The sequence below is a fragment of the Vicia villosa genome, linkage group LG4 (genome assembly GCF_029867415.1).
Source record: "Vicia villosa cultivar HV-30 ecotype Madison, WI linkage group LG4, Vvil1.0, whole genome shotgun sequence".
In the NCBI taxonomy this organism is placed as follows: domain Eukaryota; kingdom Viridiplantae; phylum Streptophyta; class Magnoliopsida; order Fabales; family Fabaceae; genus Vicia; species Vicia villosa.
The window spans coordinates 84,079,838-84,151,926 of record NC_081183.1 but is presented as its reverse complement, the minus strand read 5'-3'; the positions used below and the strand labels follow the sequence as shown (position 1 = coordinate 84,151,926).

The window sequence follows — 72,089 nt, the reverse complement described above, 5'->3', positions numbered from 1 at the left end:
TGTTTGATTATGCTCGCAAAGATCATCGCGATCCTCTACATACATATCCCCTAGAGGGAATCAGAGCATCTGTAGCTCGGGGTCTACGGGTGCTAAGGTTTGAATGGTTTTTTTTGTTTTATTTTTGCTCGCCAAGGATCGACCTTGTGCCTACGTATTCTCAAAGGGATGTTGAGAAAGTCAGAGCAATCGTAGTTCCCACTTATGCTAGTGGAAGCAAAGGAAAATAGACAAATGTCGTCTAAATGCTAGATGTATCTAATCTATATCATCACATACATCTGTTTGTTTTTGTTTGAAAATCTTTTCATTATAAGCCCGAGGCCATGCCACTTAGGGTGCTTAGAATGATAAAGATGTTTTTGTTTAACCAGCCTTGTGGCAAAAGTTTCAATGAAGTCAGCCTTGTGACAAAAACTTTGATTAATCAGCCAGCCTTGTGGCAAAAGTTTCAATGAAGTCAGCCTTGTGACAAAAACTTTGATTAATCATCCAGTACGGTGGTAAAACAGTTTGATTGATTAGCCAGCCTTGTGGCAAAAAGAAATTTGATTGATTAGCCAGCCTTGTGGCAAAAAAGTTTGATTGATTGATTGTTTGTGATGATATATAAGAGATACTCCTAGTATAGAGATGAAAAATGTCTAATCTCCTAGGGTATTTTGATTTGGATATTGGGGATGCTTATAAGAAGCCCGTGGGTCCTTGTACGAAGCCCAAGAGGAGGCTATCCGAGGGTCCTTGCATTGTAAGCCCAAGAGGAGGCTATGGGAGGGACAATCCAGGGTCCTTGCATTGTAAGCCCAAGAGGAGGCTATGGGAGGGTCACTCGTTTGTACAAAGCCCAAGGGGAGGCATGGTATAGTTGGTTTGAGCTCTTAGAGCGATTTCACCGGGAAACCATACTCTATGTCCTAACCTAAACTAGTGGAGATTCTTTGCACGAAGCCCAATAGGAGGCTATGGGGAACCTAGTGTTGTACTAAGTTGAACAAGCACACATATCACATATATGAACAAACATGAACAAGTATTAACAAACATGAACAGGTATGAACAATTATATATATATATGACAAAGTGTGTGTATATAATGGAGTTTATGAAGGAAATATACCTGTAAGCATGATCCATTTGTATACACGGGGGCTCGGGACTTACACTCGGGGAGAGGTCCGCTTGAGTTTATTCACAGCTATGTAAACAGGTATTTACAAAAAGGGCTTGGGACTTATACCTACATGGAGGCCCATGGTATATTTTTTGGGAAGATTTAAAGAAAACCTTCATTTTTGGTTTGTTATTCAAAGTTAAAAACACGTTGATTGAGATATGTACAAAAGGCGTACAATGAAATACCTAATTTCATGTACATGAATGGGTATGTACAAAAGGGCTTGGGACTTATACCTACGTGGAGGCCCGTGTTTTATTTACAAAACATGGTTGATTGTTTTTATTTACAGACGCGAGGTTTCGCTTTTGTAAAACTGTTTGAAAGTTTGTTTTGAAAGTTTATTCTGTTTGAAGAAAAACTGTACAAAAAAGAAAAAGGAGTGGGACTTACACTCTCTAATATTCGAGAGGCCCCTGTTTTATTTTCATAAAACAGGGTGGATGGTTTTGAAAAAGAGTTGAAAGATTTGGCGTTAAAAACTGTGAAGGTTTTGGAAAAAGTTTTCTGTACAAAGAAAGACGAAAGGGACTTATACTCTCTAATATTCGAGAGGCCCCACATCGTTTTGAAAATCAATTGATCAATTAAAAAGATTTAATAAATAGTTTCAAAAAGAAATGGTTTATTGTTTTTGAAAAGAATCGCGATCGCTCGTTTTAAAACGATTTGAATTTTGAAAGAAGTCAAATTAATCAAGATAAACAAAAAGATTGTCTTCAATTAACATTTAGATGATTAGGGTTTGCTTCAAAAAGTATTTACAAATGATTAACTTTGAAAATCAAATGAAAAATAATATTTAAAAGTATTAAAATTACTTAAAAGCAAGTCATTTTAAAACTATTAAAAAATGTATCAAATAAATATTTTTTGATGATTTTTTTTGATATTCTCAAAATATATATATTAAGTGAGAGGTATGCAAAAAATGAATAAAAAAATGAGTTAATTTGGTTAGTTAAATAATTAATTGAAGTTTGTTAAAAAAAGAAAGAAAAATAGTTGTAAAAAAAATGGTTTTGGTCCCTAGAGGTGTTGAACCCACGACCTCACGCTCACCACTCAAAAACATGACCAACTGGACCACGCGCGTGGTCTGTTTAGTATTTGCAACGAATCAATTATATTTTTGAATCAATTTCTAATTTCAGTTTCAAAATCTGGCGCCAAGAACACATACCCAATTCAAATTTGAAAATTCTGAAAACTGAATTGTTTGGATCGAGTGAATAGCCTATCTTGCTCGATTTTCACCAGGAACATGATGGTATCATTTAATTGCATTTATTTTATCTCTAAGGCTATCAATTTTCTGATGAACACGAAGAACCCTAATTTTGAGTTTCAATCTGAAATCGTGTGTGTGCATGATAAGTTGCAATTGATTGAGGGTTAATGATCCATACATATGCAGAAACAAGATGGCATGGCAGTTTTTCATTTATGATGCATGTATGATAGAGTTTGAAGTTCATGGGCACTTACCTCAAAAACGGCCAAACTGGAAATTGAAATCGTGCCTGGAGGTGTTACAGATGCTTTGTATCAATCTGGATAGCTTCAATGGACCTTATGTGATGTGTTTGAATGCCTGGAATGAACTGGAAACCTCTTGATCACCTTGTGGTACCCGAACTGCAGTTTAGCTCAAGTGAGGATCAAGCTAGTTGATTTTGATGTTTCAGATCATGTATGATGGTTGGAACAGTTCATGTGAAGTATATGGAGTGTGTTTAGATGATCAACTTGGACAGATATGGCCTGGTATGAGAATTGATATGTTAAGGCTCATTTTATGCAAATATGGTGGTTGAAGAGTGATTCTGAGATTTAGGGTGATTTGGGGTGTATGGATGGATCAAACACATCCCATATGATGTTTGTGGTTTGTGGGAAGCATCACTTTGGTCAGAACTTGCAAGAGATGGAGGTTGAGTTTTCTACCTCACTTTGAAACACATGACTTGTAATTCAAGAAAGAAGAGAGAAAACCTATAATTGTGAGGTTTTGGTGTGATTTGCAATGAAGTTTGGACCTCTATTTATAGGCCAAGGTTTCTGAATACAAAGCTTTGCAAGTTGATCAAGAATTGGTGATTTGGCATTTGAAGATAAAATGGAATCTTTACATTTAATGCACATGGTTAAAAGTTACTAAACCATGGTTAAATCCCAAGCTTCCTATCCTCTTCCATTCTGATATCATATCAGAAAATATCTCTTCAATTATTGCCTCTTTGCATCATTGCTTGGATTATAGGTCATGTAGTCTTGAAACTTAGTGAAAAATGGTGAAAATTCAAGTGAAAATGATCACTAAATGCATAATTCAAAACCATACCTACACTCCATATTTTTTCATGCTCTTTGACATTTTGGAAAGCTCATATTACACACTTCAAAAGCCTAGTTGAAAGTTTCTTCAAGTCTCTTAAGGAAATGGGTGAAAAAGTTCCATGAACTTTGAAGAAAATGAAGTTTTAAGTGAAGTTTTCAAAAAGTACCAACTTTGAAGCTCCATATCTTTTAAATGGTTGATCTTATGGAAAAAATTTATATGTGTCAAAGTTGTTTATTGGATCAAAATCTACAACTTTCATGTTGGAAGTTTTTTTCAGTTTGTAGGTGAAATTTTGAGTTATTCCCCTCCAAGTTTGGAAAAAACCATGAAAAACACTTAGAAAAATTTTCTAAGTATGAAAGTCAAACTTTTGACTTTTTGATTCTTGATTGATTTTCTTGATTTTTCTTGATCAAATGACTTCATACTTCATATATTGATGATTTTCAACTTCAAAAGTCATGGTTGACCAAAATTCCCCAAAAGTCAATGGTGATCTTGTACAGTTGACTTTTTCAGACGAATCGCGTTTCTGGAGATTTCAAATGAAACAGGCTATCCTCACCATATGAATGGTATGAATGGATCATATTGAGGCTTTAGAGGATATTGAGCCATGGTTTGAGTTGTGGCACCATGTCCTGATTAAAAAGTCAGTTGTTCAGTGAATTAGGTCAAAAACCCTAATTGTCGACCAGATGAAATTGATGACTGTAGGTCTTGAATTGAGATGTAATTTCCATTGTATGTTGTCATAGGGATTATTTGAGGATGATTGAAACCTTTGATTGACTTCCTGGGGATTTTTAGGGTTTCCCAAATGTGATCCCTGATTTCAGTCCCTGATAGTTCAAAACCCTGATCTGAGGATTTGTCTGATCAATCTTTGTATAGGAGATGTTATGAGCCAATGGATTAGGTCAAAATGATGCACTTGAGGTCTTGAGGTCATGTCCCAAGTCATTAGGTCAAATCCTGAGCAAAAGTCAGGAGTATGCTGTCTTCAGTCAAAACCCTAATTCAGTCGATTCAAAGCTGTTGAGTTTGTTGAAGTGAATCTCTGAGGACCAAATGTTGATTGTTGATGAAGATAGTTCTTTTGAGATGAAGGGAGAACAAAACCCTAATTGATTGTTACTTGTACTGATGAGTGGTTTCTTGATTAAACCCTGCTGAGTCACAAGTAGCAAACACAAGCTATGCAATTTGTTAGAGATGCAAATGATGCATATGCAAATGATATGAGGTGGTATCTTAGGTCAAAAATTGGGGTATGACAAAAGGAAGCTTCACAACAAAAGGAGAAAAACACATCAGAATGAAAGGGGGAATATAACAGAAATAACAGAAATCGGCAGCAAAAAAGAGATAACAGAAAAATCAGTTGAGAACCTGTAACAAACTCACCTTCATCTTTCTCTCTTCTTCATCATCGATTAAAAAAAAAACCAGAAAATCTTTAACACAGATTCACACACTCTTCAATTCCCTCTCTCTTGATTCAACCTGATAACAAAATCCTCATCTCTGCTTCATTCAGTCTTCATCATCTTCTTCACAAATTCATCACTTTCTTCTCTCTTCACCACCAAAGCTCTTCAACCTTTTTCAATCATCACCAACGCTTCAACAGAAACATTGAACCACTTGCTCATAATCTCAACCTTCATCCATCTTCGTCAATCCTTCAATCAATTCTCCACCTCCTCAATCACGTTTCGATCCGTAACATTCATCAGTCGTCGCACGATTCAGTGACCTCCAATGATCACTATCTTCATCAGCTTCAGAGAAACGAAATCAATAAAAAAGGAAACACGTCGAGGATTCAAGAAGGAGAAGAAGAATAAGTGTGAATTAGAAAACAAGATCAAAATATCAAAAGGTGCGCTTACTTGAATTTCTCATTATCGACAACAATCCTTAACGCATCATCTTCATCTTCACCATAAGCTTCATCATCACTCTTCAACCTCCAAGAATTCGCAACTACGAGCTTCGAGAATCTTCAAGAACTAGCACCGATCCTGTATCATCATCACCAAAACAATTATTCAGAACACAAAGCCCTGCAAATTCATCTTCGACGCAATATTCACTGAGTTATGATCGGAGATTTTCCTCGGCAACGCAACTACTTCGCACCACTGCTCGCGGAAATTTCCGAGAAAAAAATTACTTCGCTCATCCGCATCTGCGATCAACAACTTCGCCAATCGCAACATCAAAACGAGGAAGATCGAGAGAGAGAGAGAGTCCAGATGAGAGACGATGAGGGAGAAAGGTCGGAGTCCTTCTCTTGGTTCGCGGCGGCTTTTGATTGGAGATGATGGAGGTTTGTTGCCGGAGAAGGAAGCGCGGCCGTCGAAGTTCACGTCGAAGAAGAAGATTCATTCAGATAAGCCCAAAGGTCACAATACATTTAACCTAATCCCCTTTCAATTTTTTCATGTTTGTTTTTAACTAGAATTAATGGATATTAGATATTAGCATTGATTGAAATCTGTTGGTTAAACGGAGATTAACTGGGAAATAAGTGTGATTAATGGAAATCGATCATAAAAATCTGAATGGTTTGTTAGTGGATCATAGAGATTCTCTTGGGCCAGCGAAAATGTTAGCGGCACCTCCCAGTACGGGGCCCATTGCGCCTTCAGTAAAAACACATCTCATTGCAAATTGTTGATGCACCCCTGCTTGCTTTAAATTCTCTTTTATTTCAAATTTAGTTCTCTCATAACTTTTAACTCATAAAGCAGTTTTAGGCGAAATGAAAAATAAATAAAAATATGTTTTAAATAGAATAATGTGTGTAGAAATTTTTGATATTTTTGTTAGGTTTTTAGAAATTGTTTTCCTATTTTTAATAAATCCTTTCTTTCAACATGTTCATTGTGTTTTTAAGTTTGATCGGTTTTGCAAATTAATTTTGTTTAATACCTTAGGAGTAGAATTTAATTGCCATTTTTTGTGTGATGTCAGTAGACTCATATACCATATTGTGTGAAAAAGATAAAAGTTTAATTCTATGTTTTGGTTAGGTTTTCACTAGGTTCTCTATACCCGATTTATGTGCGTTCCTAAGCGGATAACCATGTGAATTTGACCTATAATTTGCTTTGCATTTATGCAATTGACTTAGTTTCTTTTTGTACATATAATTAGGGATGTTTAGAGGTCCTAGGACCTGGAGTTGAATTTTTTAAGTCATATTTTCTTATTTTACTTGATTTTTTCTTTCTCGCATGTAAATAACTTGCTTTTGGCTAACGATTGTATCAAAACTTGTCCAGATGACCTATAATTTTGTATGAGACTTTGTGACTTGATTCCATGATTGTTTAGACATCTATTAGAGGTTATTAGCTACTGACTTCCATCATTTGATTTCATTTTTCTAAACTTCATTCACCATTTGAACTTACTAACTAGTTTTGACCTAGTTTTGTCTAGTTTGTGTTAGAACTTTGTGTTGCTTCAAGCTAGTTGACTAACCTAGATTGGTATAAGGCCTTGGACCTATAAATGAACTAATAGCTACTGACTTTAAGCTTTGTTCATGTTTTCATTTGCTTTTTGTTTCGATTAATGGAAGTTTGTTCGCTAGTTGTTAAGTGACGATTTATGCGATACTTTGGTAACTCTTTGTGAATATTTTTGTGTAGTGCCATATGGCTTTTGTGTTTGATTTAGGACACTTATTTCCTTGGTTTGCTACTGCCCTAGGGCTCTCTTCTCATCTTGTTGGAGTTGTAACTCCATTCTTTTGCCATGTTCCCTTAGACTCTTCCTTCTTTGTTAAGAGGAATTGAGATAGGTTAGGATAGTTATCCTTGACCTTAGGGCCATTAGACTTAGATTAGAATAACTTAGATTAGAGAATAGGTTAGTTCCCTTTTGTTCATTCTTTTTCTTTTCAACTTTAAAACACTAATAAATAAAGAGGCGAATCACATTAAGAAAGTGATAGAGAAATGAGTGGGATTCATTCCCTAATCTGTTTCTCAATCACTTAGTGGCATAGAAATGAGTGGGATTCATTCCCTAATCTGTTTCTCGGTCACTATTTAATGGGAGAGAAATGAGTGGGATTCATTCCCTAATCTGTTTCTCAAACATTAATTAATGGGATAGAAATGAGTGGGATTCATTCCCTAATCTGTTTCTTGAACATTATATAATGGGATAGAAGTGAGTGGGATTCATTCCCTAATCTGCTTCTTGATCATTATACATTTTATGTGATTCTAATCGCAAATAAATTCCCCTTAAAAAATACCCAACCAAAAACATTTAAAACACTTAATAAAGGCTCGAATTAAAACAAAGTGACGAAGTGGTGCGAAACCTTGTATTGGGTTTTGTTCATCATGTAGTTACATAAAAAACACAAACCCAAGTTCACTCTTTTGCCTTGTTAGGCGCTTAAGAACAAGTTAAGTCCTTTCCAGAACTAGGCGTATAAGTCTCCAAAGGTCGAGCATCGTGGATTGTGACCTTAACCTCTGTTCAACTAAAAAACACAAAACAAATGGAAACTATGGAGCCGAACTACGGTCATTCTGATTCCTGAAAAGGATACGTAGGCATTGGGTCGCGGGGCCTAAGCGAACACACTTGTAAATAATTCCTTCTTTTTCCCGTATTTCTTTTTGCATTCATTCGCATTTAGGTTTTAGACATAGATACACCCTTTAGATAGAAACAAACATAGGTGGATACCATCGAGTACGATGGGCGTGAGGGGTGCTAACACCTTCCCCTTGCGTAACCGACTCCCGTACCCTGTTCTCTGGTCGAAAGACCTTGTTCTTGTTTCGAGTTAGGTTTCTAATATTCCTTTCCCACGATGGGATGAATATATTGGTGGCGACTCTGATTCCATTTTTCGCGGTAGCGACAGCTGGCGACTCTGCTGGGGACGTTGCTAGACCTGTGCTGGTCCGTTCTTAGCGAGTCCATCCTAGCCTTTGTTTGTTTGTTTATTGGGTGTTTCTTTGTTTGTTTGCTTATATGTTTACATGTTGTATATATGCTTGCACATCATGTTTATTTTCCGCTTGCATATCATGCATCTGGACTATATTATGGGTCCCCGTGGGGACCACATATTTTTCTGCTTTGTTTTGCAGGTTGGGTGGGATGTTATATGAGGTAAAAGGCCCAATACCCAGGCCAAAGTTGACACATAGGATACCTAGGATAGAGTGGATAGTCATGACGCCAACAGAATGTCAGGTTCTGTTGATTGCGATCATGAGACCCACGACCAGCCGAGACTCGAATGGGATACCGTTGTTGGCATGTATTTGCAACAATGATGGTGTTTCAGGAGAGTTGTTAACGCTGGAGACCTTTGGATCTACCTTGACCTAGATTCACCTGTGAGTGGGGTGGGATATACATGACAGGTACCGTTGGTGACTATTGGTTCTCCTGGTATTCAAAAAGGTGTCGGACCTTTGATCTCATGACATCTGACCTATATCAGTTATTCAGAGGATTGTATAGTGGTTACTAAGGTTATATGGACCTTGATCCCATGTTTTGCATTGCATAACATTATCACTCTATCAACTTCATTTGTGGGGGATTCTAAAGTCTATTTCCAAAAAAAGAGGAAGCGAAAAAAGTAGAAAAACAGAAAAGATGGAAAAGAAAAAAGAAAAGATACTATATGCAAAAAAAAAGGAGAGAATAAAAGAGAAACAAAAGTTGATGAAAAGACTTTAGGATCCCTTAGAAATGAAACATGCATTCATACTATCATGCATTTCATATTTCTCTCAGAAGCCTATGAGGGCCCTTTCCATTCAAATTCTGACTTCAACAACAAAATATGACTTCTCACCGCTATGTGCTCGAAAGTTGGTATTGGAATGACTCCGTGAGGTTTCTGACTAATATGAGAACAGAAATGGGGGCTGACATGAACCAGTGTATGGAGGTTATTCGAGCCTTTTCTCTTTGACAAGAAGGGTTGAGACAAGTTCTTCAAAGGCCAAATGCAATGTTAATCTCACCTCAAAAGAAGGTCCTATGAAGCAGAAGGTCTGAAATAATGTTGAGATTCCTGTTCTTGGTAAGGAGCATTCACATCATTGAAGTCTTCAAGTTTCCGAGTATTGAAATTGAAAAAAGGTTCCACCTCTTGGAGAAAATTTTGAAAGCCATAAAAGATTGTGACTCCGTTGATTTAGACATTGTTGGATTGTGCCTAGTGTTTAATGTCAAGAGATGCAAAGGTCATTTATTCTCTCTCTAGATAGTCTGGACATGCAAGCCAAAGTGGTAATCATCTCTTGTACATATATGTGGAAATTGCTTGGGGCTCCCGACCGAGGGATAAGCAAGACGTATTCTGGTCTTGAGCACTGCACCATTTGCATTGCTCGAATCCCTTAAAGCACTACAAATTCTTATGACTTCGTCAGAATATGTTACCATGTGATAATCAAGAGTGTTTTGTAGAGGCATTTCTCATTCTCAAGCTTTTGCTTCATATCATGTGTCATCTCTTCCCGGAATTTTCTTCTCAGTGGCCTTTGGTCGTCAATAAAGAAAGAAAGAATACGAGAAATGAACCGATGCAATTTCAATACCTTGTGCTCAGTTATATCCCTGATTGTTGGCATTTCAGTTGGTGTTTTGGGTCTTCCTCACCACAGATAGTTCTCTTGAGTTCGATGATAATGCAATATTCTTTCAGTCATGACGGTGGCTACTGTTCTAGCATCTATATTTGGGGCTCCCGACCGAGGGATAAGTAAGACGTATTCTTATCTTGAGTATTGCATCATTGGCATTGCTCGAATCCCTACAGTAAGGCAAAAATGCACCACTCTTGTACGCCTTTGTTGGAATATACTTCTGGGAAGTAATCTGAAGTGTGTGGAAGGAACATATGATAATGCTAAGTGATTACCATGCTGGGGCACCTAGCCATTCAACTGAAGGTGGTAGGACATTCAAAGGCAGAATTCAAGTCCTCGTTGATTTCGGAATAACCACAATCCACTCCTAGAGGTCCTATGCACAAGTTGAAGTCTCAATGGGGTATCAAAACTGCAAAAAGCATTCAAGAGCAATAAGTCCATACGGAGTCAAGTCTCCTCAACAAGGGCGTCCATTTAAGATCTTTATTGCATTCTCATTGGTAACATTCCATTGTTTGTTTAAGCATTGCTAGCATGTAAAAACTTGTTAATTTTCGAATGAAAATCATAATACATTGTTTATGTTTGTCTTGAAGTAATCCATTCGTTTTCACTCATAAAAATGTTTTTGGAATTACGATACCAACTTTACTAATCACTTGCTTAGGCAAAGAGCGGAGGGAGAATGATGACAATAAAAAAAATGCAAAATCCCTAATTGTGTGTTTTTGAATAAAATCCTGCTGATGATGTACAGGCATTGTTTCAATCCCCAAACACCGGAGATATAAGGGAGATAGACCCTCGTCAACCCCTTTGAGCCTTGAAGTAGGAGTTTCTTTTCTATTCAGAAAAAAAAAACCTTTAATTTTAACCCTGGGGCAGGGTAGTGTTCATTTAACTTGATCAAGTGTTCAAAACTCACAAATAATATGCATCTAAGGATACAATAATGGTTATCTTTCAAAAGGTTGAGGAAAGTAAGAACTGTGATGGTTATCCTTCACCTACCAAGAGGACAAAAGATGACGGTACCACAATGGTAATCCTTCATTAATCAAAGAATGAGGCAGTCGCAATCACTTCCAATGAATCAAAGACAATGCGAGGTCACACGACTTGTTCAAAAAAAAAAAAAGAGAAAAAGAAAATGAAAAAAAATGGAAAAAAGTGATGAAAGAAAAGAATATAGCAATAAAAATAAAAATGATGGTGAAAATAAAGAAAGAACAAAGTCGTGTGATAATGAATCAGAAGAATAAAAGGTGAGCGACCGCCGTGTCTGAAAAACCTCATTGATTCCTCAACCATTTCAAAATTCCTTGTGAGGAATGAGCACTCGTGTTGAGTTAATTGAACTTAGGAGTGGAGAACATCACGAAGGGGGTGGGCACCAAATAATTTTGAGCTTTAAAAATCCTTTGTTTCTGAAAACCGTGAACCTGGCCAAGTTACAACCCTCAAAAGTCCTAATTGAAGTAGGGTTTATTTCGAAAGCGCATTCCGATGAGATAGCGTTTAACTGACTCCCAATGAAGCGTAACACATATCCATGTTGGTATTGTATGCCCGCTTTGCATTTCATTCACAAGAGGTGGCCACCTCATTGCATAAAAAGTTTTTAAACTTCAAGACTAGCATAGGCTTTGCATTAGAATTATCATTCTTAGAATTAACATTCTTTTGCATACAAAACATTTGCTTAAACATCAAGGAAGTTTCCATGATGAGAATCCACGAAGAGCTTGATCATGTCAAAGTAAAAGAGACTTGAGAACTCCTCAGAGTAAAAAGAAATCATTCCAGAGACTAATATATCAAGGGGCATGTTGCCTAAAGACTCCATTGAGCATAATCGGTTGACACCTTCTTTGATTGATCATCCTGAGGGGAGAAGTCTGAATACTCTTTTGAGTATATGCATTTTGATTAAGTACCCTGTGGAGAAGAGTTTGAAAACTCCATTAAGCGTGATAAAGTTGTTTCCATAGTTTGGTTGACTTAAGGGAAGTAAACTCAAGGATTCTGATAAGATGTACATAATCAGGGGCAATCACGACGAGGAATCTCTCTCGTGAGTTCAACCTATCTGGGGCAATCAAATCAAGGTTTGACATCTCAAATTCGATCAATCAGGGTTAATCAAGTCGAGGAATCTCTCCCTCGATTTCAATCAATCCGAAGTAGTGACGTCAAGGAATCCCTCAAGCTCACTCAATATGGGGCAATTACGTCGAGATTCGACAGATCTCTTCAAGGATCCGTGGATCAAGAGAAAGAATAGTTCAAAGGTATGAATATGCTGGGGCATAATTTTCTCAAGTAATGGGGGTGTAAGGATCTTCTCGAGGCAAATGCCTTTCCCCGAGAGTTAGTTCCATTCCTCAAGCATAGGAGTTTATTTCTCCTAGAAAAGTCTCTCCCCGAGCATAGGAGTTTATTTCTCCTGGGAATTCATTCTTTCCCCAAGTATAGGAGTTTATTTCTCCTCGGAGTTGTTCCAATCCTCTCAACGATGGTTCCTCATCAGAGTTCTCATCTCCAATATGGTAAATTGAGGGAATCTCCTCAAGCTAAAAATTCTCCAAGTCATGGCACATGGTGAGAAGTCAGAAGTATTCTTCAATTCAACAAAGAAGTGTATCTTGCAAGTTAAAGTCCAATGTCTATTGGCATCCCCACAGAGTTCTTAACACAAAGGGGATTCTCCCTGGTGTTTACCTCTCCCGAGGTCAGAGACGAAGTTCAATCGACAAGCCAGTGGAATATTCTCTAAAGGGCCCTCGTTATCTCTACATATAGTAATCATTGCATTCGCATTGCATCAACAAAAAGCGTAGCATTTCCATGAATATGGAGCATTACGTAAAGAAAATTCAAACATGCATCAATGCATAAGCCAAGTTTGTATGTGCTCTAAAGACACAAGATAATATATTCCCAGAAGAAGTCTTGTCCTCCTCCTCCAAGGTGGATTGGATACAAAGTTAGTCCTCATTAAGATCATGTTTCATTGGTCAGTTTTCCACTTGCCGTGTTCAATAAAGTCTAACTAAGGTTAACACATCCCTTTTCTAAAGTCTAACTAAGGTTAGCACCTCCTTTTTGTAAAGTCTAGCTACGGTTAGCACCCTCTTTTCAAAGTCTAACTAAGGTTAGCAATTTGGTTGAGTCGTCTAAGGATGGTTCTTCCTTGTGGAGTCACGCTACGGTTGTGTCTTCTTTTCAAAGTCTAACTAAGGTTAGCAATTTGGTTGAGTCGTCTAAGGATGGTTCTTCCTTGTGGAGTCACGCTACGGTTGTGTCTTCTTTTCAAAGTCTAACTAAGGTTAGCAATTTGGTTGAGTCGTCCAAGGATGGTTCTTCCTTGTGGAGTCACGCTACGGTTGTGTCTTCTTTTCAAAGTCTAACTAAGGTTAGCAATTTGGTTGAGTCGTCTAAGGATGGTTCCTCCTTGTGGAGTCACGCTACGGTTGTGTCTTCTTTTCAAAGTCTAACTAAGGTTAGCAATTTGGTTGAGTCGTCTAAGGATGGTTCTTCCTTGCGGAGTCACGCTACGGTGGTGTCGCCTCTTCTTCAAGTCTAACTACGGTTAGCACTCTCCTTTTCAAGTCTATCTAAGGATAGCAATCTTTTCAAAGTCTAACTAAGGTTAGCAACTTGTCTGGTCCACTTTTGATACTATTCAACACCTTTGCTTTACCACAGAATGCAAATTTTGATGGTACTTTTGGGTATTCAATCCACTTACACCTCTCATGTCCAGAACTTGTGTCGTTCATGCATTCAGGTTCAAGAAGATTGAATAGGGGCAGCTGTTGCACCCCAAAATTTGCCCACATTCTATTTCTAACTGGCTTAAGCTTCGCATTTCATCTACATACCTTCCATTAGGCCATCTAACACATTCATGCATCATTACTCGATAAATCAAACATGAGATTAAGGATTTCAGAAGTTTAAGGTTACATAATGAGATTGACGCGTGCACAACTAATAAGAGGTAGTATTTCTGGTTCTCCAAGTAGTGAGGTATGAGGTTAGGTCTTTATCTTCATCATCAAAGGATTCCGAAGGGCATCATGTTAAAGTCATTTGTTAAGGAAGTATATTTTTGTCAAGATGAGATATATGACTTGAAAATTCATTACAATCAAGGCATCATTGTTCTCTCGAATTGTTTGATTGCTTGAAGTATAAATCACCTGTGATTCGAGAATTAAAGACAAATGTTCGTCAAATTGAAGATTTGGATTAGTTGGTGATTATGTGACGCCACGAGTTCAAATTATTCCAAAGCTTATGTTTGTTCATGATGGCTAGATTTGGTGCATGCAAGATTGGAGGATAAGGTTTTGTGTAGATTGAGGTATTCATTGAAAGTTCAAATTTGATCAAAGTTGTTTGAGTTTTGCAAAGTTGGAAAGGAAGTGTATTTGGATTTCTTAAGGAAGCAAATCACAAGTTACAAGATCATATTCATACGAAGAAAAAGTCCACTCAATGATCAGATATATTTCATATTTCTATTACATTCATCTAAAAAAAATAAAATACAATTTATCACAAAAAAGGGCATTACAAAAGATCAGCTTCCATACAATCCAATCCTGCATCTCAAATACACTAGAAAAAACCGGGAACAAAATCGAACCTGCAGCAAGAAGAAACTGGTTCACAAAGGAAGCTTCACAACAAAAGGAGAAAAACACATCAGAATGAAAGGGGGAATATAACAGAAATAACAGAAATCGGCAGCAAAAAAGAGATAACAGAAAAATCAGTTGAGAACCTGTAACAAACTCACCTTCATCTTTCTCTCTTCTTCATCATCGATTAAAAAAAAAACCAGAAAATCTTTAACACAGATTCACACACTCTTCAATTCCCTCTCTCTTGATTCAACCTGATAACAAAATCCTCATCTCTGCTTCATTCAGTCTTCATCATCTTCTTCACAAATTCATCACTTTCTTCTCTCTTCACCACCAAAGCTCTTCAACCTTTTTCAATCATCACCAACGCTTCAACAGAAACATTGAACCACTTGCTCATAATCTCAACCTTCATCCATCTTCGTCAATCCTTCAATCAATTCTCCACCTCCTCAATCACGTTTCGATCCGTAACATTCATCAGTCGTCGCACGATTCAGTGACCTCCAATGATCACTATCTTCATCAGCTTCAGAGAAACGAAATCAATAAAAAAGGAAACGCGTCGAGGATTCAAGAAGGAGAAGAAGAATAAGTGTGAATTAGAAAACAAGATCAAAATATCAAAAGGTGCGCTTACTTGAATTTCTCATTATCGACAACAATCCTTAACGCATCATCTTCATCTTCACCATAAGCTTCATCATCACTCTTCAACCTCCAAGAATTCGCAACTACGAGCTTCGAGAATCTTCAAGAACTAGCACCGATCCTGTATCATCATCACCAAAACAATGATTCAGAACACAAAGCCCTGCAAATTCATCTTCGACGCAATATTCACTGAGTTATGATCGGAGATTTTCCTCGGCAACGCAACTACTTCGCACCACTGCTCGCGGAAATTTCCGAGAAAAAAATTACTTCGCTCATCCGCATCTGCGATCAACAACTTCGCCAATCGCAACATCAAAACGAGGAAGATCGAGAGAGAGAGAGTCCAGATGAGAGACGATGAGGGAGAAAGGTCGGAGTCCTTCTCTTGGTTCGCGGCGGCTTTTGATTGGAGATGATGGAGGTTTGTTGCCGGAGAAGGAAGCGCGGCCGTCGAAGTTCACGTCGAAGAAGAAGATTCATTCAGATAAGCCCAAAGGTCACAATACATTTAACCTAATCCCCTTTCAATTTTTTCATGTTTGTTTTTAACTAGAATTAATTGATATTAGATATTAGCATTGATTGAAATCTGTTGGTTAAACGGAGATTAACTGGGAAATAAGTGTGATTAATGGAAATCGATCATAAAAATCTGAATGGTTTGTTAGTGGATCATAGAGATTCTCTTGGGCCAGCGAAAATGTTAGCGGCACCTCCCAGTACGGGGCCCATTGCGCCTTCAGTAAAAACACATCTCATTGCAAATTGTTGATGCACCCCTGCTTGCTTTAAATTCTCTTTTATTTCAAATTTAGTTCTCTCATAACTTTTAACTCATAAAGCAGTTTTAGGCGAAATGAAAAATAAATAAAAATATGTTTTAAATAGAATAATGTGTGTAGAAATTTTTGATATTTTTGCTAGGTTTTTAGAAATTGTTTTCCTATTTTTAATAAATCCTTTCTTTCAACATGTTCATTGTGTTTTTAAGTTTGATCGGTTTTGCAAATTAATTTTGTTTAATACCTTAGGAGTAGAATTTAATTGCCATTTTTTGTGTGATGTCAGTAGACTCATATACCATATTGTGTGAAAAAGATAAAAGTTTAATTCTATGTTTTGGTTAGGTTTTCACTAGGTTCTCTATACCCGATTTATGTGCATTCCTAAGCGGATAACCATGTGAATTTGACCTATAATTTGCTTTGCATTTATGCAATTGACTTAGTTTCTTTTTGTACATATAATTAGGGATGTTTAGAGGTCCTAGGACCTGGAGTTGAATTTTTTAAGTCATATTTTCTTATTTTACTTGATTTTTTCTTTCTCGCATGTAAATAACTTGCTTTTGGCTAACGATTGTATCAAAACTTGTCCAGATGACCTATAATTTTGTATGAGACTTTGTGACTTGATTCCATGATTGTTTAGAAATCTATTAGAGGTTATTAGCTACTGACTTCCATCATTTGATTTCATTTTTCTAAACTCCATTCACCATTTGAACTTACTAACTAGTTTTGACCTAGTTTTGTCTAGTTTGTGTTAGAACTTTGTGTTGCTTCAAGCTAGTTGACTAACCTAGATTGGTATAAGGCCTTGGACCTATAAATGAACTAATAGCTACTGACTTTAAGCTTTGTTCATGTTTTCATTTGCTTTTTGTTTCGATTAATGGAAGTTTGTTCGCTAGTTGTTAAGTGACGATTTATGCGATACTTTGGTAACTCTTTGTGAATATTTTTGTGTAGTGCCATATGGCTTTTGTGTTTGATTTAGGACACTTATTTCCTTGGTTTGCTACTGCCCTAGGGCTCTCTTCTCATCTTGTTGGAGTTGTAACTCCATTCTTTTGCCATGTTCCCTTAGACTCTTCCTTCTTTGTTAAGAGGAATTGAGATAGGTTAGGATAGTTATCCTTGACCTTAGGGCCATTAGACTTAGATTAGAATAACTTAGATTAGAGAATAGGTTAGTTCCCTTTTGTTCATTCTTTTTCTTTTCAACTTTAAAACACTAATAAATAAAGAGGTGAATCACATTAAGAAAGTGATAGAGAAATGAGTGGGATTCATTCCCTAATCTGTTTCTCAATCACTTAGTGGCATAGAAATGAGTGGGATTCATTCCCTAATCTGTTTCTCGGTCACTATTTAATGGGAGAGAAATGAGTGGGATTCATTCCCTAATCTGTTTCTCAAACATTAATTAATGGGATAGAAATGAGTGGGATTCATTCCCTAATCTGTTTCTTGAACATTATATAATGGGATAGAAGTGAGTGGGATTCATTCCCTAATCTGCTTCTTGATCATTATACATTTTATGTGATTCTAATCGCAAATAAATTCCCCTTAAAAAATACCCAACCAAAAACATTTAAAACACTTAATAAAGGCTCGAATTAAAACAAAGTGACGAAGTGGTGCGAAACCTTGTATTGGGTTTTGTTCATCATGTAGTTACATAAAAAACACAAACCCAAGTTCACTCTTTTGCCTTGTTAGGCGCTTAAGAACAAGTTAAGTCCTTTCCAGAACTAGGCGTATAAGTCTCCAAAGGTCGAGCATCGTGGATTGTGACCTTAACCTCTGTTCAACTAAAAAACACAAAACAAATGGAAACTATGGAGCCGAACTACGGTCGTTCTGATTCCTGAAAAGGATACGTAGGCATTGGGTCGCGGGGCCTAAGCGAACACACTTGTAAATAATTCCTTCTTTTTCCCGTATTTCTTTTTGCATTCATTCGCATTTAGGTTTTAGACATAGATACACCCTTTAGATAGAAACAAACATAGGTGGATACCATCGAGTACGATGGGCGTGAGGGGTGCTAACACCTTCCCCTTGCGTAACCGACTCCCGTACCCTGTTCTCTGGTCGAAAGACCTTGTTCTTGTTTCGAGTTAGGTTTCTGATATTCCTTTCCCGCGATGGGATGAATATATTGGTGGCGACTCTGATTCCATTTTTCGCGGTAGCGACAGGTAGGACCAGGAAAACACGTCAACATATTCTTTGAGAAGGTCTATCAATTTACTCTTGATATCAGTATCAAGCAGTGATCCAATGGTCACTTCTTTTTTGTCTTCTTCAGAACCCAAGTTGATCTTTTCTAAAGGCTCTTTGTGAGGCAGAATGGCTCTTTCCTCGTGCTTAAGTAATCGAGAGATCTCGTCCGGAATCTCCTCTTCTTCCTCTTCTTCGGATTCGAACACAGGAAACTCAAAGTTGGGAGAGGGCATAGGGTTATTGCATTCAATGGGTTTATCAATAGTAAATCTGCACATATGATTTATATTTATTTCAGAAAATTTATGAATGCAAGAGTGTATGCAGATTTTTTTGGAAAAGTTTTTTTTTTTTTGTTTTTTAGGATTACCATTTCCAGAAAAAAGCGAAAAATAAAACACATAGTGTAGGGAATTCAAAATGACACTTTATTTATGATTCATTTTTGAAACAAAGCCCTAAACACAAACTCATTTGTCTTGGGCGGGACAAAGAGGGAAACTTTTAAAACAAAGCCCTATACACAAAGTTATTTGGGCAGGACATTTAAAAGCATAGCCCTATAAAACATCTCTCTGCTTTAGGCAAGGCAGGAGGTCAAAATAACAGCGAGGTGATTACTTTGAGCGGTGAACAACATTCGGAACGTCGATAGCTTTCCAGTAGCAACGAACTCCTCTGTGTATTATGTATTCAGGAAAATTCTCCTCAGAATTGTCTTCAGTAATGACACTGACCGCTGGTCGAGCAGGATTTGAAGGTCCTGGTTTGTCAATCTTGTTCTTTGTAGAGTTGAAACGGTCTTCTTCTATTTCTTGAAGAGCATAAGATGAATCACAATCTTCAGAATTTTCAGGGTGTAACTCCCAATCTTCAGGATGAAGAGACTCATTGTCAGAGACGCTTTCCAAGTCAACTGCGGGGCCATCTTCCCCTTCATCTTCAAAAATGGCATTTATGTGATAATAACCATCTTCAGGGTTACCAATCTTGGTAGATGCGTTGAAGTTGAAATCTTCAGTAGTTTCAGGCAGCTGAGAAAATTGAGAGGGCTGATAAACCTCTTCTGGTTGACTATTATATTCAAAGGAATCTCCCCACCCAGTTGGTTGGATATCCTCAATCGCAATCTTTGAACTTTCAGGTGCAGTATATTTCACCATATAATCATATTTGCCACTTGGTTGTCCCAAGGTGTCCCAGATTTCTGCAGGAACATGCGCAGTTTCGTTGGCACTAGATTTCTCTGAAGGAGGATAGAACGGTGCATATGGTTCTTCCTGAGATATATATCCTGAGTCACTGAGATAACATTTCCATTCTTCTTCAGGATCGGGCAGATCTTCTTCAATACATTCTTCGATAAGGACATTTACCTCTTGAGGAATCGGGTTAAGGAACCCTCCACTAATGAATGTTTCTTTGATCGGACGAAGGGTTTCATCCTTCTTGGTGCAGTTTGAAAACATCAGTGGACATCCGAGTCCTGCTCTGGTTTCATTCTTGGTAGGGATCACAACTTGCCCCCAGCCAGTGGTAGTTCCATCTTTCACTACTTTCACTGCCTCTTTGTATGAAGAGATTGATGCTTTCTTTTTGGAAGATTCGTCTTCTAAAGAGAGACCTTGGAACTGCGTTCCTTCCTCATTATCAGCACTTATGAAAGAGAAATTGGATAAATGGCTCACCATCAAGGCTTGCTCCCCACTTATTGTTACCAATTTTCCATTTGTTACAAATTTTAACTTCTGATGGAGCGTAGAAGTTACTGCCCCTGCTTCATGGATCCATGGTCGTCCCAACAGACAGCTATAAGCAGCTTGAATGTCCATGACCTGGAAGGTGATTTGAAATGTATGTGGACCAATTGTCATGGGAAGATTGACTTCGCCGATAACAGATTTCCACGATCCATCAAATGCTTTGACTACTACACCACTGAACTTCATAGGCATTCCTTGGTAAGACAAGCGAGCAAGAGTTGTCTTCGGCATTACATTCAAGGAAGATCCAGTGTCTACCAATACATTAGACAAAGAGTCTGACTGGCAGTTCATAGAAATGTGCAGAGCAAGATTGTGATTTCTGCCCTCCTCTGGGAGTTCTTCATCACAGAAGCTTAAATTGTTGCAAGCTGTTATGTTGGCTATTATCCCATCAAAGTGGTCAACAGTCACATCATGATCTACAAAAGCTTGATCCAAAACTCTCATCAGGGCTTCCCTGTGGGCTTCTGAATTCAACAGCAATGAAAGTATTGAGATTTTTGAAGGAGTCTGCATAAGCTGATCCACAATCTTGTATTCACTTCTTTTGATAAGCTTCAAAATTTCATCAAAGTCAGGATTAACATTGGCTCCACTGGATTGACCAACATCAGTGTTCGTATTACTGACAGGAGTTTCCACAGGATTCCCCATTGGTGTATTGACAGGATTTTGCCCGGTTGCAAGAACAACGGGTTGCTTTGGAGGTAGTGGAGTATACACACGTCCACTTCTTGTTACTCGACTCATATCGGCGATATTCACGACAGATGAAAGAGTAGGTAAAGGAACTTCTTGTCCATTCTTTATCATTGTTGCATTGTAGTTGTATGGAAATGCCTTGTCAGAGTCATAAGGAACAGGTCCAGGTAGACAAATGATCAAAGGAGCAATAGGAACCTTTGGCTTGTTGTAGGTAACTTCTATGCGCTCAGGCATGTTGAAATGAGGAACGATGATGTTAACTTTAGGCATTTCCGAGTTGATATCTGAGACTAAAAGCTCATGCGGATAACATCCTATCATGTTAACTTCATCTTCATTCCTATTTCTGTAGATCTGAATAGTACCATTATCTAGCAAGACTTGAAGATCTCTTCTTACAATTGAACATCCATGAGAATCTACACAACATATGCTACAAGAACCGTAGTGATGCTGGCGAAAATTCTGCCCTTGACAGAGAGTAGCGTGCATTTGTACCAAATCTGCTCTTGAGAAATTGATATTATAGACTCGGTATTGGCCAGGACATCCATACACCATGTTTACAACTTGCCCTCCATGATTGGGCAACGGATTTGCTTGCACATTAGGATTCAAATTTCTGAAAGAGAGAAGATTAGATCTAACCAACCTCTGGACTTCATATTTCAAAGCTATGCAATGCTCGAGATCATGGCCAGGTGCTCCTTGATGATAAGGGCATGAGACCTCAGCTTTGTACCACCATGGGAGTTTCTCAGGTACTGGTGGTGGTACTTTAGTTTGAACAAGACCTCTTTCAATCAAAGCAGGATACAACTCTGTGTAGGTCATTGGAATTGGATCAAACTGTGGAGCTCTTTGCACACGATTCTGATTGTTGTTAAACTGCTGAGCCTGTTGTCGAGGCTGTTGTTGTTGAAACTGCGGGGTAAATCCCAGATTTGGTGTTGTATTAACGACTGGTGTGATAGCAGCAACCTGTCGTTGACGATTGACATTTCCTCTTGGCTTTCCTTGGGATACCATGTCAACACTTTGTTCTTTTTTCTTTGGGAAACCACTTCCAAACTTTTTGGTTCCGCTTGAAGATCCACCTTCTTTAGTCAGACGTCCGGTTCGGACTCCTTCTTCTAGACGCATCCCCATGTTTACCATTTCGGTGAAATCACTTGGAGCACTAGCAATCATGCGTTCATAGTAAAATGGACCCAGAGTATTCAAGAAGATCTTTGTCATCTCTTTCTCTTTTAACGGTGGATTAATCTGAGCAGCAGTTTCTCTCCATCGTTGGGCATATTCTTTGAAAGCTTCATGGTCTTTCTGAGCCATGGATCGAAGTTGATCTCTGTCTGGAGCCATATCCGAGTTGTATTTGTATTGTCGGACAAAGGCCTCGCCTAGGTCGTTGAAAGTTCGAATGTTAGTGCTATCTAATCCTGTGTACCACTTCAGTGTGGCACCAGTCAAACTGTCTTGAAAGTAATGGATGAGCAACTGATGATTATCTGCATAAGTAGACATCTTCCTGGCATACATCACAAGATGACTTTGTGGACAAGAACTACCTTTGTACTTCTCAAAGTCTGGGACCTTGAATTTAGCAGGTATTTGTACACTGGGAACCAAACATAGCTCCTGGGCATTCTTTCCAAACAAGTCTTTTCCCCGAATAGCTTTGACTTTCAGCTGAATCTTGTTGAATTGTTCTTGGAGATCTCCCACAAGGCTTCGCTGATTTGTGCTATCACCCTGATCATGATAAACCTCATTGTCTCCGTAAGGAACAGTGTGAACCATAGGAGCAGCAACCGTCATAGTGGGTTGAGAGAGTGCCATAGTGATTTGGGAAAAAGTTACCCCCTGATTTGGAGTGAACTGTGAACTTTGTGCAGCAGGCGCTTCAGTTGTGGATGTTTGAACCCCAGAAACATTATGGTGGAAACCTGTACCGAAGCTGAAAGGCGTGCCCCAACCTTCTGGCATGGAGAAAGATGGAATGCTGAATGCAACTATAGAAACTGGAGTAGTGACCTCAGATGTCACTGTTGCTTGACTATTGGGTGGTGGCTGCTGATTTTGTGCGGCCATTAAGGAATCAACCAGAGTAGTGAGACTTTTCAATTTTTCCTGAAGGGTGGCTACTGTACCACGGAGCTCAACATTCTCTTGTTCAGAGTGTTCCATTATTCTTCTTCTGCTTGAACGAGTATTGTATCTGTGATCTGATTGCGAGCGCGGTCGAGAAACTTTGAGACGCGACAGCTTGACGATCTAATGGAGGAAAACCCAAAAGATAAGACTCTAGACAACAGACTCGATATGCAGAATGATGTATGCAAATTTTTGATTTTTTTCCAAATATTTTAAAGATTATTCTTTTGCAAACATTTGAACACAAACTATTCTTTTATTGAAATAATGAGAAAATGTTACAACATTGGAGCGTAGCTCCTTACAGAAGCAAATGATAAAAAAAAACTAAACAATCCTAAGCATCCTCATCAGATGAAGAACCAAATGCATTGTGCAGCTTGAGCTTCATGATTTCTTTCCCATAGTAAGCTTTCAACTCGGCCTTTTCGATCCTCAGCTTGTCAATAACATTCTTCCAGTCATCAGGAGTTGGAGCGTTGCTTGTTGAACCCTCAAGATTTTTCTTGCTTTCTTTGATGTATCTTCTGATTGCAGCATCTTTCCGGCGGATCTTCTCATCTTTACTCATGAGCCATCCATCTTGATAATACAGAGTTTCTTCGTGATCTTTCACTCTTTTCTTCAACTTTCTGTTTTCCACATCAGTCTTACGAAACTTTTCTTCCCAAGCGTCTTTTTCTAACCTCATCTTGGCTAAAATCTCTTGGTATTCTTCCGTAGTGTCAATGGGAATGTTGGGTAGTTGAGATACCACAGGGAACATGGGTTTTTCATAATCATAAGGCATTTGAAACTCCCTTGCTCTTTTCTTCACCCAACAGGTATAGGCGTCCGTAGCAATGCAGTTTCTTACCCCACCTTTTTCTTTTCTTCGGACGTCGTTCCAAGATCTTACCATTCTTGTCTTCAACCTTTGAGGATCTTCCCCTTCTCGGTAAAAGTAGCATTCCACTGCAAGACCAATGGGTTTAGCTGAATTTGCATACCTGAGTTGTCGTCGGGCTAGGACCGGATTGTAGTTAATTCCTCCTTGTGTACCAATGAGGGGTACGTTGGCGAACTCTCCACAACTATCAATGGTTTCTGTACCACAGCGAGCCAAGGTATACCAATGAATATCATTACTAGTAAGGGACATAAGTCTTCGAGGCCAACGCAAACTTTCTCGGTTTTCCGTGAAAATAGGAGACTTAGGTAAGTGTGAAACAATCCATTTGAACAAAAGAGGTGCACAACATACAATAATTCCACCGCCCTGGCGATTCCTATGATGGATAGAGAAATACATGTCACCAAGCAAAGTCGGAACAGGATTTCCAATCAGAAAGATCTTTATGGCGTTGATATCAATAAAGTCGTTGACGTTGGGAAACAGAACCAACCCATAAATGAGCAAGGCTAGTATAGCTTCGAAAGCTATCATGCTACCAGTTTCGATGAAATCAAAGGCTTTCTTTATTAGAAACTGTGAAGTTAAACCCGGAAGGTTTCCTTTGGTAGTCCAATTGCTCTCTACTTCAGATTTCTTCAAGTGAATACTTGCTGCAATGACTGGTGACTTAGGAATGGCTTCCAAACCATTGAAAGGTATTTTGTCAGACACAGGAATACCCAAAAGATTGGCATATTCTTCCAAGGTTGGTACCAACTGGTAGTCTGGAAAGGTGAAACACCGATAGACGGGATCATAAAACTGAACCAGGGTTTTGAGAAGCCCTTCATCAACATGAGTGTTCAAGATAGGCAAAAGTTTTCCATGGCTTTTCCTAAAATTGGAAGGATCTTGTACAGAAGATGCTAACTCTCTCAGTTTTTCCACATTAGGCATTTTGAAATCGTACTTCTTGGTATGCCTTTTTACCCACTCCATAACTTAATCCTATAATGTTTGCAAAGAAAATTCTCTAAAAAATTTTGGAAAAATCATGTTTTTTATGGAAAAAGATGGATTTTTTTTTTTGAATGTATGAATGCATGGATGTATGAATGCCACATATACAAACATGGTAAGGCAAACATGGTAATGCAAACATGGTACTACAAACATGGTAATTCAAACATAGTACACATAGGTTCAAAGGTCCAGCGTCACGAGCATGAGGTCAGAGAACCAAACATGGGATAGTACTAGGGTTTAATCACCTGCGCAACATGTTCTACTGATACGTCAGAGTCTACATTTTTCTTTCGGATATTACCGGCTTGCACAACTGAACTTGTGAGCTAGCAATATTCTCAAGAAAAACTCGTCTGAGTGTGGTTCTCCGCATGACAACTAATCCAAGTCTTCACCTGAATAGTTTCTGCACCACAACCTAATAAGGCTAGGATGGGTTATGGGTTCTACAGCCAACTCAGCTTCTACAGTTCAATGAAAGCAATAATGTCTTCGCAACTGAACTTGCTAAACATATACTACCAACAAGGAACCTCCACTGAGCGGAAGGATTCTCATGCCAGCTTTTTAAGGACTGACTCCTTGTATGCCATACATGACTATACCCTCCACCTAATTCTTATGTGTTCTTAATCCGGGTTAGGATTTGTCCATAATGTATCACTTGTAACAGAACCACAGGTGTAACAGAACCATAGAACCACACATGTAACAAGAATTAAAATGAAAAACAACAATTAGAAATAACCCTTTCTTTGGAAACAATAAAAAGATGGTCCCCAGTGAAGTCGCCATTTTTCTGTCGCGGGCGAAAAATCGTATCCTTTTTTCAGGATGAGACACCTGATGCCTTCTTTGGGCTCGAGTGCTCATAAAAAATGATTTTTCTTTATTTCGACCAAACTTTTTATTATTTCCAAAGTAGGAAAAGGAAAAAAGCTGCAATAACCTTAAAAGTGGGGGAGATCTTGGGTAAGAGGGTTGGTTATACGAAGGGAAGGTATTAGCACCCAACGTATCTATAGTACTCTATAGGCTTCTTTGTTGTTTTTCATTCTATGCTATGGTGGAGGTTCTGTTGTGAAATAGGTGGGAGACTAAGGTGTTTGTTTGATTATGCTCGCAAAGATCATCGCGATCCTCTGCATACATATCCCCTAGAGGGAATCAGAGCATCTGTAGCTCGAGGTCTACGGGTGCTAAGGTTTGAGTGGTTTGAGGGAGAAGTTTTGCTCGCCAAGGATACGACCTTGTGCCTACGTATTCTCAAAGGGATGTTGAGAAAGTCAGAGCAATCGTAGTTCCCACTTATGCTAGTGGAAGCAAAGGATAAGAGACAAATGTCATCTAAATGTTCGATGTATCTAATCTATATCATCACATACATCTGTTTGTTTTTGAAAATCTTTTCATTATAAGCCTTGGGCCATGCCACTTATGGTGCTTAGAATGATAAAGATGCTTTTTAGCCAGCCTTGTGGCAAAAACTTTCAATGAAGTCAGCCTTGTGACAAAAAGTTTTGATTAATCAGCCAGCCTTGTGGCAAAAGTTTCAATGAAGTCAGCCTTGTGACAAAAACTTTGATTAATCAGCCAGTATGGTGGAAAAATGTTTGATTGATTAGCCAGCCTTGTGGCAAAAAAAAGTTGAGTTGATTGATTGATTGATTGATTGATTGTTTGTGATGATATAGATGAGATACTCCTATCATAGAGATGATAAATGTCTAATCTCCTAGGGTATTTGATTTGGATATTGGGGATGCTTATAAGAAGCCCGTGGGTCCTTGTACGAAGCCCAAGAGGAGGCTATCCGAGGGTCCTTGCATTGTAAGCCCAAGAGGAGGCTATGGGAGGGACTATCGAGGGTCCTTGCATTGTAAGCCCAAGAGGAGGCTATGGGAGGGACACTCGTTTGTACAAAGCCCAAGGGGAGGCATGGTATAGTTGGTTTGAGCTCTTAGAGCGATTTCACCGGGAAACCATACTCTATGTCCTAACCTAAACTAGTGGAGATTCTTTGCACGAAGCCCAATAGGAGGCTATGGGGAACCTAGTGTTGTACTAAGTTGAACAAGTATATAACACAATCACAAACATGAACAAGTACGAGCAAATATGAACAAGTACATGAACAAATATGAACAAGTATGAACAAGCACATATATATGACAAGGTGTGTGTATACAATGGAGTTTATGAAGGAAATATACCTGTAAGCATGATCCGTTTGTAAACACGGGGGCTCGGGACTTATACTCGGGGAGAGGCCCATTGAGTTTATTCAAAGCTATGTAAACAGGTATTTACAAAAGGGCTTGGGACTTATACCTACATGGAGGCCCATGGTATTTTTGGGAAGATTTAAAGAAAACCTTCATTTTTGATTTGTTATTCAAAGTTAAAAAAACCAAATTAATCGAGGTATGTACAAAAAAGGTGTGTGTACAATGAAATACCTAATTTCATGTACAGGAATGGGACTTATACCTATGTGGAGGCCCATGTTTTATTTACAAAACATGGTTGATTGCAAGGTTTCGTCGTTTGAAAAACTGTTTGAAAGTTTTTGTTTTAAAGAAGTTTTCTGTTTAAAAAAAACTGTATAAAAAGAAAAGAAATGGGACTTACACTCTCTAATATTCGAGAGGCCCCACTTCGTTTTGAAAATCAATTGATCAATCCAAAAAGATTCAATCAATAGTTTCTTTTGAAAAGAAAAAACAAAAAGAAATGGTTTATCGTTTTGAAAAGAATCGTGATCGCTTGTTTTAAAACGGTTTTGAATTTGAAAGAAATCAACTTAATTAATACAAAAACAAATCTTATGTTTAATTAAGACCTAAGTGATTAGGGTTTGATCACAAAAATATTTACAAGTGATTAGGTTTGAAAAATCAAATGAAAAACAATATTTAAAGTATTTTAAAAACACTTAAAAACATGTCATTTTAAACTTATTTAAAAATGTATTAAATAAATATTTTTTGGTGATTTTTTTTTTGTATTCATAAAATACATATATAAAATAAGAAGTGTGTAAAAAATGAATAAAAACTGAGTTAATTTGATTGGTCAATTAATTGAATGAAGTTGCAAAAAAATGGAGAAAAATAGTTGTAAAAAAATGGTTTTGGTCCTGCCAGGGTTTGAACTCACGCCCTGAGGTTCACTACTCAAAACAACAACCAACTGAGCTGCGCGCGCAGCTTGTAACATACACACTTCCATTTAATTATATTTGAAAACTAATATTTGAAATCTCTGAACAGAAAATGGCGCCAAGAACACCATCCCCATTTGATTTTGAAAATTCTTGAAACTGGATTGTTTTGATCAAGTGGATAGTCTAACTCACTCGAATTTCAACAAGGAACATGATGGTACCATTTAATTTCATTTATTTTCACTCTAAAATCATTAATTCTCTGATGAACACGAAGAACCCTAATATGACAAATCATTGTGAAATCGTGTATGATCATGATATGATGCAATTGATTGAGGGTTAATGATCCTCATAGGTGCAGAAACAAGATGATATATCAATATTTCATTTATGATGCGTGTATGTATGAGTTTGAAGTTCATGAGCACTTACCTCAAAAACGGCCAAACTGATAATTGAATTTTGATCTGGAGGTGTTACAGATGCTTTGTGATGATCTGGATAGCTTCAATGATGATTATGGAAGGTGCCTGGATGCTTGGATCAATTTGAATTCACCTGTGCAAAGCTATAGAACCCGATCTGCAGAGCCTTGGAGTGAGGATCGAATTTGAAAATTATGATTTTACAGATCATATGTGAGTGTTTGAACAGTTCATATGTGATATATATGAGGTGTTGGAAGTGTTAGTTTGGACAGAGATGAGCTAGAATGGATTTTGGCATGATAAGGCTAGTGTTATGCATATTTGGGAAGTGAGGTAGTGATTTTGAGGTTTAGGTGTTTTTGGGGTGTATGAGTGGATCAAACACATCCCATATGATGTTTATGAGTTGTTGGAACCACCATTTTGGCCAGAACTCCAATGGTTTAGAGGTTGGTAATTCTACCTCTTTGAAACTTAAGAAACTTGCAATTCAAGAAAGAAAGAGAAAACCTATGATTTGTGAGGTTTTGGTGTGATTTTGAATGGAGTTTGGACCTCTATTTATAGGCCAAGGATTCTGAACTCAGAGCTTTGCAAGTTGATCAAGGAATGGTGATTTGGCATTTGGAGATAAAATGGAATCTTTACATTTAATGCAAAATGGTTAAAGTGACTAAACCATGGTTAAACTACCAAGCTTCTTATCTCCTTCCATTCTGATCTTCAAATCAGAAAATATCTTTCAATTATTGTTTCTATGCATCATTATTTGGATTATGGACCATATGATTCAAATCTTTGGCAAAATGACTTGAAATTTCAAGTGAAAATGATCACTAAATGCATAATTCAAAGCCATAGCTATGCTCCATATTTTTTCATGCTCATGGACATTTTGGAAAGCTCATGTTATGTACTTCAAATCCCTAGTTGAAAGTTTCTTCAAGACCTTTAAGGAAATGAGTGAAAAAGATCCATGAACTTTGAAGAAAATGAGATTTTAAGTGAAATTTTCAAAAGATACCAACTTTGAAGCTCCATATCTCTTAAATGGTTGATCTTATGGAAAAAAATTATATGTGTCAAAGTTGTTCATTGGATCAAAATATACAGCTTTCATGTTGGAAGTTTTTTTCAGTTTGTAGGTGAAATTTTGAGAAACTCCCTTCCAAAGTTTGGAAAAAACCATTGAAAAACACTTAGAATTTTTCTAAGTATGGAAAGTCAAACTTTTGACTTTTTGATTCTTGATTGATTTTCTTGATTTTTCTTGATCAAATGACTTCATATATCATATATTGATGATTCAAAACTTCAAAAGTCATGGTTGACCAAAATTCCCCAAAAGTCAATGGTGATCTTGTACAGTTGACTTTTTCAGACGAATCGCGTTTCTGGAGATTTCAAATGAACCAGGCTATCCTCACCAAATGAATGGTATGAATGGATCATATTGAGGTATTGTAGGACCTTGAATCATGGTTTGAGTTGTGGCACCATGTCCTGATTAAAAAGTCAGTTGTTCAGGTGAATTAGGTTAAAAACCCTGATTGTCGACCTGATGAAATTGATGACTGTGGATCTTGAATTGAGATGTAATTTCCATTGGATGTTTTCATAGGGATTATTTGAAGATGATTGAAACCTTTGATTGACTTCCTGGGGATTTTTAGGGTTTCCCAAATGTGATCCCTGATTTTAGTCCCTGATAGTTCAAAAACCCTAATCTGATGATTTGAAATTTCACTGTTGATCAGTCTTTGTGTAGGAGATGTCTTGAGTCAATAGATTAGGCCAAAATGATGTACTTGGGGTCTTGATGTCATGCCCCAATTCATTAGGTCAAATCTTGAGCAAAAGTCAGAAGTATACTATCTTCAGTCAAAACCCTAGTCTGATTGATTCAGAGCTTTTGAACTTGTTGAAATGAAACTTTGAGGACCAAATGTTGACTGTTGATGAAGATAGTTCTTTTGAAATGAAGGGAGAACAAAACCCTAATTGATTGTTTCTTGTACTGATGAGTGATTTCTTGATTTAAACCCTGCTGAGCACAAGTAGCAAACACAAGCTATGCAATTTGTTAGAGATACAAATGATGCATATGCAGATGATATGAGGTGGTATCTTAGGTCAAAAATTGGGGTATGACAGATGCCCCTATTTAAGTTTCTTCAACCTGAGATATGAAGATTGGAAATCTTCGTTTTGATAGGGTGGAAGAGACTTAAATATCAGAAGACGCAAATTTTGGACCTAAGATACCAAAATTGCGAATGATGCAAGGATATCTTTACCGAGGGAATATCAAGAACTGACTCCACTGGGGAAAAGAGATTGGGAAGGATGCCTCAAGCCATTTTAGGAAGAGAAATCCGTTTTTCGGGAAAGCAAGTGTATGCTTCACCGGGGAATGATAGCTTTGTAAGAAAAGCTTACCTATCGACATTATCGACTATCAACACAGGGATAGACTTGTTTAATAATGCGAAGGTGAAAAGTATGAAACTGTGTTACCGACTATCAGCATGGTGATAGACTTGACAAGGTAAAAAGAGTTTCAAAGGTTCGGTTAATATTACCGACTATCAGCTTGGTGATAGACATGTTAAATAATATAACCAGAACAAAAAGGTTACCAACTACCAGCCTTGTGATAGCGGTTTTGAAGACATGATCAATTATCAGCCAAGTGATAAAATGATTCTGGAGACTTTGCTAGGGAAATTACTGGTTATTCAGCCTAAGCGGCGCCAAAAACTTGATCGGTAAAATAGCAAGTGTACTATTTTGCCTATGTAGTAGTAATGGGAAAATCCCAAGTATCGAATCTCAAGGACTGCTTGACGATATAGAGTTTTATCAGTATTTCAATTAAACAAAAGTTCAAAAGGTTGTTTTGATTGGTTTTGCAAATAATGTAAATAAGCAGAATATTAAAACGATGAACAGAGATGAGTAGGTTGCTAGGGGTCGGTGAATGATTCTTCCTGTAACAACTATCCTTCTCAATACAATAACATAATTTCACAATTGGTTACCGGTTCTCAAGAATATCTAATCCTAAGGCCTTAGTGAAAAGATCTTTGACGTCACAACCTAATTACTATGTCCATAGATAATTATAATTATGATCAAGCATTCCAATACCAAGAATTTCCGGTTAAGATAAAATATCCCTAGTCCTAGGTGATAATTATTATCCTATGTTCTTACTCATGTCAATGAACAATTGCTGTCCAGCTAAATTTATTCATACAAATTCATTATCCGTTTTTCCGACGGTTAAGACATAAAGAACAGATGTAAAACAAACCAATAGTATGAAAACCAAATTGTTATTGTATCAAAGAAATAAAGTTATCACATTCAGAATCAAGATCACCCCCCTAGCAATGGGGGTTTTAGCTACTCATAAAAATAACAAAAACCATAGTGTAAATTGTAGACATTATAGATAAATGAAGGAAATCCAATCTTCAATGGCAAAAGCTCATAGAATTCTTCAATCCTTGCATAAAATCTGAGTTCTCCAGCCTTCTACAGTGTATTTTCGCTCCCAAATTCGTCGAACCCTTGTCCAAACGCATTCTCCTTCTTTTATAACTGTCATTCTGGGATTTTCAGCAAAACAGGCCCAAAAATCACGTGCAAACGCGTGTGGGAACGCGTCTGGTTCACATGACACGCGTCTGGGGATGCGTCCTGGCAGGGGGAATGTTTCCTTCCAAATTTTGCACTCTTGGACGCGTCACCAAACTTAGAAGGCGCATTACCTTTTTCTTTTTTTTTTCTTTTTTTTCTTTTTGGAACATTCACTTATATTCATCGGCTTCCCTGCGTAAAGTGTGTGAGAGATGGTGCCGGCTGCTGAAATAAACTACTCAAGAGCTGTCAGAGAATGAGAATTTAAGGCTAAAACATAATAAAAAATTCAAATCAATTTGCATATGAAGGAGACTTACGGTGTTAAAACGATACCGATCTTGTGAATTTTTCCCAAGTCTCCGCAAACCCGACTCAAATCAGTCTATAGCCGAAAACTTTTAAAAGATGCATTCTTTTATTAAAAAAAAGAACCGAAAACAAAACAAAACAAGCGTCGACAGTATTACACGAATTATGATCCTAATCACCGAATTAAGCAAACGGTTCACCGAATTAAGCAAACGGTTATCAATAGCGCGAAGAAACGAAGAAGCTAAGTTTAAACGCGATTAAAGTAAGGAACATTCATCAATCGAATTAAATCCAATACATTCTATAATAACGAATTAAGCAAACGAAATCATAGAACAAATTGGAAAGGAACTAAATTAAATTGAAAGTAATAATAACCTCAAAGTTTTGTGGAATTCGAATTCGGTAGATTGCCCCTTTGGATTAGTTCTCCATTGCAAAATCGTACAAAAACTCAAAATTATTTCGTGAATGGTGATGAAGATGCTACAGTACCGCGGCTGCTACCCTAAGGGGAAATAGCACAACCCGTTTTACAATCCAATTGGGTCAAACATACGACCCAGGCCCAAAACTAATTGACCCGAAACTTAACTAAAACTAGTGCTGCAACTTCAACGAATTTTCTGGCCTTTCTACAATCCGATTCTGACTTCGACTACAAAATAAGAATTGTAGCTCTTTCTCTTAGCTTTCCGGCGATTATTAGAACGCCTCAATCGGATTCCCGGAACTCCAGTTATGACTGTTTTAGTGCAGACTGTTAATGCTGAAAATAAAGTGCGAAAATGAAATTAAACCAAAAATAAACTAAATTAGAAAAACATTATAAAATATAAAAATAAGCAAAGCAAACCAAAGAAATGTCTAAGTACAAACATAAAAGAACGTGCATCAAAATGCACTGATCAGCCATGCACGATTCTGAATTATGAAAGCACATGGAGAGGTTACTAAATGCTCAAGACTTGTTCACTAAGCATGAAAGAAAGCTACACTACAAGTCCCACTCCAAAAAGTGCACACCATGAGCCATTCTCCTCATCCTATATAAGTCCACCATCCTTCACAAACCTTTTTTACACACTCACATTCTCGTTCTCTTTTCTCTCCAGCTTCATTCTTCTCTCACTCTCTCATCACTCTCTTCTCCCTCTCCCTCATTGTCTCATTTCAACCATCTCTAACCACCATAGCAACTGATTTCGGCCACCCTAACAAACTCCAACAAACTTCTCTGGCCACCACAACTACCTCTAACCACCATTCTTTCAGCTCAACCTTCAACTTCCATCATCATCTTCATCTTCCATCTACTATCATCATCATCTTGAATTGATTTCTACAAGATTCTCCACTATCACTGGTTTTTTCTCAAAGCTTCGTCAAGTTCAAGATTTCAAGCTAAGCATTAGACTTGAGTTCATCTCTCAGAATCGAAGCTTCTCCAATCATTGGCACGCATCTGAGTTTAGATTCAAATTGCGAGAGTTCCTTGTTCTTCTGCTCAAAGTTCATCAACAGGTAAGTCTTCATGTCTCTCTTAGCATCATAGTGATAACAAATAGGATGAATGCATCTGTGAATATATGATCTTGTTTTCTTGTTCAAAATTCCATGATTCTTGCATTTGATTCTGTTAGTGTGAAATGTGTGTTGTTTAGATGTATAGACCGTACATTAGAGTTCTATAGATGCGTATGGATGTGAGGATGAGTTTAGATTGCATTTTGGTGAAAACCTTTTTAATTAGGGTTTATGATTTGGCCCCGGCTAAGATGATAGAGGTAGTATTGATGAAAACGAAGTGCAGATCCGAACTCAATGATGAATTCCGAGTTGAATAGTACTGGTCACGTAAATTTCTGGAAATTTTGTGTAGGTTCCGGTAGGGTTTGCGCCGGAGAAGGTGACCGGAGGTCGTCTCCGACACCTGGTTTTAGTTCCTCTTTCTCTTTCCGTTTTGATGGCGTGGTGACGTATGATTGGTCTATACTCCTATTGTGTGGCGTTTTGTCCTTTTGTGAATGAATAGTTGATGGCATGTAGCACTGTGATTGGTTCAACTTCATTTTTTTTTATTCCACTTAAATGAAAGTCGTCCAATTTATATCACGTTATGCCATAATGTTACATAATAGATGGGCGTTATCTGAATAATTGAAACAGAAAATAAAATTGGAATAAAAATGAACAATAATGGGATTGGGCCACGAATTGGTATTGATGTTGAGGCCTGTTTTCGTTCTGCTTATTCACCACCCTTTTACTAATGTAGTCTCGTGTTTAAGCGCTTAGGCCTAGTCATAGTGCTTTTCCACACCCCCCGATCTTGGGCCCAGGCGCGCATTATACAGGATTCAGTTCATTTGGTTATTACTGATTCACCCCCCTGCTGGCTAAAGAAAAAAAAAATAAAAATAGTTCCTTTTTTTATATTCTTTTGCTTGATATTTGAATCTTGCTTGAACAAAAATGACAAAAAAATTTTCTTACCAATTAGAATTTTTAGGAATAATTGTTTTAATTAGAATTTTAATTGTGGATTTCTTTGAATTTTGATTGGTTAATCATGAATAAATAAATAGTTTTTTTTAGTTATAATTTTTGAAAATAGCTTTGAAATGAATGAAAAATACGAATTGCTTGTGAATATTTTCATGGTTAGTTTAGATTTTAATTCTTTCTTTTTGTGAATATTTTCATATTTTGAGAAATGTCTAAAATACCCCTAGTTGTTAAAGTTGACTTTAGTCAACTTAAACAACTCTCTTCTTAGTTGAACTTTCCCTTAGATTTTAGTTTAGATCTTAAATAGGAATTAGAATGACTATTAGAGTAGAAAATAGGTTAGTTCCCCTTTCTCATTTCTTTTTCTTTTTCAACATTAAAAAACTTAATAAATACCGATAAGGATCATACCGCTACTATTTTTCATAGTAGGAAAGAAATGATTGGAGCGTAGGCCCCGGTGTATTTCTTTTCTACTCAGCGGAAGAGAAATGATTGAGGTGTAGGCCTCGGTGTATTTCATAACCGCTATTTAAAGAAACGATTGTGGTGTAGACCTCGATGTGCATTCTCTAAATATTCAAAAAAAAAACTCTTTTTGGTATGATCTAAGTCACAAATAAAATTCCCTTAAAAAACATCCAACCAAAAAAAAACATTCAAAATGCTTAATAAAGGCTCAGACTTAAAACAAAGTAAGGAAGTGATGCGAAGCCTTGTAGTGGGTTTTGTCATCATGGAATTACAATAAAAGACACAAACCAAAGTTCATTCTGCTGCTAAGAACATGTTAAGTCCTTTCCAGAATTAGGCGTATAAGTCTCCAAAGGTCGAGCATCGTTGATTGTGACCTTAACCTCTATTCAACTAAAAAACACAAAATAAATGGAAACTATTGAGCCGAACTACGGTAGCTCTGATTCCTTGTAAGGGATACGTAAGCATTGGGTCGCGGGGCCTAAGCGAGCACACTTGTAAATAATTCCTTCTTTTCCCCGTGTTTCTTTTTCATTCATTCGCATTTAGGTTTTAGACATTAGACACCCTTTAGATAGAAACAAACATAGGTGGATACCATCGAGTACGATGGGCGTGAGGGGTGTTAGCACCTTCCCCTTGCGTAACCGACTCCCGTACCCTATTCTTTGGTCGAAAGACATTGTTCTTATTCGAGTTAGGTTCCCTGGTATTCCTTTCCCTCGATGGGATAAATATATTAGTGGCGACTCTGGTCCATTTTTCGCGGTAGCGACAGGCGGGATTGTGGATTTCTGAAGAGAATCGTAGATCATTCTGGTTTCTACAAGATATGGTACTCCAAAAGTAGTCAACTATGTTATCAGAGAAGTACTCATCATCGACTTCCATTAAAGCATCCATGCCTTTAGGAAATCCTAGTAACTCGGCCAGCTGACGGGTGGTGAAATGGTAGGTGAATCCAAATAACCTGAATAAAACTCTTCCTCTGTTGAATCCTAATCCAAGTCTAGGCTCATATCAGAGGGAACTCAGAAAATCTAAAGTCAGGTTGCGGAAAGTGGGTTTACGGGTGGTAAGGAGATCCTCCCATCCAATTTGATGAAGCATAAAGTGCACACTTTCTCGGATACCTAGAACGGTCAGAGTGGCATCATGCGAAAAAGCGGTGAGACCCATCTCACGCTGTTCCAGAATCTCATATCGTCTCTGCTGATCCTCACTCCCAAAATTAACTACCATATCATCAGTGAAATGCATCTCTAAAGTCAGAAAAGAGGTTAGTACCCTGGAAGTTTTTAAAATCAGAATAAGTTTTAAGTTAGTATCATTTAAAACAAATGGAGTTAGTATTTTGAAAATAAAATGTAGAAAGAAAAGAAAATAAATTCTAATAAAGCATTAAAATTAAAATAATTTAAAAGAAAATTAAAGTTAAAAGGTGGGTTGTCTCCCACGAAAGCGCTTTGTTTAACGTCGCAAGCTCGACGAATCGACGGTTAGTTCTTCGACTCGACGATTAACTCTACGAGCTTAAGACTATCAGTGTAGTCTTTGTTTTCAACAGTATGATAATGTTTTAATCGTTGCCCGTTTACAATGAAGCTATCGCTCGATTTTCCTTTAATTTCGACAACGCCACTCGGAAATACTTTGGTAACTTCGAATGGACCAGACCATCTTGAACAAAGTTTCCCTGGAAAGAGCTTAAGTCGAGAATTGAACAATAGCACCACATCTCCTTCATTGAATTCATTCCTAGAGATGCGTTTATCGTGCCACTTCTTTGTTCTTTCTTTGTAAATCCTAGAATTGTCGTAAGCATCCAATCTAATTTCCTCCAACTCGTTAATATCTAATAGCCTCCGTTTGCCTGCGGCAGTGTAGCTTAAGTTTAGGGTTTTTATGGCCCAGAAGGCTTTGTGCTCTAGTTCTACCGGTAAATGGCATGATTTACCGTACACTAATTTGAAAGGCGTGGTTCCTATAGGTGTCTTGTAGGCGGTTTTATACGCCCACAATGCTTCGTGTAACTTAGTTGACCAATCCTTCCTAAATGTGGCAACAGTCCTTTCAAGAATTTGCTTAATTTGTCTATTCGAGACTTCAACTTGTCCACTCATTTGTGGGTGGTAAGGTGTTGCTACACGGTGTCGAACTCCATATTTTACTAAGAGTTTTTCAAAAATACTATATATGAAGTGGGATCCTCCATCGCTAATAACTAGTCTTGGTACACCGAATCTTGGAAAAATTATATTTTTGAACAGCTTAATCACTACTTGTGCATCGTTTGTGGGTGAGGCAACAACTTCTATCCATTTAGACACGTAATCGACTGCGACAAGTTTGTAGTTATTTCCAAAGGAAGATGGAAAAGGTCCCATAAAATCTATTCCCCGCACATCAAAGATTTCCACTTCTAAAATGCCCTTTTGTGGCATCTCATCTCGCCTAGATATGTTTCGAGTGCGCTAACAGCGGTCGCAATTTCTAACAGCGATGTGGACATCCTTCCATATATTGAGCCAAAAGAGACCGGCTTGTAGAATCTTAGCGCACGTCTTTGATGTGCTTGCATGCCCACCATAGGGGGCATCATGGCAATGATGTATTATACTCTCTATCTCTTCTTCCGGAACACATCGGTGGAATATCCCATCAGCGCCTCTCTTGAATAGCAAGGGTTCATCCCAATAATGTTGTTTAAGGTCATGGAATAACTTCTTCTTTTGTTGATAGGTCATGTCAAGCAGAAGCACTCTCGCCGCTAGGTAATTGAAAAAATCAGCATACCATGGCAGTGTGGTTCCTGTGCTTAGTGTCTTAACGGCTTCAGTTTGCGCTTTAGGTTGTTCCAATGTGTCGCTTTCAGATTCTAATTGTGCTATTAAGCGTTCATAAGAGAAATCATCGTTGATTGGTGTTTGTCATACCCCAAAATTTGCCCATCTCATTTCTCCTTTCAAGCTCATACCAGAGTTCAAGGCTCAAAGACACATCCTCCTAAACAATGGCTCAAGTAACTAGAGTTTTGAATTCTCTAAAGAAAATCAATGAATCAAAGTATCCAATTTATTTCATATGGCTTATGATGTTTCAAACTATCTCTATGGCAAAGTACAAGCTCCAACTCCAAGGATTGCCCAGTCAATTGCTTAGAAAGTCAACAGTCGACTATTTTGACCTAAAAGTCAACTATGGTCAAAGTACTGTCAAAATCCCTGATTTTTTGTCAACATCCTCATTTTGAAGTATCATTCATCATTTGATCAAGGAATGATCATGATTCATCAAGAAAAGTTCAGAAATCAACAAAATCCAAAGTTTCTAAATTAGGGCTTTTGGACTAAAAGTCAACAGAACTTTGACCAGCCATAAATTTCACATGGAACATCAGAAATTTTCCATCCAAAGCTCAATTTGAAGGAAGTTGAATTCTCTACAACTTTGTCTCTCACATGCCAAGTCTAAAAATGCTTCATTTGAGAGATATGGATCAAAACATTATAGGTCCTTTTGAAAGTCAACCAAAAGCATTTTTTTGTCAAAGCCAATATCATCAAGATAAAATCCTCAAATGGAAAAAATCTTCCAAAGTGGCTTGTAGAGGACATCTTAAGGTTTTCAAAAAGTCCTAAAACTCTTCCATATCTTTAAAATTGAGAGAGATATGCCTTGTCAAAGTTGGACAAATTTGGATGAAAAATATGAAGTAAAGATGGGCCAAAATGATTTTTTTTGCAAAGAGGCCCAATCTTTTTTTATTCAAACTTGATCCCCAAGTCACTAAGAGCCTCCAAATCCACTCTCACGCCCATTTGATTTTTATCCTATTTTTATTGAATTTTTTATTCATTAAAAAAGAAGATTTTATCAAATAATTGAAGAAAATATTAGAGATTTGATTTGATTTTTGTTTCCAATCAGTTTTAAACATCCAAATATCAAATATATGAAACAATTTTCGTGGCATGAGAGATTGGAAAGAGATGAGTAAGATTTGAGCCAAGTTTAGAAACTTTCAATATTTCATTAAAACCAAATTCCAATCTCTTGGTTGATAGAGATTTGATTCAGTTTCTTAACCTTAAATCAACCACCTATAAGAACACAGTCGTTTCAAACCCAAGGCACAAGGTTTTGCAGCATCCAAGAACCCTAGCCCGAGCTCCAAAGTTCAAGAAAATCTCAAACTCAAATTCTGAATTGCAGGCCAATTCAAGGTGTTTCATTGATTCCAATACACTCCCTGGATAATTCTGAAGCTAACCAGACCATTCTCATCAAGCAACACTTCTAGAATCGCACGCAGTACCTCACGGTTTGAGCATTCTTTTTCAATCTCGATTTCATAATTTCATGCATCATAAATATTTTTTGAATGTATATTCTTGTTTGTCATGATGTGGTGAACAATTCTGGAACTTTAATTGCGTTTTCATGGACATTTAGGGCATACGGCCATGTTAGGGTTTGTGTTCTTAAAATAAGGGATTCGTAAATTAGTTCGAATTAGGGTTTGATTCTGGTACAAGCGTGTTCGTGATGATGAGGCGAATGCAAACATGGTTTTACTTTTAATTATCTGTGCTTGTATGAGGTTTTGGTAAATGGCAGTTGTAATAGATGCGTTTTCCATAGCTATCCTGTGAAAAGCGCTATAAAAGATAGCAATCTAGGTTTCAACGAAGAAGATGACGAGGTGTCATCAGGCTATTGGGCTATTTTGAATCTTGCGCGCAGGTTTTCATTTAAGATCCATTGTTTACTTATTACAATATGAAAGCGTTTGTTTTACAAATAACGCATCTGGTTGAGTTGGCAAAGGAGCGAGAGGGGGAAGCCTGAGGGCGTGAATTTGAATCCTCGCTCCCTCTCATTATTTTTATGAAGCACCAGTTTCTTGATCCGGTACGCAATGTCCATGGAAGCTCACCATGCAGCTTCAGATCAGAGCCTCAGGATTCCATCAATCTCAGATGTCACGATCCAGGTCACACAGGCCCACCATGAACCTTCAGGGGCGCATCACACATGATCCAGCTAATTTTTTTTTTTCTATTTTTAATTACATAATCTTTTTATTTTTTTATTTTCTTTTGTCTATTAATATTATTTTTAAAACCCTTTTATTTATTCACTAAAATTTATGTTTTTAATTATTGTTTATTTTATTTATTTCTTTTTTATCGAAAGTTCGATTTTCTATAATTCTATTGATAATTATTTTTTCTTATTTTAAACTCAATTCCCTTTTTTACAAATGCTTTTAATCGATTAAATAATTAGGATTTAATCCCCTAATTATTTAATTGAAATATTAAATCGAACTTTCGACCTTTTGGTATTATTTTTAATTTATTTAATGGTTTTTAACCCTGATTTATCCCGGTAACCCAGGGTTGTAGATCAGTTAATACACTAACATTTCTCTTCTTTGTGCAAAATTTCAGGGCTACCCCAGGATCCTTCAGCCACGCGCCACTCCAGATCAAAAGCTAAGTTTCTAATTTCTTGTTTAAACATCATTTGATTTTTTTATTTTTGATTAAAATAGGGTTTGCATCAATAGTCAATGAATCTGTAATACACTAACCCTTATTATTTTTCTTTCGTTAATTTTCAGGGTTAACCAACCGATTAAAGCTCAAACCTTGTGGTAACCCTAAACTTATTCTCATTGTTCTTTCTAACTCAATATTATTACTTGTGGCTAACCCATTTTTCTTTATCACTGTCATTTCCCCCTCCCCATGGTTAATATATTTTGTAACTGCTTCTGGTTTGTATTGTTTGGCCTTGAAGGCACTTAAACTGTTATATTATAACTGTGTGGTTAGTAATTTAGGGTGTGAAAACCTCGAATTGAATTTAGAATAATTAATTACAAGATAATTATCTGAATTGAATCACATGATTGTGCACCCACACACCTTTAAAGGTAACCCCTCTTGTTGCTTGTTGCGTGTTGCCTTGTTATTTGCTGCCTTGTTTATTACAGAATAGTCAAGTCCCTCGATTACGAGGATGCCTCAGCATATGTTGCCCTCAGTTCATTCTCATCACTAAAGATCATAAGTCCCTTCGATGCTGCCTTCGGTTATATGATCTCGTCCCTCGAGGCTGCCTACAATGTGATATGATAGTTCCTTTCGATTGCTGAGGCGTCCTCTTTGGTTGCCTAAAAATGACTATTATATCATTCCCTAAAGACTACCTACCTCTACATGGTAGGGACAGTTTTATGGCAAACGATATCTCGATGACCCTTCAATCTCCAATAAAAGGACTTCCTACCCTCTTATGGTATGGATAGCTCTGAAAGGATAAAAGAACCTTTTTTAACTTTAATGGTAATTACCTCCTAATTGCTTGCTCTAGTTTAAATCTTTTTCTTACCCTTTATCAAAATCTTCAAAGAGGCTACGCTTATTTACAAGCTAAAGTCCTTATTCAAATCTTTTTCTTTATTCACTGCAAACATTTTCTAACATTTCAAAGTGAGCTAAGCAATTAAGAGCCCATGGAAAACCATGGATGCAAAGGGTTCCTTACACCTTCCCTTTGTATAAATTACCCCCCGAACTCAAAATTTCTTTTAAAGGTTTTTTCTGTTCTTTTAGCCTTTCTTTAAATTGGATAAAATAAAAGTCGATGGCGACTCTTGCTTACCGCGACATTTTCTTTAAAGTCAGTTCACCGTATTACAGTGTTTCTTCTGGTTTAATACCTTCCATTGTAACACCCGGTATTTAGTTAATTATTTAATTATATACATTCAAATTATTTCGAATTTAATTATTGAATTTGTGGAGTGTTGAGAATTGTTGACATGGGTTTTTATGATTAATTAGTCGATTAATTAATTGATTAAGTTGTAGAAATAGTATTGAAGAAATACTAGATTTATTATATGGACCTAATTAAGTGATAGTGGTAGTAAAACGTGGGGTGTGAATGTTAGGCCCAATAGATTTAATGAAATTAGGTTAAGATAAGGATTAGGCTAATTAGAAGAGAAAAAGTCTTGGGGAATTGGTCATGGGAAGTTGTAGAGAAGAGAGAAAATAGGAGAGAAATTCATTCCCGTTTTTCTTGCAGCAGTCTCACTAAATCGAAGATCCCCGATTCGTTAACCGTTGGATCGTCGCCAAATTTTGTGGGTAGGTTTGCAACACCTATATCTAACTTTTGACCGTTGGGATCTTCAAAATAAGGTCTGAGTTGTGAAATATCATCATCACACTGTAGCTGCATATTTGGGAAAATTTTCAGCTTTTGATTCTGATTAAAAGAGTCAATAGTTGGGAGCTAAGGCTAGATGGCTTCGATCGGTAGAATTGTAGAACGGACTCCGAATACAAGGTAAGGGGTGGGGTTCTAACTCTGTAACAGGACTCATGATGAATGATATGTGGGGGTTAAATTTGTAGGAAATTATTCCTGATTATTTGTTGTGATTCTGTCGTGTTGATTCGATGAAATTAGTTGTTGTTGTGGTGATAATTGTTGTTGTTTTATGCGAATTTGAAGGATGTTTCAGTGACGATGTATACCTCTATTTATTAGTATAGCGACGATATAGGCTTATGCCTTGTGACTATGATGTTGTTTGTTGTGTGTGTTTGTTGCATTCATATACATATGCATTTTTGGCGACGGCCTGGATTGGCAAATTAGCGACGAAGGCTTATGCCTTGATGCCTCTGTTTAACTGGCAATTGGCGATGGGGGCTGAAGCCCTGGGTACCACATGCATGTGCATTTGTTAGAGTCTCATTATATGTGGCATGAGTGTGATTTAATTGTGACGTGATGTGACTTGAGTTGTTGAATTGTGATAATGTGAAGTTGTAATTATAAGTTGTTATACTAATGACGCGTTGTGGCAGGTATTGTCTGGAAGATGAGAAATAGTTGTTATAACTATTAATACGTTGTTGTTGTTGATTTTTGTTATTATAACTGTTCAGGTTAATTGTTATTATAACTGTTGTCTGAAAGCCGTAACGTGATAATTTTGTATGATTTAATTCTAATATATTGTTTATCATGCGTTTGTTTATATTGGTAGATATCTCACCCTTTCTGAATGATGTTTCCCTACCATGGGAAATTGACAGGTACTCAAGATAGCGGTGGAAGTTTGAAGTGATTTTATGAAGTCTTTAGTTGCTGTTATTTGAGTTGGTGTCTTGCTCTGATACGTAGCACTCGGGGGGATAAAGAGATTGTTTTATTTATTATTTTGTTTGCTGAATTTTTTAAGTGAACTATGTTTTAAATTGTAACTTAAAGTTACCGTGCAATGATGCTACGACTTGAATTGAATATTTATGAAGTTTCTTGATTCCGCTGCGAGTTAATTATTGAATTTAAACAAAGTGATTTTTTTGTAATGATTTGATTATCGTTTTAAATTCTTGTGCTATGTATCTACATGAAGGCAAGTAAGCCGTAAATGTTTTTGAGATGACGAATATGTGATACCTCAAATGAATGTTGTTTGCAATTTATACTCTGATTTTTATTATAATTACCGGGTAGATTTGGGGTGTTACATTAGTGGTATCAGAGCAGGTCGGTCCGTCCGGCCAGAGTCGTCTAATTATTGTTTATCCTTTTGTATGCGACAAGTGTGTACAACACTGTCGGTACTTGTTGCTTTCTGGTTGTTGCAGGAATTAGTTTGGGCGAAGTGGGGGAGAAGCTTTGCTTCTCAGATGTGGTTCAGTTGCAAGTTCGCAAAGAGGATTGTTGTCTGGGTGTTTCGAAAACTGAATTTCGACGAAAGAATGTGTCTCTCGAGTTATAAAAAGTTTGGGAGTGAGGAGATATGTTAAGAGTTGTTTGGAATATGTTTAAGTTGAAGAAAAATGAGTTTTTGAGTGGAAATTCCGTAAGTAAAACGCAAGAAATTGCTGAATTTTTTGTGAAATTCAAAAATTCATAACTTGAGTTCTGGACATCCGATTTGAGTCCCGTTTGAAGCGTTGGAAAGCTAACAAAATGAAATTTATTTTTAAAATGGTTTCAGAAGCTGTAATAGACTTATTTATAGCATGATGATGTTGGAAAGAGATGGAATTTGCGGTTACGCTTGTCCTTGGAACTGGACTTGTTTGTTGGTGCCGCACAGGATGTCAGTGTCAGAGTTGAGTGAATTGAAGGAGTAATTAAAGGGTTTGTTTAGAAGAAATTTTAAGAATTAAGTGTCCCATTTGAGAAGTTTTGGAGATACCGTAAAGAGTGTCGCGGCATGGCGTCGATGTTTGCATTTTCAAATGGCGTTGGAATAGTTAACAAGTTAGTAACGGTTATGTTGAAGAAGTACCGGAATGGTCGACATATGTGTAGTCGATTTGAGATGTGTTAATTGGTTGTTAAGTTGGATGGTTGGACGTGGAAGTGAAGTTGATGATGGTTGTATCAGATAAATTTTCGAGGACGAAAATATTCTAAGTGGGGGAGAGTTGTAACACCCGGTATTTAGTTAATTATTTAATTATATACATTCAAATTATTTCGAATTTAATTATTGAATTTGTGGAGTGTTGAGAATTGTTGACATGGGTTTTTATGATTAATTAGTCGATTAATTAATTGATTAAGTTGTAGAAATAGTATTGAAGAAATACTAGATTTATTATATGGACCTAATTAAGTGATAGTGGTAGTAAAACGTGGGGTGTGAATGTTAGGCCCAATAGATTTAATGAAATTAGGTTAAGATAAGGATTAGGCTAATTAGAAGAGAAAAAGTCTTGGGGAATTGGTCATGGGAAGTTGTAGAGAAGAGAGAAAATAGGAGAGAAATTCATTCCCGTTTTTCTTGCAGCAGTCTCACTAAATCGAAGATCCCCGATTCGTTAACCGTTGGATCGTCGCCAAATTTTGTGGGTAGGTTTGCAACACCTATATCTAACTTTTGACCGTTGGGATCTTCAAAATAAGGTCTGAGTTGTGAAATATCATCATCGCACTGTAGCTGCATATTTGGGAAAATTTTCAGCTTTTGATTCTGATTAAAAGAGTCAATAGTTGGGAGCTAAGGCTAGATGGCTTCGATCGGTAGAATTGTAGAACGGACTCCGAATACAAGGTAAGGGGTGGGGTTCTAACTCTGTAACAGGACTCATGATGAATGATATGTGGGGGTTAAATTTGTAGGAAATTATTCCTGATTATTTGTTGTGATTCTGTCGTGTTGATTCGATGAAATTAGTTGTTGTTGTGGTGATAATTGTTGTTGTTTTATGCGAATTTGAAGGATGTTTCAGTGACGATGTATACCTCTATTTATTAGTATAGCGACGATATAGGCTTATGCCTTGTGACTATGATGTTGTTTGTTGTGTGTGTTTGTTGCATTCATATACATATGCATTTTTGGCGACGGCCTGGATTGGCAAATTAGCGACGAAGGCTTATGCCTTGATGCCTCTGTTTAACTGGCAATTGGCGATGGGGGCTGAAGCCCTGGGTACCACATGCATGTGCATTTGTTAGAGTCTCATTATATGTGGCATGAGTGTGATTTAATTGTGACGTGATGTGACTTGAGTTGTTGAATTGTGATAATGTGAAGTTGTAATTATAAGTTGTTATACTAATGACGCGTTGTGGCAGGTATTGTCTGGAAGATGAGAAATAGTTGTTATAACTATTAATACGTTGTTGTTGTTGATTTTTGTTATTATAACTGTTCAGGTTAATTGTTATTATAACTGTTGTCTGAAAGCCGTAACGTGATAATTTTGTATGATTTAATTCTAATATATTGTTTATCATGCGTTTGTTTATATTGGTAGATATCTCACCCTTTCTGAATGATGTTTCCCTACCATGGGAAATTGACAGGTACTCAAGATAGCGGTGGAAGTTTGAAGTGATTTTATGAAGTCTTTAGTTGCTGTTATTTGAGTTGGTGTCTTGCTCTGATACGTAGCACTCGGGGGGATAAAGAGATTGTTTTATTTATTATTTTGTTTGCTGAATTTTTTAAGTGAACTATGTTTTAAATTGTAACTTAAAGTTACCGTGCAATGATGCTACGACTTGAATTGAATATTTATGAAGTTTCTTGATTCCGCTGCGAGTTAATTATTGAATTTAAACAAAGTGATTTTTTTGTAATGATTTGATTATCGTTTTAAATTCTTGTGCTATGTATCTACATGAAGGCAAGTAAGCCGTAAATGTTTTTGAGATGACGAATATGTGATACCTCAAATGAATGTTGTTTGCAATTTATACTCTGATTTTTATTATAATTACCGGGTAGATTTGGGGTGTTACATTAGTGGTATCAGAGCAGGTCGGTCCGTCCGGCCAGAGTCGTCTAATTATTGTTTATCCTTTTGTATGCGACAAGTGTGTACAACACTGTCGGTACTTGTTGCTTTCTGGTTGTTGCAGGAATTAGTTTGGGCGAAGTGGGGGAGAAGCTTTGCTTCTCAGATGTGGTTCAGTTGCAAGTTCGCAAAGAGGATTGTTGTCTGGGTGTTTCGAAAACTGAATTTCGACGAAAGAATGTGTCTCTCGAGTTATAAAAAGTTTGGGAGTGAGGAGATATGTTAAGAGTTGTTTGGAATATGTTTAAGTTGAAGAAAAATGAGTTTTTGAGTGGAAATTCCGTAAGTAAAACGCAAGAAATTGCTGAATTTTTTGTGAAATTCAAAAATTCATAACTTGAGTTCTGGACATCCGATTTGAGTCCCGTTTGAAGCGTTGGAAAGCTAACAAAATGAAATTTATTTTTAAAATGGTTTCAGAAGCTGTAATAGACTTATTTATAGCATGATGATGTTGGAAAGAGATGGAATTTGCGGTTACGCTTGTCCTTGGAACTGGACTTGTTTGTTGGTGCCGCACAGGATGTCAGTGTCAGAGTTGAGTGAATTGAAGGAGTAATTAAAGGGTTTGTTTAGAAGAAATTTTAAGAATTAAGTGTCCCATTTGAGAAGTTTTGGAGATACCGTAAAGAGTGTCGCGGCATGGCGTCGATGTTTGCATTTTCAAATGGCGTTGGAATAGTTAACAAGTTAGTAACGGTTATGTTGAAGAAGTACCGGAATGGTCGACATATGTGTAGTCGATTTGAGATGTGTTAATTGGTTGTTAAGTTGGATGGTTGGACGTGGAAGTGAAGTTGATGATGGTTGTATCAGATAAATTTTCGAGGACGAAAATATTCTAAGTGGGGGAGAGTTGTAACACCCGGTATTTAGTTAATTATTTAATTATATACATTCAAATTATTTCGAATTTAATTATTGAATTTGTGGAGTGTTGAGAATTGTTGACATGGGTTTTTATGATTAATTAGTCGATTAATTAATTGATTAAGTTGTAGAAATAGTATTGAAGAAATACTAGATTTATTATATGGACCTAATTAAGTGATAGTGGTAGTAAAACGTGGGGTGTGAATGTTAGGCCCAATAGATTTAATGAAATTAGGTTAAGATAAGGATTAGGCTAATTAGAAGAGAAAAAGTCTTGGGGAATTGGTCATGGGAAGTTGTAGAGAAGAGAGAAAATAGGAGAGAAATTCATTCCCGTTTTTCTTGCAGCAGTCTCACTAAATCGAAGATCCCCGATTCGTTAACCGTTGGATCGTCGCCAAATTTTGTGGGTAGGTTTGCAACACCTATATCTAACTTTTGACCGTTGGGATCTTCAAAATAAGGTCTGAGTTGTGAAATATCATCATCGCACTGTAGCTGCATATTTGGGAAAATTTTCAGCTTTTGATTCTGATTAAAAGAGTCAATAGTTGGGAGCTAAGGCTAGATGGCTTCGATCGGTAGAATTGTAGAACGGACTCCGAATACAAGGTAAGGGGTGGGGTTCTAACTCTGTAACAGGACTCATGATGAATGATATGTGGGGGTTAAATTTGTAGGAAATTATTCCTGATTATTTGTTGTGATTCTGTCGTGTTGATTCGATGAAATTAGTTGTTGTTGTGGTGATAATTGTTGTTGTTTTATGCGAATTTGAAGGATGTTTCAGTGACGATGTATACCTCTATTTATTAGTATAGCGACGATATAGGCTTATGCCTTGTGACTATGATGTTGTTTGTTGTGTGTGTTTGTTGCATTCATATACATATGCATTTTTGGCGACGGCCTGGATTGGCAAATTAGCGACGAAGGCTTATGCCTTGATGCCTCTGTTTAACTGGCAATTGGCGATGGGGGCTGAAGCCCTGGGTACCACATGCATGTGCATTTGTTAGAGTCTCATTATATGTGGCATGAGTGTGATTTAATTGTGACGTGATGTGACTTGAGTTGTTGAATTGTGATAATGTGAAGTTGTAATTATAAGTTGTTATACTAATGACGCGTTGTGGCAGGTATTGTCTGGAAGATGAGAAATAGTTGTTATAACTATTAATACGTTGTTGTTGTTGATTTTTGTTATTATAACTGTTCAGGTTAATTGTTATTATAACTGTTGTCTGAAAGCCGTAACGTGATAATTTTGTATGATTTAATTCTAATATATTGTTTATCATGCGTTTGTTTATATTGGTAGATATCTCACCCTTTCTGAATGATGTTTCCCTACCATGGGAAATTGACAGGTACTCAAGATAGCGGTGGAAGTTTGAAGTGATTTTATGAAGTCTTTAGTTGCTGTTATTTGAGTTGGTGTCTTGCTCTGATACGTAGCACTCGGGGGGATAAAGAGATTGTTTTATTTATTATTTTGTTTGCTGAATTTTTTAAGTGAACTATGTTTTAAATTGTAACTTAAAGTTACCGTGCAATGATGCTACGACTTGAATTGAATATTTATGAAGTTTCTTGATTCCGCTGCGAGTTAATTATTGAATTTAAACAAAGTGATTTTTTTGTAATGATTTGATTATCGTTTTAAATTCTTGTGCTATGTATCTACATGAAGGCAAGTAAGCCGTAAATGTTTTTGAGATGACGAATATGTGATACCTCAAATGAATGTTGTTTGCAATTTATACTCTGATTTTTATTATAATTACCGGGTAGATTTGGGGTGTTACATCCATCCTAGATAAATGGTCAGCTACTACGTTTTCGGTCCCCTTTTTGTCTTTGATTTCCAAATCAAGCTCTTGTAACAGTAGGATCCACCTTAATAGTCTAGGTTTTGCATCTTGTTTGGCTAGTAGATACCTAATGGTTGCATGGTCAGTATAAACTATTATCTTTGCTCCTATCAGATAGGAACGAAACTTATCTAACGTGAAGACCACGGCCAAGAGTTCCTTTTCGGTTTTGGTGTAATTCATTTGTGCAGGGTCTAAGGTCCTACTTGCATAGTATATTGCGTGGAGTTTCTTATCTTTCCTTTGGCCTAAGACTGCTCCTACAGCATAGTCGCTTGCATCGCACATAATTTCAAACGGTAAATTCCAGTTGGGTGGTTGCATTATGGGTGCGGATATGAGGGTTGTCTTTAGTACTTCAAAGGCTTCTAAATATTCATCGTTGAAATTAAACTCTACGTCTTTCATTAAGAGGTTGGTCAGAGGTTTAGAGATCTTAGAAAAGTCCTTTATAAATCTTCGGTAGAAACCTGCGTGTCCTAAGAAGCTCCATATTTTTCTAACCGTTTTTGGGGATTGGAGGTTCTCTATTACTTCGATCTTTGCTTTATCGACTTCAATCCCTCTTTTAGAGACTACATGTCCAAGTACAATCCCTTTTTTTACCATAAAGTGACACTTTTCCCAGTTTAGGACGAGGTTAACTTGTACGCATCTGTCCAAAACTTTTTCTAGATTTGAGAGGCATCCTTCGAAATCCTCCCCACATACAGAGATGTCGTCCATAATGACTTCCATGATGTTGTTTATGTAGTCGGCGAAAATTGACATCATGCATCTCTGAAATGTCGCAGGGGCGTTAAATAATCTGAACGGCATTCGTCTATAAGCGAATGTTCCATAAGGGCACGTGAAGGTTGTTTTCTCTTGGTCATCAAGGTGAATTGGGATCTGAAAGAACCCTGAGTAACCATCCAGGTAGTAGTAATAAGAGTGTTTTGCTAAGCGTTTGAGCATTTGGTCAATAAAGGGAAGAGGGAAATGGTCTTTCCTTGTGGCTTTGTTTAATTTACGATAGTCGATACACATCCTTGCTCCAGTCACCTTTCTTTCGGTTATAGACTCGCCGAACTTATTTACGGTAACTGTTATGCCTCCTTTCTTTGGTACACAATGGACCGGACTTACCCACTGACTATCAGAGATTAGATATATAATTCCGGCATTCAGAAGTTTGGTAACTTCATCTTTAACAACTGTATTCAGGATAGGGTTAATCCTTCTTTGATGTTCCCTAGAGGTTTTGCAACCTTCTTCCATCATGATGTGATGCATACATATGGAAGGACTTATTCCTTTCAGATCATCAATGTTATATCCTAACGCAAATGGATATTTCCTTAACACTTGTAATAGCTTCTCGATCTCCGTGGCTCCTAGCTCTGCATTGACTATTGCTGGTCTTCTGAGCTCATCGTCTAGGTATTCATACCTAAGAGTCTTGGGTAATGGTTTAAGGTCCAAGGTTGGTTTCTTAGGGCAAGGCATAGGGTTGGGTATTAAAGCTAAGCATTCGCTTATACTATCGTCTTGATATTCCTGACACCAATTGTCATCTTCGAAAATCAGGGGCATCAGAATCTTTATAACTTCAGAGTAAGATTCTTCTGATAATCCTATCTCTCTTACACATCCATCAATAACGTCCACCAGATAGCATGTATCTTCTATAGTTGGGGCTTGAAGGAATTGTGTTAAAATAAACTCGACCTTCTCCTCACCTACTTCGAATGTCAACTTGCCTTTCTTCACGTCTATAATAGCTCCAGCGGTAGCTAGAAAGGGTCTTCCTAAGATTATAGGGGTGATGACGTTTTCCTTTATGTCCATAATTATGAAATCCGTAGGAATGTAGAATTGTCCAATGCGGACGGGTACATTTTCAAGAACACCTACAGGATACTTAACAGATCGGTCTGCAAGTTGTACTGACATCTTGGTTGGTCTTAGGTCTCCCATTTTTAGTTTCTCGCAAATGGACAAAGGCATTAGGCTAATACTAGCCCCTAAGTCGCACAGAGCTTTGTCTATGACAAATTTTCCTATATTGCAAGGTATGGAGAAATTTCCTGGGTCTTTCAGCTTAGGTGGCATTTTATTTTGAATTATCGCACTACATTTGGCAGTGAGTGTTACAATCTCATTGTCTTCTATTTTCTTCTAATTCGATAGGATTTCTTTTAGGAACTTAGCATATGAGGGCATTTGTGTAATAGCTTCTGTAAAAGGAATTGTAATGTTTAATTGTTTAAGTTCTAAAAATTTCTTAAACTGCCCTATTGTCATACCCCAAAATTTGCCCACCATGATTCCATACAAAACTCATCCAAGTATCAAAAGCTCAAGACTTAATTGGATGCACACTCTCCTAAACCAACGACCCACAACTAGGGTTTTACTGCTCTCCAAGTACAATCAACTTCTGATGCCTCAAATGGATCCCATGGCCACTCATATGCTTCAAATGATCCTCATTCCAAGTTTCACGCTCTGATTCACCAGATTGTTCAGTCAACTGCTCAAATGGTCAACAGTCGACCAATTGGACCTAAAAGTCAACTATGGTCAAATTACAGTCAAAACTCCTGATTTTTGGTCAACATCAATATTTTTAAGTCACATTCATCATTTGATCAAGGGTTGATCATGATTCATCAAGAAAATATTAGAAATCAACAAAACCAAAAGTTTCTAAATTAGGGTTTTGAACTAAAAGTCAACTCAACTTTGACTGGACATAACTCTCTCATACTTTATCAAAAATGGTCCACTCAAAGCCTGTTCTCAAGGAAATTTCATTCTCTACAACTTTGATGTTGGGCCCAAATCCAAGAAATGCTTCCACATAAGAGATATAAGTCAAAACATTACAGGTCCTTCTAGAAGATCGCAAAAAACTGTTTTTTGTCGGGAGCAATATCATCAAGATAAAATCTCTAAATGAAAAATATGTTCCAAAGTGGATTGTAGAGGACATCTTGAGCTTTTAAAAAAGTACTAAATCATCTCCATATGATAAATATTGAATGAGTTATGGCTTGCACAAGTTGGGCAATTTTGAAAAAATACATAAAAGGCAAAGTGATAAATTTTGAGTTTTTGACTAAATGGGCCTAAGATTTCCATCTCAAACATGTTCATGACCCATTATAAGACCCATGATGCCATTCGTTTATTTTATCGTTATTATTTAAATTCTTAAATAAAGTAAAAAATAATGTAAAACATAAAAGATATAGTATTGGTTTATTTTGTGATCAAATCTTGAGTAAATATCTGAGCTTAATATATGGAAATTCGTGAGGAATGGTTGGTGCGAGATAGGTTTCAAAAATAGAAATATTCATGTATATTACCAAGAAAATATTCTTCAAAAAAAAATGTGGATCCAAGCCCATGCTTCTAACCTAATGCACTCCCTATATATATCCAAATTCATTCAACACTAGGGGAGGACGAAATAGGAGAAGAAGGGCTAGGGTTTCAAGTCACAAAAACTCACAAAAACTTGACCTTACTCGTTTCCATTGTTGCAGCCATCAAAAGCTCAAACTAACCATTCAAGTGTTCTCAGGAGGTATCAAAAAGCAAGTAAGGATCAAGGCATGGTCCCTTGAACGCATAAAACTTTGGTCTCATAGTGTTCATATGCATTCATTATTTGCACTTTTCGTTTTATGTATATATGATTATTTCCATTTAATCTAACCATGTGTTTGATTTTATAATGATGTTTGGAAGGGATTAAAACAATTAGCTTGAAGTTTTCACGCACAAATCGTAAGTTACCATGGCTAGGGCTCGAAGAAGATAACTTTTGGATCTCATGTTCCAGCCATCCTCGAGACTTGGAAACAACTTCCATTTGTTTGAGTCACGTTTTTTGCAGGTTCTTGATTTGCAGAATTAGCCACGAAGTGGGCTTGGAGAAGTCGTAGCAAAACCATGGCTTTTTCGTAGTAAATCTGGGTTGGTTGGAGGTAGAGGATGATGAATAGTGGGTGGGACCTGCTGACTACGCGCGGTGAACAACCATTGGGCAGTCAACCTGAGCTTTTCTCTCCCTCCACTCTGATTGGTTACGCATGGGTTGCTGGGCCCCATCGTTTGACTTAGTCCGTTAGTCAATTGTTTTTGCAAATTTATTATTTTCTGACCCCTAACATGATGAATCAAAACGCGCAGCTGGTTGGTTGAGAGAAAGACCTATCACCTTCATAACTGAGGCTCGATCCCTGGGTGCCTCATATATTTTTAATATTTTGCTTGTTCACATTTGCTAACAGATCCAGTGCGTGCAGCCCCCACGCGTCCCATGATATACCATCACACGCATGCCATTGGATCTTTAGCGATTAAGATCTAAGGGCCATTAGCTGGCAGGTCCACCATAGACTCTCCAGGACGCATCACACTGGATCACAGAGCTAAGTTTTTTTAATTCTTTTTAAATTTAATTACATGAATATTCTTATCCTATTAATTTCTTTTCCTATTGTAATTACTATTATTAATATTTTTATTTATTTTAATGAATTAGTTTTTTATAGTAGTATTATAATTATTTACTTTTTAATCGTAAACTCGATTTTTCCACAATTTTATCAATAATTGTTTTTTAAACAATAAAAATTATTATTTTTGTATATACTTTCAATCAATTAATTTTAAGGTTTGTTAACCTCGGTTCATTTATAAACCCTAATAGCCTTAGGTTTACTGGTAGGTGTTGCCCATTAACCCTGGTTAAATTGCTCCCCATTTGGGGTTTTGCCTGTTCATTTGTTTGCCTAAATTATTATTATTTTAATTTTTGATCTGCCACGTTATAATTGTTGAGGTCTTTAATGCACTAACATTTCTTTTCTTTGTGCCTAATTTTTCAGGGTTAACCAAAATCCTTCAGCCACGCGCCATCAGATCAAAAAGTTAAGTTTCTACCTCTTTATTTGTTTAAATATCATTTTAATTTTTATTTTGCCTCTTTGCCTAAAATAGGGTTTGCCTTGAATAGTCAATGAATCCCTCCTACGCTAACCCTTATTATTTTCCTTTTAATTTTCAGAGCCGATTGAGAGTTCGAGGAAGACCAAGTCATTCTAGGGTTTATACTAATTATTGTTCCCTCTTATTTTCTGTCTTTTATTCCCCCTTCCCCGCAGGTGTTTATTGTAATAGCATAGGACTTTTAATTCCTGCCTTTAATTTTTGCTTATTTTAAAACTGCATGGTTAGTAATCTTAGGGAGTGCAAGCCTTGAACTGAATATAGATCACTAATTATAAGATAAAATATCTGAATTAACCACCTGATTGTGCCACACATGCACCTTTATGGTAATCCCTCTGGTTGCCTTGTTGCCTTATTATTGTTGCCTTGTTGCCTTATTGATTATGCCTTAAAATAGTCAAGTCCCTCGATTCTGAGGATACCTAAAGCAAATGTTGCCTTAAAGTTATTGAAACTCCCTCGAGGTTGCCTCGGTAAAACATAATGATTGTCCCAATTGCTAAGGTATCCTCGCATGATGCCTTAAAAGACTATTATATCCTTCCCTTAGACTACCTTCCCTCTTTATGGTAGGGACAGTCTTGTGGCGAACGATATTACTTCGATAACCCTTAAACATCCAATTGAAAGACTTCCTGCCCTCTCATGGTACGGATAGACCCTTTCGCCCGAAAGACTTAAAGAACAAGAAAGACAATCTTAGGGTAGGTGTTCTTAAATGCTTGCTCACTTCCAATTCAAAATTCAAATGCTTTTCCCACTTCTTTTCAAAAATCGAATTCAAAAAGGCTACGCTTACTTACAAGCTAAAGTCCTTATTCAAAATCTCTTCAAACAAACAAGTGAGATAAGAAGTTAAGAGCCCATGGATAACCATGGATACAAAGGGTGCTTCACACCTTCCCTTTGTATAACTTACCCCCCGAACTCAAAGTCTTTTCAAAGGTCTTTCCTGTTCTTTTTGCCTTTCTAATTGGATAAAATAAAAGTCGATGGCAACTCTTGCTTACCGCGACATTTCAAATAAAGTCAGTTCACCGTATTACACCTATGCTTTTAGATTTCTCGAACCTTTGAGGGTATGGGATAGGTGGTTTATAAGGTGGTGGAGGTACGTATGGCACTTCTTTTTCCTCCGTCTCGCCTTCCTTGTCCTCTTTCTCTTTCGGGTTACTTGGTTTATCTTTGGGTCTACTTTCCTCCTCAGTTGTCTTACCAGGGCTTTGGAACATAGCAGGGTTTTTAAGCCTAGGGTCAGTTGGTCCGTCCATCTCTCTACCACTTCGCAGAATAATAGCATGAGCATGTCCTTTCGGTTTTGGTTGTGGTTGTCCAGGAAATGTCCCGACAGGTGCGGCCGTAGGTGCTTGTTGTTGTGCCATTTGAGAGATTTGTGTTTCAAGCATCTTGTTGTGAGTGGCCAGCGCATCTACTTTAGTCGCTAACTGTTTAATTTGCTCATTGGTGTGCACGTTTTGGTTTAGGAAATCCTTATTAGTCTGAGTTTGAGTGGCTATCAAATTTTCCATCATTAATTCTAAGTTAAACTTCCTAGGGACATTAGGAGCAGCTAAGGGTGCCTTTTGATATCCAGGTGGTATATTGGGTGCTTGACCAGGCGCGTACAAGGCATTATTGTTCTTGTACGAGAAGTTAGGGTGATTTTTTCATCCTGGGTTATACGTGTTTGAGTAGGGGTTTCCTTGAGCATAGTTTACTGGTTAAGTGGAAACTCCTGCCAAAAGATGGCACTCGGGTGCAGCATGTCCAGACGTTCCGCATATTTCACAATTGGGGCTTACAGCGGCCGCGGAGGCTACAGGTGCTACAGTGAGGTTTTTGATCTTTTGAGTTAGGGCATCGACTTTGGCGTTAACACGGTCGAGGCTACTTATCTCGTACATACCATTCTTCGTTGAAGATTTCTCTCCAGAAGTTCTCTCTGACTGAGCTCTCTCTCCCTTCCCCATTGATAATGGTTCTGAGCCATACTCTCGATAAGTGCGTAGGCATCGGCATATTCTTTATCCATCAGTGCGCCACCTGCGGCGGCGTCAATTGTAAGTCTCGTGTTGTAGAGGAGACCATTGTAGAAGGTATGGATAACTAACCACTCTTCTAATCCGTGATGTGGACAGAGTCTCAACATGTCCTTGTATCTCTCCCATGCTTCGAATAATGACTCGTTATCTTTTTGTCTAAACCCATTGATCTGGGCTCTTAGCACGACAGTCTTACTAGGTGGAAAATATCGTGCCAGGAAGACTTTCTTAAGTTCATTCCAGGTAGTGACAGAGTTCGTGGGTAGAGACTGGAGCCAAGCTCTAACTCTACCCCTTAGTGAAAAAGGAAAAAGGCGTAGTCGGATTGCTTCCGAACTGACACCATTTGCTTTTACAGTGACTATGTATTGCAAGAACACTAACAAATGAAGATTAGGGTCTTCCGTTGGATTTCCAGAAAATTGATTTTGTTGTACAGCTGACAACAAAGATGGCTTCAACTCGAAATTGTTCGCCTCAATAGCAAGAGCAGCAATGCTATTGTGTGGTTCAGCTTGCGAAGGAATAGCGTAAAACTTGAGAGGACGCGGTTGTTCTCCCATGGTTGATTCTTCAACTGGTTCAAAAGTAGGATTAGGAACAAGAGTGCGAGTTCGTCGTAATCGACGTGATATAGTGATAGAATGCTCCGGTTCGGGAATTGGCAGCACTAAGTCTTCACTTCGAGAGCGAGTACTTGGCATGCACAAAGGGAATTAGAGTAATTAAGTTGCCTTAGTCTCTACAACGTAACAGTTAATTACGATATCGACTAAATTAGTCCCCGGCAACGGCGCCTTGATCGCGACAAAGTGGGTATGTCTGTGATTATGACTGCAAGTGCATAGTCTATCGTGTAGTTTTAAAAAGATATCGAACCCAAAAGGACTAAGAATCGACCTTAATGTAGTTAATCGTTACTACGTAAATCTAAGGCTATCGTTTGATTGATTGATATCAGAAGGGGGAAATTAAAGAATAGAATTAAATTAAATCAAAGGATAATTATATCGGTATGTAATAGTCGGACATTGGGGATCTAGTAAACTATCGATGCGAATCGTAATTTAAAATTACTTTTCTGTAGAAATCATTAGTTTAAAAACCTTCCTCTCACACTCTCGTGTTTATTGATTATGATTTCACTATTAAACATAAGTGAGCGCTCTCGCTGTATCAATTAAAGTTTAAAATGATTTTTGAAAACAAATGAAGACTAATTAACCTTAAAGCGCTCTCACTGTATTTAAGGTTAATGCCTAATTTCTATGGTCCAGTTAAAACCTCAAACTTCCGTTTTTATTGATCCTAACTTCTATTGTTTTTAACTCTCGTTATAAAACAGTTTAATTAAGCATTTAGAAATTACATCCAGATAAATAAATTTTAGTTAATAAATTACATCGATAGCGTCACTAGATTCCCTCGGTTATATGACTTTACATACCGATAAGGGATACTTAGCCGGACATTATTTTAATAGACGGAACAGAACAAATATAGCAGGTATAAAATAATCTGGACATAATTTGATAAACTAACATGAACAATAATTAATAATAAATTCTAATAAATAAACTTGAATTAAATTGAAGACTGAATATTGAAATCTTGCAGCACTGGTTCTTGAATCCGGTACTTGAATTAAATTCTGAAATTAAATCTAATACTAAAAACTGAAACTAAATCTGAAGCTAGAAAGAAAAAAACTGAGTTGCAATAGTATTTCCAGTGTGGAAATCTATTGCAGAGAATGGTTTGGAAGAAGTAGCAGAACTGGAAATTGAAATTGTAGAGAAAAGAAAATGACGGCAGTAGGTTAAAGCTTCGTCACCCTTCCAATTAATCTTGATGGGTATTTATAGAGCTGCAGATTCTTGGATTTGAACTCGTTTCACAGCAGAAGCAGGTCTTTCGGAGGAGAAAATGGCGGAGAGAAACTGGGTAATGTCTTCTGGGCTTGAGTGTGTGACTCACGTCACACACTAGTAAATGGGGAGGTTCCGACCGGTAGGAGGGGGTATGCGACGGACGGCGTGGACTTCTGTGTGCCACCCGTCACGTGCATCACTTCCTTTGCGCGTTGGGCTTGCTTGCAGCATTACTTTTGGGCCTTTTGCTTCTTATTTTCACCCCCATTGATTCAAGTGTCCCATTTAGCAATTTTTCTTCATTTTGGCTCCTTTTTTCGATCATTTCTTCTGCGAGCCCTGATTTAATAAATTCCTGAAACAAATACAAAATTCCGGCATAACACGAAATAAAATAATAAAATTGAAATAAAATAAGATAATAATACATGTAAATTAAGCTAAATATACGATACGTTTTCGTGTTATCAGATTGTTGCATTCATTGAGTTGCATCCATTGCATAATGCATGCCTGAAAATTATGGCAAACACGACGGCCTGAAAATCATGGCAAACACGACGGCCTGAAAATGGCAAATGTTTAAGTTGGCCTGAAAATGGCAAATGTTTAAGTTGACCTGAAAATGGCAAAAGTGACGATGGCCTGAATGACAAATGTTTAAGTTGGGAGTTTTACTCCAAATGGTACCACATGCATATGCATTGTTATGATTCGCATTTCGAGTTGATTAATTGTTGTTGATAATGTTATTGTGATAATGGATAAGTGTTGTATTAAATTGATGATTTTGTTGTAATACGTTGTTGATGACTTGGTGTGAAATTATGCTAACGATTTATTGTGACAGGTATTGTTGGAAAGATGTGTAATGGTTATTATAATTATTATTATAATTGTTGTTGCTAATTGCTATTATAGCTATTGTTATAATTGTCATTGCTATTTGTTATTATACTTGTTGTTATAATTGTTGTTTGAAAGTTGTGAAGTGGTAAATTATACGATCTGATTTCTAATATATTATTTATCATGTATCATATTATATTGTTAGATATCTCACCCCTTCTGCTGATGTTTCCCCTACCATGGGAAATGGGAAGGTACTCAAGTATAATTGTGGAAGTTTGAAGTTAATTTATGAAGTCTTCATGTTGCTCTATAATAAGTCAAAAGGGTCTTGCTCCGATAAGTAGCACTCGGGGGATGGACGATTGTTGTTATGTTTAAATGTTGTTATTACCTTAAGTTGAATTATGAATTATCATGTTGATTTTGAAGTTGTTTAGTCGAATAAATATGTTAAGCGAATTGAAGTTGAATAATATTAATAGTTGCGAAGTGTTTTCAGTGAATAAAAGATGTGATGTTGTTACCGTTGAGAAATTATGATTCCGTTGTTTAGTTGATTAATTGAATCGAAATATGTTGCTATAAGTTCATCCATGTTCTAAGTGTTATGTATCTGCATAATTATGATTAATATATGTTGCTTATGTGAAGTAAATGTGACATCCATTGTATGATTAAATTTTTCGCACTCTGATTTTATTAATATTCGATGGGTAGAATTGGGGTGTTACGCAACCCTTTCGCATTGCCTTAGATAAACATCATAATATTAAATGAACGGTACTTCTCAATTGGTATCCATATGATTGATGATATTTTATATTATACGTGATTAACACGTGCACTTGCGGGTCTATCAAGTTTTTAGCGTCGTTGCAGGGGACCAATACCGTCAATATCTTACTTTGTTGTTACACTGTCTAGACTAAGGCATTTATCTTCAGTTTTAATTAATTTCCCCTGGTGTCGGTTGTATGTAAAGAACCCATAGTACCGAGATCTTAGCCAAACCGATCAACAAAATAGAGCGCTACCTACATGCTAGATGACAACTTCAACAACTTTGACTATAAATGGCTGAAAACAATAATCATCCTCTTAAGGACTTTTTCGTCCCATCTCAGGAAAATCCACACTCAAGTATTATTAATTCTGTAAACCAGGATAACAACTTTGAGCTGAACCCTTTCTACTGCAAATCGTGCAGCAAAACGAGTTCTCCGGTAATTCTACAAAGGACCCAAATTTGCACCTTTATGTGTTTGTGCAGGAAGCTGACACGGTTAAAGTAATGGCATCGACCCCAAAGTCATTCGATTGCGCATATTTACTTTCTCCATGAGGGACAAAGCCCTAACTTGAAACTTATGATGGAAAATTTTGTCTTATCTCAGACCTAACATAATAAAGAGTTTATGAATCACAACATTCATAATAACGAGTATATTAAGTAGTTAGCTAACAAAGTTAATGCCATGGACACACATGTTAAATGTTAGAGACTCAGATCTCTCATGTGGCCCAGCAACAGGCGACGAGCATTGCCTCATTTGAAAAATTTCCAGGCCAATTGCAACCCAACCCCAATGGGTACGCTAATGCCATAACATTGTGAAGAGGTACGGAGTTAGAAATCCCTGTTGATAAGAGAGTAGGAAGAAGTTTAGAGAAGGAACCTGAGAGGGTAGCTGACAAATACACTAATAGAGAATCTATAGCAGTAGATGATATACAGACATCATCAAGACAATATCAGGTGATCCATTAATCTTCGTGCAGACATCCTTGTCGCTTTTAACAGGATCCCAAAAATAAGTTTCTCCATTTTGGTTGAACACCATAACAAGCCTGTTAATTCTTCTAATCTTTTCACCGTCAGGATTGTCTGCATCTAACTACCAGATCAAGCTCCTGTGAAAATGCTCGAAAGGCTCTGTGTTCCAAAGTCAGATCTTCATCGAAGGCTTTGTTGGCGAAAAAAAGTTGAGCATTTCTTTTGATAATGTAAGACATTTTTTGAAGAAATGTTCAAGAGTGAAATGAGGAGATGGGTGGTAAATGGTGGAAATAAATGACCTATTTATAAATAAAAAACAAAATCATACAGGAGCCAACATGTGTGACGCATGGTCCTAATGCTATAGTGCATGTGCCATGCTCATTGGCATGAAGGTTCATGCACCATCTTTCGTGGCGCCTCAGTAGAAATTACGGTGCATGTGCCATGCATATTGGCGTCTCGTCTATAAGTCCAATTTTTTTGTTTGAAGAGTGGTTAGTTTGGTAATATATTTGAAAGATGGTTATTTGAGAATTTTTTAAAATAGTGGTTATTTAAAATAACATCTATATTTGTTTATAATAATGACTAGAGAGTGTATATGTTTGAAGAGAATAAATAAATATAATATGCAATTTGGTTTTTCTTCATCGTAATTTTGTCTCGTATAATTGTTTTAATTTTTTTAACAAAGTAGTTCTCTCAAAATTATATTGTACTTATTTTACTTCATTAGTTTTTTTTTCATTGAATTTTTTCTAATAAGATTTTCCATTAAGAACTAGTGGGATACTCGTGCGTTCGCACTGTTAGAACAAGAATTGTTCTGATCAATAATCTTAGTTTTGATGATAACAATATATATGAACTTTGCTCAAGATAATGTGGTACTCTAATCCTATGCAATTTCCTTTTCAGGAAATATATAAAGAGTATGCACAAATCAGCGCTAAGAAGCTTTGACTCAGAAGGTTCAGTATGCAACTTCAGCACATGGTCTGGCAAGACATCAGAAGATGGTCAAGCAGAATCAGAACATGGTCTATAGAAGCATCAGAAGAACTTGAGTTCAGAAGCAGAAGCACTGAAGTCATGGAATCACGCTCAGAAGCATATCAAGATCAGAAGATCAGAAGATGCTCTGCACCAAGCTGTTTGTACTCTGATGATTTTCAATGTAGTATTTACAAAGAACAAATCAGAATCAAGTACTAGATGGCAGGCTACGCTGACTGACAAAAGGAACGTTAGAAGCTATTAAAGGCAAATGTCAGTAGTCACAGCAAAAGCAAGGCTCGAGGTAGTTGACAAAACAGTGAAACATTAAATGCAATGCTGTACAGAATACGCAAAGCTTTAAATGCTCCCAACGGTCATCTTCTCAAACGCCTATATAAATGAAGTTCTGATAAGAAGCAAGGTTGATGCATATGAACAACTCTGAACTATCTCTGATACTATCTTGCTGCTCAATTCAAAAGCTATCAAACTTCATCTTCAACCTCACTACATTACTGTTGTAATACTTTAGTGAGTCTAAGCTTAAATCTGTAAGAGAAATATCACAGTTTGTGATTATCACTTTTAAGAAGCAATTGTAATACTCTTAGAATTTGTTTACATTAAATTGTAAAGGACTAGAGTGATCGGGTTGTGATCAGTATACTCTAGAGAAGTCTTAGAAGGTATCTAAGCAGTTGTTCCTAGAGTGATCAAGTTGTGATCAGAAGACTCTAGAAGACTTAGAAGTTGTCTAAGTGGAAAACCATTGTAATCTCGTGTGATTAGTGGATTAAATCCTCAGTTGAGGTAAATCACCTTGTCTAGGGTGGACTGGAGTAGTTTAGTTAACAACGAACCAGGATAAAAATACTTGTGCAAATTATTTTTATCTTACGAGTTTTGAAACTACACTTATTCAAACCCCCCCTTTCTAAGTGTTTTTCTATCCTTCAATTGGCATCAGAGCGCCGGTTCTAAGGTGCAAGCACTTAACCGTGTTTAGAAAAAGATTCAGGAAGAGAAAAACGCTAAGATGGCTGGTACTGCGCAAATACCTCCACCATCTACATCTGGCTCTGCTGAGCAATACAATGGTAATGGTAACAATGGCTACACTAGACCACCAGTATTCGATGGTGAAAACTTTGAATATTGGAAAGATAAATTGGAAAGTTACTTTCTTGGTCTGGATGCTGATCTATGGGATCTTCTGTTGGATGGTTACAAACATCCTATTAAAACTACTGGTGTAAGGCTCACGAGAAGCGAAATGACTGATGATATGAGAAGATATCTAACAGGGAAACGGCCCATGACATATATGAGTCCTTGAAAATGACTCATGAAGGAAATGCTCAAGTCAAGGAGACCAAAGCTCTTGCACTAATCCAGAAGTACGAAGTGTCACACCCGTATAATTTTAATTTTTAATTTAATTTGAATATTAGATTAATAATTATTATTATTATTATGGATTTTATGAAAATAAGGGGAAAATGATGGTTAATGGCATTTGGGCCATGTGTGGGATTAGTAAGAAGAAGGGGGTGTGCGCAGTAAATCCCTTGCTAATTTAATATTATTTTTCATAAAATAATTAGAATTGGGAATTGGAAAGAAAGAACGTAAGAGAACAGAAGTTGGAACAAGGAACGTGAAGGAGAACCGTAGAGGGAGAGACCAAGAACCAAGATTTTATCTGAGGTAAGGGGAGACTCTCTGTTTAATCTCTTTTATCGTATTATAGGTGATAGTATGGATTAGGAGTATGATTTGATCCGTTGATTCTATATTCTGAATATTCATCTGTGTTCATCATTAAAATTGAACTGTTAATCCCTAATAACTGATAGATTTAGGGTATGATGAATAGAATTGGTAGGGAATCATATACTATGGTTATGGATGAATTCGTATGCTGTTTAGATGTGTTTTTCTCTGGTTTTTGGACTCAAAATCGTGGACTGGTGCGAGTAAAAACGAATGGGTTTTAGACTGTTACGAATTCTGCAGGTTCTGGACTTTTTTCTGGTGTTTCGCGTATGAAACAGTGCCATACGCGTATGGGATGAGGTCATACGCGTATGGGGGACACTCCCAATGGGCTATACGCGTATGATACGCAGTTGCCCTGTCCCAAATACCACGTACTGGCGTTTTGCGTATGAGAGCGTATGAGGATGCTCATACGCGTATGGGAATTTGGAAAGAGGAAAATTATTCTGGTGATACGCGTATGGCTATACTGATACGCGTATGAGGTTGCTTGTAGGCAAAAATTGGTTCTCTTGAGATGCGTATGATACGCGTATGAGGCAAGGGGATACGCGTATGGACGCGTATGGACCCTATGATACGCGTATGGCTTCCTGTATGTGAAAATTCTGTTTTGTGATTTTTCTGGAAAGTTCGATGATGTGTAACTTTCGATTTGTAGGCCTGTTTGTATGATGTTTGGTACTGGGTAAACCTTGTGATGTGATTCTGTGGTTTACTGATGTTTTAATTGTATTTGAATGATGTGAATATATATATGAACATGCTTGATGACGATGATGATGGTGATGAAATGAGTATAGATGATGCTACTCATAGTATGATGATGAAGTATGTTATATATATATGTTGCATGCATTCATAAACATGGGCTGAATCCTAGATGATGAGAGGATTCAGTGAGGGGCAGAATTCCCATTGTGTGGAATTGGTGCTGGCAAGGCCGTATCTGGATGATGATAGATCGGTCGGTGGATGATTTCCACTGGTGATGATTGGTACCACATGCATAGTGTCAGTTTCATACATGTGCATGATTTGTTTATAGCATGATGATATATGATACATGTTGACTGTTTGTTTATCTGTGGATGTATGAATGATTGATTTGTCTGAATATGAAACAATTGGGTGAATGATATAACTATGATATGTTATTATTTATGATGCAATAACATTGGTTAACTGTGATGAGACTCACCCTTACTTGTTGTCATTTTCAGATTGAGGATAGCGGCGCGACTTGGTGAGGATTAGCTCATAAGTCGGTTTTTAGTTATAGTGTCGGTGTCATGCTCTGGTAGATGTAACACTGGGAACGCGTTGTTTTAGAGTTTGATTATAACTCTATTTTGTTTTGTTATTTGAAGTCTTATACATTAATGATGGATGTTTGAATTGATGAAGTATTTCCGCTGTGTAAAACATGAATTGATTAATGAGTTATGATCTCAGGTGTTTTCAGTGAATGCATGACCTATACTGACGCGTGTTTTATCATTTATGTAATTGTGATGCCTCTCTACATGTTACTCTGATTTAATAATTGTTATTTGCCGCGGGTTAATTAGAGGGGTGTTACACGAAGCCTTCAAGATGGAGGATGATGAAGACATTGAGAAGATGTTTTCAAGATTTCAAACTCTGACTGCTGGATTAAGAGTTCTGGACAAAGGCTACACCAAGGCTGATCATGTAAAGAAGATCATCAGAAGCTTGCCCAGAAGATGGGGCCCAATGGTGACTGCATTCAAGATTGCGAAGAATCTGAATGAAGTTTCTTTGGAAGAGCTGATCAGTGCCCTGAGGAGTCATGAGATTGAACTTGACGCAAATGAACCTCAGAAGAAAGGTAAGTCTGTTGCATTAAAATCTAATTTTAAAAAATGCACTAACGCTTTTCAGGCTGAAGAAGAAGATTCTGAAGAATCAGAATCAGAAGAAGAAGAAGATGGACTGTCCATGATTTCCCGAAGAGTCAATCAACTCTGGAAAAGCAAGCAAAGGAAGTTCAGGAGCTTCAAAAGCTCAAAGAAGCCTGAAAGAGGAGAATCTTCTGGAGGCAGAAGATATGACAAGAAAAAGGTCGTGTGCTATGAGTGCAATGAGCCAGGACACTTCAAAAGTGAGTGCCCAAAACTTCAGAAGGAAAATCCCAAGAAGAAATTTCATAAGAAGAAAGGTCTTATGGCAACGTGAGATGATTCAGAATCAGAATCAGACTCTGAAGATGAGCAGGCAAATCTGGCACTAATGGCCACAATGGATGACGGATCAGAATCTACATCAGAATCAGATTCTGAAGAGGTATTTTCTGAACTATCTAGAGAAGAGTTAGTTTCCAGTCTAACAGAACTTCTGGAACTCAAGTCTCAAATTAGTATCAAATACAAGAAGCTGAAAAAGCTATTTGAATTTGAAATTAAGAAGCTTGAAGTGGAGAATTCTAAACTGAAGGAAAAAGTTTTAAATTTATCCAAAAATACTGGATCTCCTTCTGTCTCTGAAAAATCTACTCCAAGTCTGAACAATATTCTGAAAGAATATGACTTAAGTTTAAGAAAGTTTTTATCTAGAAGTATTGGCAGAAGTCAACTTGCTTCTATGATATATGCTGTGTCAGGAAACAAAAGAGCTGGCATTGGTTATGAGGGTGAAATCCCATACAAGCTTGAATCTGTGGATGATATGAAAATATCATACAAGCCTCTGTATAACCAATTTAAATTTGGCCACTCCCATGATATTAGGCACACATCACATGCTCAAAGCTTTCACATAACACACACCAAGAAGCATGTGACAAAACCTAAGAAATATCATGGAACTCAGAACATAAACTATCATTCTGTTCCTCCTGTTTCCTATAATGCTAAACCCAAGTTCAATCAGAACTTGAGGAAAACTAACAAGAAAGGACCCAAGAAGATGTGGGTACCTAAGGAAAAGATTATTCCTATTGCAGATATCCTTGGCTGCAAAGAAGGAAAAGCACAACATGTCATGGTACCTGGACTCTGGGTGCTCGCGACACATGACAGGAAGAAGGTCTATGTTCCAAGACCTGGTGCTTAAATCTGCTGGAGAAGTGAAGTTTGGAGGAGATCAGAAGGGCAAAATTATTGGCTCAGGAACTATAAAGTCTGGTAACTCTCCTTCTATTTCTAATGTTCTTCTAGTAGATGGATTAGCTCATAACTTATTGTCCATAAGTCAATTAAGTGACAATGGTTATGACATAATCTTTAATCAAAAGTCTTGCAAGGCTGTAAGTCAGAAGGATGGCTCAATCCTATTTACAGGCAAGAGAAAGAACAACATTTATAAGACAGATCTTTAGGATCTTAAGAATCAGAAGGTGACTTGTCTTATGTCTGTTTTTGAAGAGCAATGGGTCTGGCACAGAAGATTAGGACATGCTAGTTTGAGAAAGATTTCTCAGATTAACAAAATAAATCTTGTCAGAGGACTCCCTAATCTGAAATACAAATCAGATGCTCTTTGTGAAGCATGTCAGAAGGGCAAGTTCTCCAAACCTACATTCAAGTCTAAGAATGTTGTCTCTTCCTCAAGGTCGTTAGAACTCTTGCACATTGATCTGTTTGGCCCTGTCAAAACAGCATCTGTCAAAGGGAAGAAATATGGATTAGTCATCGTTGATGATTATAGCCGCTGGACATGGGTAAAGTTCTTGAGACATAAGGATGAGTCTCATTCAGTGTTCTTTGAATTCTGCACTCAGATCCAAACTGAGAAGGAGTGTAAAATCATAAAGGTCAGAAGTGATCATGGTGGTGAATTTGAGAACAAATTCTTTGAGGAGTTCTTCAAAGAAAATGGTATTGCCCATGATTTCTCTTGTCCTAGAACTCCACAACAAAATGGAGTTGTAGAACGAAAGAATAGGACTCTACAAGAAATGGCCAGAACCATGATCAACGAAACCAATATGGCTAAGCACTTCTGGGCAGAAGCAATAAACACTGCGTGTTATATTCAGAATAGAATCTCTATAAGACCTATTCTAAATAAGACTCCTTATGAATTGTGGAAGAACAGAAAGCCCAACATTTCATATTTTCATCCTTTTAGATGTGTTTGTTTTATTCTGAACACTAAAGATCATCTTGGTAAGTTTGATTCTAAGGCACAAAAGTGTTTCCTTCTTGGATATTCTGAACGCTCTAAAGGCTACAGAGTATACAATACTGAAACATTGGTTGTAGAAGAATCAATCAATATCAGGTTTGATGATAAGCTTGGTTTTGAAAAGCCAAAGCAGTTTGAAAATTTTGCAGATATTGATATTGATATCTCAGAAGTTGAAGAACCAAGAAGAAAAGTTTCAGAAGCTGAAAACCAAAGCAGCAAAGAATCAGAAGATCAAGTTGCTGCATCCTTGGAAAATCTGAGAATTTCTGAAGAACCAACTATCAGAAGATCATCTAGACTCACATCTGCTCACTCAGAAAATGTCATTATTGGAAAGAAAGATGATCCTATCAGAACAAGAGCATTCCTCAAGAACAATGCTGAATGTCAATTAGGTCTGGTTTCTCTGATCGAGCCAACTTCTGTTGATCAAGCTCTAGAAGATACAGACTGGATAATTGCCATGCAAGAAGAGTTAAATCAGTTTACAAGGAATGATGTTTGGGATCTTGTTCCAAGACCTAAAGGATTCAATATTATAGGAACAAAATGGGTTTTCAGAAACAAGCTGAGTGAGAAAGGTGAAGTGGTAAGAAACAAAGCCAGACTAGATGCTCAGGGTTATAGTCAGCAAGAAGGGATTGACTATACAGAAACCTTTGCACCAGTGGCCAGGTTAGAATCTATTCGTCTATTAATTTCTTTTGCCACTCAACACAACATCACTCTTTATCAGATGGATGTTAAGAGTGCCTTCTTAAATGGTTATATAGATGAAGAAGTTTATGTCCATCAACCTCCTGGTTTTGAAGACTCCATGTCTCCAAATCATGTTTTTAAATTAAAGAAATCACTATACAGATTGAAACAAGCTCCTAGAGCTTGGTATGATCGTTTGAGCTCTTTCCTTCTGGAAAATGGTTTCACTAGAGGAAAAGTGGACACTACTCTCTTCTGTAAAACATTTAAAAAGGATATTTTAATTTGTCAAATATATGTTGATGATATTATTTTTGGAACATCTAATGCTACACTTGGAAAGGAGTTTGCTGAGTCTATGCAGGCTGAGTTTGAGATGAGCATGATGGGAGAACTCAAGTATTTCCTTGGGATTCAAATCAATCAAACATCAGAAGGAACGTATGTTCATCAAACCAAGTATGTGAAAGAACTTCTGAAGAAGTTTAATCTTTCTGACTGCAAAGAAGCCAAAACTCCTATGCATCCAACATGCATACTAGGTAAGGATGAGGTAAGTAAGAAGGTAGATCAGAAGTTGTACAGAGGTATGATTGGATCTCTTCTATATTTAACTGCTTCTAGACCTGACATTCTGTTCAGTGTTTGTTTGTGTGCTAGATTCCAATCAGATCCTAGAGAATCTCACTTAACTGCTGTTAAGAGAATTCTAAGGTATCTGAAAGGTACTACTAATGTTGGTTTAGTTTACAGAATATCTGAAGAATACAACTTAGTAGGATTCTGTGATGCTGACTATGCTAGAGATAGAATTGAAAGGAAGAGTACTTCTGGAAGTTGCCAATTTCTTGGAAGTCACCTAATCTCCTGGTACAGCAAGAAGCAAGCAACCATTGCTCTTTCAACAACAGAAGCAGAATATGTTTCTACTGCTGGTTGAAGCACACAAATGCTCTGGATGAAAAGTCAGTTAGAAGATTATCAAATATTTGAGAGTAACATTCCTATCTTCTGTGATAATACTTCTTCTATTTGTCTATCTAAAAATCCTATATTGCATTCAAAAGCTAAACATATAGAGATTAAACATCATTTCATAAGGGACTATGTTCAGAAGGGTGTTTTATCTTTAAACTTTGTGGATACAGACCATCAGTGGGCTGATATCTTTACAAAACCCCTGGCTGAAGATAGGTTTAAATTCATTCTGAAGAATATCAGTATGGATCTTTGCCCAGAATGAGAAGATGAGAAAATCTTATGTATGGCTATCTTCTGAAATGAGAGTGGATTAATCTTTTATAAGAAGTTCTGTTTTTAAATCAATTAGAAGTAGTGACTCGTTTATTACTAACGTTTCATTGTCTAAGTTGATTCAGAATATCTTTTAAAGTAAAACAGCTGTATCTAGTTTTCCAGATGGTAACACGTGTTCACTATTTCTGGACAAGCGTGCGTGCAGTTGAGGAGGCGCCTTTCCTAGGTAACTGTTCTATCACTTCATTTTTCATAATTTCTCTCTCCTCTTGTCACGCAACATTAAATTCCATTCATCATTTCTTTTACTTTCTTTTTCGTTTTTATATCTGTCAAACGTTTCCCTTCCCTAGAACGTTTCCTTCCCCACATTCCCTCTATTTATTTCTCCATTTCTTTGCATTCTTCAATCAATCTTTTTCGTTTTCTCTCTCCCTCTCTCTCTTGTTTTTTTTCTATGCATATCCTTTGCGTAAACCCTAGTTCATTCATCTTCGATCTAGCGTTCATCATGAATCTTTCGTCTAGTTCGCTTCATCAAAACTTTAAAACAGTTGAAGAAACTAAGTCTCAAAGGTGGCTGATCTATTTGAATAGAACGGATGGAAGGGTTAATCGGTTACAGGAGGAGAAACATATCTCGGGATGGCATTCCAAGTTTTTCTCAAGTCAGATCTCTTCTTTGATGCTGTTATCAACATTTGTCCAAAGGAAGAAGACTTTCTTGAGATATTGGATGAAGTTAGGTTCCATAAGGACTTAACTTCTATGTTAAGGGAAAGCCCATCTGAGAATACGCTCTCTTCTGGTGAACTGTTCTCAGTTCCTCCTTTGTATTCATTTACTTCTTTCTCTGAGAGCTGCTCAGGCATGCAGAGTTTCAAGATTTGATGACCAAGCAAAGCAAGAACAACGCTGGGATTCATGATATGCTGGCTTAGATTATGACTAGGCTAGGGTTGTAGTCCTTGTGTCCTTGTAGCTTTCTTTGCATATTGCACTTGTGTTTCAGTATTCTCACGCACGAGTATTGATGTGGTACATGGAATTGTCACCAGTTTTTGTGATTTCAAAGAAATAAATGAATTATAAAATTAAAAGTTTTGCAAAACAAGGCATATCGATAATCAAATGGTTTAATTAGGTTCATGAACCAAATGAGCTGAATATGAGCTAAAAGCTAAATTCGTTAACTAAATGTGTTGACTTGAACTATACATAGTTTGCCTCGTTAGGTTCATGAGTCAACTCGATTATAAATGACATGAATTATATTATTTTTAAGAGTAGGTTTAAATATTTTCTCTAAATCTTAACCTTATATTTTCTTTTAATCTAACGATTTTAAATGATAATTTATATTCTCAAGTGAGCAAAATATTTCTAAAAATAATTATACAAATAAAATCAATGTCCTATAAATTCCAACTGTATAACTTTTATTTTATTTTTATATTTTCATTTAAAAAATATTAATTTAAAATGTCAAATTTATAAAAAGAATAGACTTTAAAAAATGAATTTAAAGTTCGTGAAACAAACGAGTTGAACCTAAAGAGATGAACCTAACGAGTTGAACCAAGTTGTTTGTAAACTTCTAATAAGTCGAGTTTGAGCTGGAAAAAAGTTTGTGACAAACTTGAATTGATATTTGAGCTTAACCAATTCTTAACGAGTTTAGCCGAGCTGAGGCGAGTCCGACTCGATTCGACTCATTTTCAGTCCTAATTGTCATATAAATTATGATACCTCTATTCCCAAAACTTTGTGCACTTCATACATATGGTATAATTCACAAACTAATCTCTTATCATTATATTTAAACCAAGACAAAGACCTCCATATGTTAAAAGACAAGAATGCACTTCCTTTCAAATAGTGCTTTTAATCTCCAACGCGAAATGAATATAATCTCGGTTACACAGGCGAGATAACGAAGAGCGGCGCAAAATAGTGCTTTTAACTTTCTGAGCA

At 37.1% G+C, this 72,089-nt stretch overlaps 1 protein-coding gene, 1 long non-coding RNA gene and 1 other non-coding gene across 3 annotated transcripts; 1 reads left to right on the top strand and 2 right to left on the bottom strand.

The window, feature by feature from the left end:
• Nucleotides 1–14,660: 14,660 nt before the first annotated feature.
• LOC131599298 (uncharacterized) lies at nucleotides 14,661–16,070 on the bottom strand. Its single transcript, XR_009282696.1, has 3 exons — nucleotides 15,470–16,070; nucleotides 14,982–15,358; nucleotides 14,661–14,828 (listed from the first exon to the last, which is right to left on the bottom strand). It is a non-coding gene; the product is annotated as an uncharacterized LOC131599298 (long non-coding RNA).
• A 32,849-nt stretch (nucleotides 16,071–48,919) lies between these two features.
• LOC131597442 (uncharacterized) lies at nucleotides 48,920–51,768 on the bottom strand. The gene is made up of 3 exons (XM_058870141.1): nucleotides 50,803–51,768; nucleotides 49,609–50,454; nucleotides 48,920–48,946 (listed from the first exon to the last, which is right to left on the bottom strand). The coding sequence occupies exons 1-3, from the start codon at nucleotides 51,766–51,768 to the stop codon at nucleotides 48,920–48,922; spliced, it is 1,839 nt and encodes a 612-aa protein (XP_058726124.1).
• A 5,036-nt stretch (nucleotides 51,769–56,804) lies between these two features.
• LOC131600852 (small nucleolar RNA R71) lies at nucleotides 56,805–56,911 on the top strand. Its single transcript, XR_009283457.1, has one exon. It is a non-coding gene; the product is annotated as a small nucleolar RNA R71 (small nucleolar RNA).
• Nucleotides 56,912–72,089: the final 15,178 nt, after the last annotated feature.

Bases quoted from the DNA above. Each gene is read 5' to 3' on its own strand.
- LOC131597442 (XM_058870141.1), bottom strand. From the start codon at position 51,768: ATGCCACCTAAGCTGAAAGACCCAGGAAATTTCTCCATACCTTGCAAT. The intron at 50,455-50,802 runs GTAAGTCCGGTC...GCGACATTTCAG, and splicing joins TAATCTCTGATAGTCAGTGG to AGATGCATGATGTCAATTTT. The intron at 48,947-49,608 runs GTAACACCCCAA...CTCATCTTCCAG, and splicing joins ACCATTTATCTAGGATGGAT to ACAATACCTGCCACAACGCG.